Below are 71,284 nucleotides of genomic sequence, written 5' to 3'. Positions count from 1 at the left end.
GACAAGGAGGGATAGGGGACAATATAATACAGTATAATTAAGTGTGCTATTCACATGCGCACCATAGACTCCCGTCATCCTTCCACTCTCTTATTGTACACCATTAAATGCTTTTGTGAAGTAAGGTCTGATACATAACAGTAGTTTGTGTAACCAGTGGTTTGCAAGATGTTCAGTATGCATTTGTCCTTTCATTGTGTACATGTGTGGAAACAGCGTGGAAGGGAGAATAGGAATTATAAAGACACACTCCAATCTATATTCAGCCTATTTTCCTCCCTGTACTACGTCATTTTCCCCATGCACCCATCACTTATGCTCAAAAACAAACTGATAGGTTACAGTTCATGCTTCTACAACCTGCTAGACAGTCACCATGAAAAGTGAATTGGATCTGTGAAAGCAAAAGGGTGTGGAAGATCACATTCCACACAAAAGTGATAGCTGCAAGTAAAACTGAACGCAATGCAGGTTTTTAAACCCTGTATTAAACTAGAACACCACTTTTACATTGGTTTGCAGTAGACACCGCCCTCTATCTAGGTTAAACGCTGCTATTGAAAGCATAACCTTATCGGCTGCTCACCGGATTATCTATTTACTTTAGATAAAAATGTATTAGGGTAGTGGGTTACATAGTTTTGAATTTTTTTTCAGATGGACTAAAATTGCCCTCTATGGAATAACTTCACTCCATGTTATTGGCCATTTCCGGGCCCCAGGTTACACCAATCATACAACTACAACTGGCAACACGCCCCTAAATCTGCTTATTGCGAGTGGGAGTGGCTTGAGGTTGAAAAGAGATCGAACAGCAATAGAGCCCCGCCCCTAAATTAAAGAACAGTCTACATTCTCCAACTTTACGATTGACACAACGAGGTGTGTGTGTGTGGGGCGCTAGCGGAGTTAAGGGGGCGGGGCCTGACCTGTTGTGAGTTTGACGAGCGGCCTGCACGAAGCTGGGCGGGTCCGTCTCCTTCAGCATCTCCTGGGTGAAGGCCATGAGGCCCGCGTGCTCCATCAGGCCCCGCCTCTCCGTCACCTGGCCCGCCAGCGCCTCCCCCCGCCGCTGGCGCGCCCCCTCCAGCGCCTGCGTCAGGGAGGAGTGGCGCTCGGCCAGCGACGCCGTCAGGTCCCGGATGCTCTGGGCCAACTGCTCCCTGGCGGACACGCTGTTCACCTGGGGGTGGGGGGGGGGGGGAGAGAGAGAGAGAGAGAGAGAGAGAGAGAGGGATGATGCTGTAGTGTTGCAATATTGTTGGTCAAAATAATACCATGATAATTGATTGATTGACTGGTTGATGGCCACGTTTGATACTCCACAAACTTTCCCGTTCTAGTCTAGATATTTTTCAATGGAGTAAATAGCTACTGTAGAAAAGCTATGAAAACCTATGAAACGTACCTCATGCAGCATTAGCAACAGTGGCCATCGATCAACAATGTATTACAACGAAAACAACATATACTTTATAGAAATATTATCTAAATATGTGCAAACCTCTGTCTGAGTGATGGCACTCTCTAGCTGGGTTATCTGGGTGAGAACGGTCTCCTGATTGGACAGAATGTAGTTCATCTCCTTGGTGATCTTCTCCTGTAAAAAATAAACACAGACACACAACAGACACACCATGGGGTTAGGAGACTTAGCAGAGTAACAGTAAAACAGTAAGAGTACAGTAACAGCAGAGTACTATTTCTGAGTCAGGACTTTGGGAACTTCCACACTGATCCGACAACGTAGACTCGGGCAGAGACAGTTGGATAAAGATGGCGTCATCGCACTATTCCTCAGAGATTGAGGACCATTTCTTTTTACCTCGTTCATTTGATAAAAAGTGGACTACATTATCTAAAAAAGTCAGCTAATATAGCTTCCAAGTCTTGGAAAGACTGGGGTGTCGTTTCAAACACTGTTTGTACATCCTCGAAGTTCGAAAAGTAGTCGCTGTAAGCCAGCACGTGGCTGTTTGAATGTACACTTATGGCTACCCACCTAGCTTCACAGCCAATAGGGGCAGTAGACTTAAAAGACGTGAGACCGCAACATGATCAACCCCCACCCATTTTGAATCACCAGTGTCATTGACATTGAATTGACATTTTCCTTACACGTTCCCTTTAATACCCTCAACCGAGGGTATTAGTACCTTGAGTGCCTGGTATGCATGGGCCACGGGCAGAACTTTGTGGCCCGCGTGGACGCGCCGCAGCTTGCACAGCGAGCACAGCAGGCGCTGGCAGGAGCGACAGTAGAACTGCAGCTTCTCCTGGTCATGCTCCGGGCAGGTCAGCACCTGGGTGCATGAACACATAGCCAGTGGCGTGATTACAGAACAACAACACTGCATAGAAAGTGTATCCTCTGCAGGGGAAAGGGTGTGAGTGTGGTGGCACTGGTCCGAGCCATGTTGTCAGTGGCCCTTTTGTGTCGGTGATGGACCTTCCAAAAGGTGCCCCGGCCTCCTTCCCTGATTGGAGGAATGGTTCGTACAGCACCTTGCTCCCTCCCATAGGCTCACTCCTGATTGGACCGACATGGTAGTGGTCGGAGCAGTCAGGGCAAGGGTTTCTTTGTAGCTTTAAACACATGTTGTACACAGGCTTCTTTGTCATATTACTGGCATAACTGTGCCAGTGTTGCAGGAACAATTATTATTGTATTACCTTACCTACCTTTCCTACGTGAGCTGCTGCTCTCTCTCTCACGCTCACTCTGTCTCTGTATCTTTGTCTTTATCTATATATATATGAACTGATTTACTCACTAAGAAATGAATGAGCATATAATATATTTAGAGGGAAGGGTGCGGGACCTTGGGTCTGAAGTTGAGCGTGGGCTGGACGTGTTCGTGCTGGGCGCGGGGCGTCCCCCACGGGTGGTACAGCTTAAAACATTCATTGCAGAAGCTGGCTCTGCAGTCCGCACAGCCCTTGGTCGCCTCCAGGGACTGGGGCGGTTTGCAGAACTGGCACATCACCGCCACGCTGCCCAGGTTCACTGTGTGTCTGTACCTGAGAGAGCACAGCACAGAGACAACAGGTGGAGGGGAGAAGAGACAGAGACACCGAGAAAAGAGACACAGATAGACGAATATCCAAAGGGGAGAGTGACACAAACGGACAGAGACGTAGAGACAAAGAGACAGAGAGAGAGACAGACAGGCAGGCAGGCAGGCAGACAGACAGACGAATATCCAAAGGGAGAGACACAAATGGACAGAGACAGAGAGAGAGACCGACAGAGAGAGAGGTATATCCAGAGAGCAAGAGAGCGAGCGAGCGAAAGAGTGTGTGACTTGGGGTTCTAGACATAAGGACCAAGAATAGCACCAGTACCAAAAAAAAGCGTTTTCACAGCGTGTTGACAGTAAGTGCGTTAACCATGTGTTAACCGTAAGCCGCTGGACTGCAATCCAGTGAAAGTGCAACATCGGCTACTCTAGCCATGTTGCAGCGAGCGCTGTGCTGCATTCCTCGACAGCGCAGCTCCGGCTGATTAATCACGGCCCGTGGTTGGAAGCAACACGCGTCCTGCTTCTTTTATTGTGCTCAATAAAGTTCCACTGACTGGCCATATCCCAGCATGCATACATGCAGTATATAGGACATCTGCAGTATGTGTTCTTTGTGCTAGTGTGTGTGCTAGTGTGTGTGTGTGTGTGTGTGTGTGTGTGTGTGTGTGTGTGTGTGCTAGTATGATCCCATTTTGCGGAACCACAACAAGGGTGTATGTGTGTATACGTCTGTGGTGTTTGTGTGACAATCATTAATCATGGACAATAAAGTATATTGAAATTTGACATTCCCATGAAATAGAAACGGATGGTTCATCGTGATTATTAACTAACATCTGTGTGTGTTTGTGCATGTGTGTGTCTATGTGTGTGTGTGTGTGTGTGTGTGTGTGTGTGTGTGTGTGTGTGTCTAGGTTGTGCATGTGCGTACCTCTCCACGATGCGTTCCAGAGTCAGGTTACGGAGGCAGTCTGCCAGTCCCTTCTCCCCCAGCTCCACGTCTTTCCCACAGGGGACGCAGGGGAACATCATAACCAGGGGAGGGCCGTCTTTACGCCGGCGCCCGGGATACGTTCCCACTCCTGGAAGAGAACCCGCGGAGGAACCACAGGTGGGTTCCCGGGTACACCGATGAAAAGGCCATTATTCTGTGCGCTACGGTCAAGCCATATTGAGTGATTATTCAATGCTTGCGTGACCGAAATTATGCATAATCTACGCCTGTAATAGCATCGCCTATTCTGTCAATCATCTCCCTCAATTGACTCAGGTTTATAATTACTTCTTGCATTCACATCTTTATTACTGTTATTGTGTAGACAGATATATTTTCTCTATATATATTCTCTATATTTTATATTTAAATCATAGTACGATGCTGTATTTTCCTTGAGACCCTCATTTCCCAGCTGGGATTACTAGTACACCTATCTTATATTATTAATAATAATAATTATTATTATTAATTAAGAAAAAGAGAGTAACATTACTCAGCAGGTACAGAAGCGGGGCGACAACAAACGTAACTGCGATTGCTAGGTTAGGATTGGCTCAAACTTGGTGAGCGACATCGTTGGTCATCAGTAACCAACAGGAACCACGCGCAGCCTTTAGGAACCACGACAAACAAATCTGCAACCAAAATTGCATTCCCTGTGTTTACCGGGTTCCCTTTGGCTTACTATAGCGTGTACTTTGACAAGTGAAGCTAGAGTAGCATTTCCTCATTATAACACCGCCACATGGACCCTCCACCACGCCCCCCCGCCCCCCCCACGCCCCCACGGAGCGCCTCCATCCGCACCTGCCCGGAGCAGCCTGTCGATGGGCCGCAGCTCGGCCTTGGGCAGGGGTCTGCGGGCCTGTCGGGGCGAGCGGGTGTTGGGCGTGGTGGCGGGGGAGTTGGGCTCCGGGGGGAGCTCCGGGGGCGGGTAGCCGCTGGCCACCAGCACCTCGGAGGCGCACATCAGGCAGACGCTGTGCTGGCAGGGGAGCACCACGGGCTGCTTGACGATCTCCTTGCACACGGGGCAGTGCAGCTCCTGCTCCATGCTCTTCATGTTGGACTTGGGGGACAGAGACACACGCGACAGGGTTAGGTTGGTTGTATACACGGCCTGTGAGGAGGGTGGGGGTGTGGAAGTGTGCTGGGAATTTAAAAAAAGAAAATAATAAGAATTAAAAGACTCATTCTGGAGGGTCTGAACAGGGGAAAGACTGTCTCTCTAATAGTGTAAGTATTTACTATAACATGGATAAGTCTCCTCCTCCCGGATACAGGTGACTCGTCAGCACACAGGTGATAGTTTAGTAGACACAGGTGCTTGCAGTAGCACTGCACAAGAGATGACATTCAGCCTTAAAAACAAGTGATGTTTTAAAGCACCAAGCCACTTAATGCCACTCTACAGGATTGCATGATCTGCGTTTTTTTGTATCCAATGATATGCCTTCTGTACACTACGAGATCATTAACCCTAATTGCTCAACCTGATGGATTGGTCAGTTGTGTGTAGTTTCTCAATAGTCCCACGTTCACTGAGCAATCAGGGATGATTGAACTCTAAAAAGGGGATCTTTTTTTAAGCTTGAGTAGATGTGTCTGGGCGGGGTCTTGCAGTGCATTGCAGAGGTTCACTAGAGGGTGACGTGAATGACTGCAGAATGAACCAATGAGAGCCGAGCACCGCTGTGTGGCTGCAGATAAAAAGTGACAGTCTCCATTCGTCCCTCTTCAATCTCTCTCTAGCCACGTCTCTCTAACGTCCTAGAAACAGTGTTAAAGATTGATTGATTTATATTAAAGAGGTAACAAACCATAACACCCCACTTGATTGGTGCATATAAAGAGGTAGAAAACACTAGCACACCCCCTGAGTTAATAGTAACCATCTGTGTTGCTGGGCAACTTTACTCAACAAAAAAAAGTTACTTTAGTGAGCACTACAGGACAACCGTTTAAAAGGAGAAGAGACGCAGTGCCGGTTGACATGAGGACTGGCCGTCGTTTTTTAGATGCCCTTCTTAAGATAACAATGGATATGATCAAAGATCCGAGGTCCGAGGATGCTGTACCACAGAAGCAACACGGTTAGGCCGCTGTTGCTACACACCACGACCCCTGCCGCACACAGTGCTCTAGATTGCTACAATGGCAGGACAGAGATTAACCAGTGAGGAGGAGGTGGAGTGGGACAAACGGACGGCCGGCCTGGATGTAAAATGGTAATGAAGGTCTTATCTAGGCTTCCAGCGTTCTCCAATAGCCTCGCATCTGCATTCTACCATCCGACACACCCTTCATCTGAAAGAGGTGTGTCACTTAAAACACAGCCAGCCTGTATTGGCCTGATGGGATATCCCTCGACAGAACGCCTATGATGGAGAAAAAAAAAACGACTGCTGAGGAATCTTGTGGACCACGTGACTTGCGGCGTTTTCCCTGGCATTGCAGCTGACAGAGTTAACCGGCATCGCTGCCTGGGGTATGCTGCAGACGGCATTTTTCGATGAGGTGATCGGTAGTGTGAGAAAAATTGGACTGACATGTCATCGTCCACGTGTCTTAAAACAGACCTGTGATTAAATGTATTTTTATTGTTTTTGCAAGTGAGGTGCTTGCCTATCTTAACATTGACATTTGTGAAAAATGCATGTTGGAGCATCAAGATAAAATACATTTGTAATAGATATACATACTGGGTCTCTACTGCAGACATTAGCTATAGCCATATTGTCACAGCCAAAGATCGTTAACAATTCAATAATGTTGATCACGCCTGACAAGAACAACATCTCAACATCTCAAGTAGTTCATACAATTACGGCAAATAAGAATCATATTCCCCCCTATCCGCCACCGACGTCTGTCAGTTCCCAATGTCAACTAGGCTACGGCCTGTTTCCTCATGGCTCTTTTTTTTTTTTCTATCGCAACCGGTCCCATACACCTATTATAGGGCAACACATACCCACTGATTTTCCTTAAAAGCCCAAAGGTAACCCGCGGTGCTGTGCTGTGGGTGTTGTAGCTGCAAGCTAAACACGCGTTGCGACAGCACATCCTACCTTCACCTGGAACCTGGGCGCCATGATGGTGGGAGCATACGGATGCATCGGCGCACCGAGAGGGCTATACGCTCCTTTAAAAGATGGGAGGGTCTAAAAAAAGATGCTCTACACCGCATCCCAGCCTTTGCAAGTGAACGTGAGGATAGAGTAGTAGGCCTATAGGCACGCGATCGGGCCACTGCATGGTTAACGCATGCACCATTTAACTGCACTAAAAGTAATTTCAAATATTGGTGGTAATGTGCGTGGTGAATTGGGTTGCAGTGAATTATAGTCGTGTTTCTCAACGGTCTAAAGACCGCAGCATCCCTTTTGGTGTGGCCGCTTCTTGTCTCCATGGAAACAATAACCCATCACCTCTTCAATTTTATTTTTCACAGACCCATCATTGTTAGCCTACATTCTCAAAAATTCACCTTTCAGGTTCTTTGGTTTCTTTTCAAAGGCCTGGGGATTTGCTATGATATTCGCTTCCATATTTTCACCAAACGTAAGCTCTTGGATTTTAACCTGTTATTGTGTCAAGTTATATTATCGCAATCAATTTAGCTTTCAATAAGACCATGTTGAAAGGGGTCTGCGAGGAACAGGTCCCTTGAAGATGGAGACGAGCCTTCAAACCTGTCGAGTGCTCAGGTCAAAGAGGCTTCTGGCAAAATGACTACTATACATGACAACCCACACAATACCCTACGCAATGCACTTAAAACCTTATACTTATGCATTAGGTCTACTCACACTCATGCGAACCCAAGCATCCATCTGTGTGACCGCTTTAATATCCGACTCTGCCATCTTAGAAAACGATAGAAGCCACCGCCGGTGTCGCGTCGAGCCGTCAGCATCTGAACGTGCCTCAGTGGGCTCTCCTCCTCTATCCCATGTGTTTCATCCGCTGGATTTTCCAAATGTTGTAGGACACAGACATTTTTTGCAGGAGTGTGCTTATTCTGTCTCGAATGGAAGGCCGTCCGTGTATGCCCTCGATATAGCTGCCTATGAGATCCGAGGAACAAAAAAACATATAGGCGCGTTGGTTTACGAATTACACCAGAAAAGAATCCAAGCTCTATTACACGCCGACGAATGAGGCGTCTTGGTTTAGGCCCCGCCCCCCAACCTGCCTGCCGCTCATATCCACCTTATAGCAGTCACACGGTAGTATCTTTAGGGTTTATGAGATGCTTTTGAAGAAAAAAGAGCTGTGTATGTTTGTGTGAGGCATTTTATTATTTGTAACCTTTACGAATAGCAATATCTAATTTTGCCTCTTTCCCCCCCCGTCCCCGTCTCTTTTATAATCCGATTTTCTTTTAAAACCGGCCCAAAACCAACTCCTTCCCGCTATAGCCTACCTGATATCATTCCGTGTTGTGAAACCAGTTTGTAAAAAAATAAATAAAAAAACAAAGACACGGTGACACTCAATGTCATCGTCTATCACTAGCCTCTCTGTAATTGCCTGCAGTCGTTCCTTCAGGCCTGAATTGCGTGAATCCTCATCGGGCTAGTGATGATAAGGGACAGTAAACTGATCACCTTTCTGGTGGCGAGCTGAATCGGGGGGCAAGGGGAGAGCTGCCAGACTGACATGTTCACAGCAAACCCTAATGCATATGGGATGGCCAGGGATCGGATGCTGATGGAAATAACTGGGAGCGAAGAGCGCCACACAGAGGCGGATCTGGGGTCTGTCGTGATGGACTGACAACACGCGTGGGGATGACAACACGCGTGACAACACGCATGGGGTTGTTGTTTTTGCACACATTTGTTGAGTAATTCAAAATATTCAGAGCATGTAAACATAGGCCTACAGGTCTCATTCCAACTAGCAGACTGCGTCCTCTGGTGGCTAAAGATATGAAGGGCTGCACATAGGCGACTGTGCCACACCTGTTGCGTTTTGGTTCTGCAGCTATTTAAGTTCTATATATCAGCGCTGTATTTTCCTAGCCTGGAAATCCAGACCCACATCCTCGCTGAGAAAATTCAAATTGTGCTCTCGCAAGAACTCTGAATTTCCAGGGTAGTAATTTCCCACGGCTTGGCGGGAAGATGCACCATAGGTTGCTCTGTGCTGGGCTGGGCTGATTTATGAATGGTTTGTAAACCTACACTGATCCATATCAAACCATGCACTCCACCCACAACTGAAACGACACACTCACGTCTCAATGCTGGTTCTGTTCGTAATGTAATGTTAAATAAATAAAGAATAAATAAAAAAATTGAATTATAAATAATGTTACCCTCAGTCAAAACATGTGTTGTGTCCCCTTTATTGTCCAACCCTACGGCTGGGTTGTGAAACAGACCAGGAACCTGACCTTGTTGTTGTACTATGATATCATCTATGGTCGGCACAAAACAATAAATTATTCATTATTTCAGAAAAAAAAAAAAGAAAAAATAGAGGCAATTAGGATGACCTCCTACTGTTCAACAGCCAGCCAGGAAGTTGTGAATATCCCAACTTCTCGACAATCTATCGACTGAACTCATCATTAGAACTTCAATGCACCTCATGTGACGACTACGACCCAGGACACGGTTGCTAAGGTCCCGTCTGCATTAATTCATGTGCATTTCTTTATCAGGCAATCAATTTGGGTTAGGTGGTTCCATGGGTGTACGGTATCTGACAGGGTCTTCAGGGCAGACAATAGATGGCTGAAAGGTGAGATGTATAGGTGTTGAGCTCACTGTTAACTTCAGCTGTGTTTACGCTTCACGTCTATTCTTTTCCAGATATCCTGTCCACACACAGGTAAGAGAGTGGAACAATTTGGAGAAATGCCATACTATTTATGGGGATGCTGTAATTTCAACAAATATGCGTCTGTTTTAATAATGTCTGTTTAAATGGTTGATTTATGTGGACTATCAATTCTTTTCTAGCTCTCCCGCTCATTCTCAAGCAGAGAAATATGAGCGAAAAGTTAACTGCCCTGGAATCAGGTCTTGCCCTTATATATGGCACATTTTTGAAATATGTATCTAGTGAAGAAGGCGATGATCCCACAACAATTAGCAAGAAGGAACTTTGTCAGCTGATTGCAGAACAACTGCCTCACCTTGCAGGGGTGAGTCACACGTTCAAGTTCAATTGCTATGCTTACATGCATATATTTATTTGATTTTTGGGGAAAAAAATGATGTGTTGTACTTGCTGACTATTTGTTCAAGTTCAAGTTCAAGTTTTATTTATCATGTACTCATAAATCATAATTTATCAGTATTGACAATTGTTGTGCTCAAATGTCTGTTCAACTTAAAGAATAAATAAAATACTGGAGTTAAGGATGGAGAAAAAGGGTAGAATAAAAAAAAAAGAATAATAATGTTCAAGGACAGTTCAGCATCCTGATGGCATGAGGGTAAAAACTATCCCTGTATCTGCTGGTACGAGTCCTTATGCTCTTGTAGCGTCTTCCAGAAGGCAGGAGGGAGAAAAGACTGTGGCTGGGATGACTAGGGTCAGAAATGATCCGCTTGGCCTTTCTCCTGCAGCGCTGGCTGTAAAGGTCCTGGATGGATGGTAACACAGTCCTTGTAATACGTTGTGCAGATTTGACCACTCTTTGTAAAGATTTCCTGTCCTGGGCATTGCTGTTACCTTTTTGTTATTTGGTTAATATAGGTGCACAAACATGCATCCATGTATTGTAATCTAGACCCAATCAGGACCCAATATAATAAAACATAGACATACACATTTGGCCAGAAAGTCATCCAGTTTTCGGGCCCTTCTTCATGAGCTTCAAAGCAAGCTGAGACGGAGGGAACTTCTGACATGGAGCCTGTCAGAATAAAAGCCATGAGTGAAAGCTGTCAATGCAACTGTCTGGCCTCGGGTCTTGCTTCATCTCTGCCATGCAAACTGTGTAAAATAATGTTACTTATGTGGTGTTGTATGTTGTTCACTGTATGTTAGAATGCATTTTATTGTGTGCTGCTGCCGTCATGGCCAGATGTCTCTAGTAAAAGATGTTAAATCTATAAAGCATGCATGTTGTGGTTGATGTGCCTCTTGCAGAACGACATGGCTGAGCAAGTGATGATGGAGCTGGACTCAGACATGGACGGCACCCTGAACTTCATGGAGTACTGTAGCTTGATCACGTCTCTGTCCATGATCCTCCACATCATAGTCTCTGGGGATCTTTCATAGTAATACATCAATCTCATCAATAAAATGACATTCAGTGTTGTTGTACTTAGACGCTCGTGCCTGTGCTTATTGTCTGTCATCATTATTGGGTCAATTTCGTTGAAACACAAACACCAACCCACCAGTCTCAAACACGAGGCTGGTGTTCCCTAGGTGTCCTCAAGGTGTATAGTCTGGCCATGGATGAATGAGGATAACTCATGTCAAACATTGTTGTTGAAAGCTAAATACTTAAATGCATTTTACATTTTTATTTGTACTTTTTGGCTTGCAGATGACTGCTTAGCAGCCATATGCTCCCAGTGGCTCTCCAGCCTGCTTTTATTTGTGGATAAGGTGGAGGAAGGGTTCAATAGAGGGTTGCCTTGTGCTGGTGAAGGTGGTGGTGGTGGAGGTGGTGCTGATACTCGTATGGCTCCGCCTCCTCCCACTGTATTGAGAACACTGGCGGATAGGATTCCCCTGAGGAAACAACGGTACCCACAATAATGTAGGTATTTTATTGAGGCTTGAAGTTTCCCTCAAAGTTGTCTTAGGTAAACTACTGTATATCTTTAAATCATACTTCAGTTGGAATATCCCATTGTTTGGATTTTTCTAAATGTATATTTTTGCATGTTTGTATATTTGGTAATTGAATAGTGTTTTTTTCTAATGTTCTTCCAAATATGCTCCATTGCAGTACCGCGGTTTTACGCTACTTGTTGCGCTGGTGGTGCCACATGGACATACTGTATATGCTAATCGCGCTTACTCTAGATTGCCAATATACGATCCGATCGCTAGAGGGCGTCAGGACTGCAAGAAATACAGTTGAAGTTACGTGGATAACCATTTCTAAAAGAGCGAACATTTCTTTGAAAATATATTAAAATATTTCATAGAAGTATATTAAACAGCACTCTTTAAATTATGTGTTTGGGATTGGAGCGACATAAGTGTTATTTTAATGATACATTGCACGTCATACAGTGATAGAAAATCAAATACAGCTATATAAAGCAAGAAGAAAGTTTACAATTAAAAAAATCTGGACATATTTAAAACTGTATAGTTTAGTCAGCACTGTGAAAACTCATATCTTAAATTATATTTTCTCTGATTTAGGATGATAGTCAGAGCTAAAACTGCCAGCAACAATCGGATATTAATAGTAATCTCTGTTTAACGTCAAAAAGCGGGGATTTACTTCCGGGAAACAGGCATGGTGGTTTGTTTTTGTTTTGTTATCGACAGCCATACAAGAATAAATAATCAAATGCATGAACCCGGTGAAATCAAATCACTGTATTGGTTGCGATACACAAACAGATTTTCAGCATTACATTTGATTAGCTTATTCCCCATCGATCGCTTTTTTTACTTTTTCTCAATGGAGCCGACACGGTCGTTCTCGAGATTCTGGTTCCGGTTTTGGTCGGTTTTGGTGTGAATCAATGAGCACTAACGTTTCGTGTGCGTGAGGTGTAAATGCAGGTAGTCTGCAAAGATCTGCATATTCTCGCTGAGTGGCGACGTAGCTCTACACAAACGAGTCCATCCTTTGCGGAGAGAACAGTTAACTTGTAGAGGTGTTGGATGAGCAAGGAGGGACTGCCCACCCTTCTGGCCAAAGTGCGTGTGGAGATGACTTGATTGACCTGTGCACACTGTTTACTCAATGTGCAACAAGTCAGGTGTGCAACCTCACCCAGCCCCAGAGTCATAATGACTCAGCCAGGCGAGGCTGCTTAAACCAGCCATCATCCACACACACTCCCACAGTGGCCATTGGATCCTCAACTGTCTGACTGTGATAACCAGGGTGTGGTGAGCGTATTAGTGTAATCTACCAGTTGTGCTGCACCCAGGTGACTGCCACACACGTGTATGTATGACAACTATCACACACACACATTGCAAAAGCATTGCATTGAAAAGCACTATATATCACTTATTATCACTTAATTATCCCAACATAAACTAATGGCAACCGGTGCAGTTATAGTTCTATAAGAAGTATAGTGTTCAACAAGGTCATATATACTGATTTGTTCATCATACAACCTCTGCTATAACAAGGAGTAATTAATTATAAAAATTGTAAGTCAGCTAATAAAAAAGTTCCTTCTATTACTGGTGAAAAAGGACCCAGAACACAGAGATCTGTAGTATTGAGGCTCCGCAGAGGCGAATGCAGAGTACCATACGGCCCTTCATTGTGGATCACAAGGGGAAGGTGGGGGCACAGGAGGGGAAGGGAGATGTGATGTAGACCTCCGGACTTCCCATAACATCCAGGATTAGAAACTAGTCGAACGGTCGTAACAGGGAGCCAGTGGAGGAAGATGGGTATAGATTTAGTGGGAAGGCACCATAGGTCATGAGACAAAGCGGCTGACCTGAGAATACAAGTGCAGGGGCCATGAGGTCTCCTGCTCCGTTCTGCAAGCGATTTGAATTCGCCCTGCAGCAGGGTCTGGAGAGGAGCAGTACGTTTCTTTCTGCTTCTGATGCGCTTTTGCGGGAGTCAATCACCAAGCTGCCTTTTCCCCCTGGCTATTGGCTGGTTTAACACAATGACGACAGGGAAGCGACGGCAAGCAGCCAATTGCGTACAGAGTCATTTGAACTAGGCCCGTTGATCACGCCTGCTGTTAAGCCTGTTTAGTAAATGCACATAATTTAAGATAGGATAAGACAATTGTTTATTAGTCTCACAGTGGGGAAATTTGCAGTGTTACAGTAGCAAAGAGCAAAGACGATAGTGCAAATAAAGAAATAAAAATGACAGTCGTGCAAAATACAAAAAAATACAATGTGTGTGTGGTGGTGTAGGTGGGGGATGTTGACGCCTGAGGAAGTCCATCACCAGCTCCTTAGTCTTCCCCCTGCGTTCCCCTGTACTCAGTGTCGTCCCCGTCCCCGACGACCGCAGTCATCAGAAAACTTCTGGAGGTAGCAGTGTGAGAGGTTGTATGAGAAGCCTGCAGTGTAGAGGGTGAAAAGTAAGGGAGCCAGTACAGTTCCCTGTGGGGCCCCCGTGCTGCAGACCACCGTGTTGGACTGGCAGTCCTTACTCCTCACATACTGTGGACGGTTTGTGAGGTAGTCCAGGACCCAGGCAGCGAGGTGAGGATCCACTCCCGCGTGTTCCAGCTTGTCCCTCAGCAGTGTGGGCTGGATGGTGTTGAAAGCACTGGAGAAATCATAGAACATGATCCTCACAGTGCTTCCAGCTGTTTCCAGGTGGAAGAAATGTTGGATTTGGAACCAATTCTGGCCAATCAGAGACCAGCTCCAATGCATGCAAAAAATGATGACACATGCTGCCATGATCATCACATGGCAACATAGATATATGCTATCTGTTGGTGTAATATAGATCTTTCTGATTAGTGACCTATAATGCTTACTTCCTACCTGTAAAGATTAGACCACAACTATGTTACTTGGTGGTCATGGTGACCCAATCACATATGCTTGTAGGTGTGGGCCATGGTTTGGTTGAGTTGATTAGATGGATCAGTTAACAAATATATGTTTACCATGCTTTGGTGAAGAGATACTTAATATAAGTGGGTGAAACAGTAGGTTTGAAATTAATGTTGTCTTTACAGCCAATCACATCAGTGTATGAGCAAAGCAAAAATGTGTATGTGCAATGCAGTTTCATTTTGGGTGAATTTAAGGTTAACAACTAAGATGCTCATGGCAGGCACTTTAAAGAAAAACAATGTACAATAAAGAATGGGCCTTAAGTCAATAAAACCATACATCCAGTTATTGGATGTTTTATTTTATTGTTATTGGAACGTTTGGCTTATATATAATATATATTTTAAAAATATGATATAAAAGTAATTTTACATATTACAGTATTTTTGTTATTTTCCAGTGCTTCACTTGTAGGCCTACTGTGGTATGAAAATAATCATTTGTTTTATACGTTTCATTCTTTTCCATAGGTTACCTTATTTTTAATCTTTCTGCTTCAAATCCTCTTTCTCTTTGTCTCTTCCAACTAAGATATTTAATGATAATAAAGTTTTAATTTAAACGTCTCAATTCAAAAAGCACTGAAAACATGTCCAAGTCTACTGTTAAATCCAGATGGCCTATTGATGGTTGGTTTAGCAGTTGTATAAATAATCAACTTAATTATTGTTGTGGTGAATCACTTTAATCAAAGCATTGCAAGGGTCATTTACAATCTGTTAAGGAAGTGATTTACTGTCTAGGTTACTTTAACAGAAGCCTGCGCCAGAGATCATTGCCACATATTTTCTACTCAACTCTCCACACCACACTAAGGGCGGTGCCTCGCTATAAAATCCCAGCCCTCGAATTTCTCAACTCCTGAACCGTAGGCGAACAGTCCACATTCTTCTCTTCTCTTCTCAGTCTAACAAGGTAAGAATTGATTCAATTGGTCGCCACAATAGCCTGATCCGCCTTTGCCTGCGGCTATAGTGGTTTTCAGTAGGAACGTCTGTTTCAATAGCGGAGTTTAGGTGTAGGATTTGTAGCCTACTTAGTTGAAAGGGGAAACGCTATAATCAGTTGAGCCCTATTCAACTGTACTTGTTCTTTACTTGTATTTATTTATTTATTTATTTATAGGCCTATATAGGCTATATTTATTTATTTTACGACTCGACCCGATTGTCTATTAGGTCTATGTAGGCCCATATGCACATACCTGTTTGTGTTTCGCCATCTAAGTTCTCAGTTCATCTAAATTCACAGTTTAAGATTAATCCTATAATGATTCAAATGGAAGCCTGAGCCTTTAATCAGCAATCAAAGTACTGGCTATAGGTGGCTATATTCAATTATTTCCTATTGTCTAAAATGCGCTATTCGGTTTGATTATAGATGTGAACCTCACGTTTGTTACACAAAGACGAAGTTAGAGGGTGTGGCTGGCTATGGAAAGGACTGGACTGTGGACATGAACACACTGGAAAAGTTGACGTAGAGAGGCCTAGCTTTTCCCTTTTTTCACAATGTCCCGTTTGAACACGTTTGAATTGTTAAATTGTATTCCATTTTAAATACAGAATATAAAGATATTCTGTATTTAAAATGGAATAGTAAGTAAGTAATAGTAATTGTACCAGCATGCCAGGCTATACCAACTCATGAAGTTCATGCCTGTCATGTCTCCCTAGTTGATCATTAATACAACCACGATTTCTTTTTTTTTTTTTTTTTTGCATAAAGTGAGTCCAAACGTCGCCAAAGGAGCCTGATAGTAACATGGTGTTTTTAATCAAATGTTATATCCACACTTATTGTATGTAGCCATGTAGCAACTAATTCTCAAGGGTCTCTGCACTAATCTACACCCCATAGCCGTTGCTCTTGCCCTTTGTTTACTCCATTGTCTACTTCTCCAACAGATCAGCTGTCACCATGCCTTCAGAACTGGAGAAAGCCATGGAGTCCCTCATCCTGGTGTTCCATCGCTACGCGTCCAAGGATGGCAAGAATGGCACCCTGAGCCGGCGGGAGCTGAGAGAACTGATGGAGAATGAGTTATCCGGCTTCCTCAAGGTGAGAGAGAACGCGGGTCTCTGTAGTCCTTCACCTGCTCTAGAGAGAGTATAGATATAGTACCCCAATACTGGAACCGTCCGTTTTACAAAAAGCTGTACCCCTGTGTCTCCCTTTCTCCCAACACCATGGGAACCATGAGTCTGACATGGAATATTCTAACACTCTCTTCTCCTCCACCCCCCACCCCTCCCCCCACTTCAGTCTCAGAAGGACCCCGCAGCGGTGGACAAGATCATGAAGGACCTGGACACCAACGGCGACGGCCAGGTGGACTTTGAGGAGTTTGTGTCTCTAGTGGTCGGACTCTCTATCGCCTGTGAGCAGTGTTATAAGATGCAATTGAGCACTGGAGGCAAGAAGAATTAAAACGCCCACCAGCACCGTCAGAAGAGCGCTGGAGGAGATGGAGGAGTAGAACATTTCAAATGTCCCTTGTTTTCTTTTTTGTATTATGGTCCATTAAATTCAATAAATATTCCTGAACCCACAAAAAGTGATATCTTGTGGTTATGGTTGTTTGTATGGACTTCATCTGAACTTGTGCAATCCACTTTTACACTTATTATGTCAATTTAATCCAACTTGAGTTAGTTTTAGTTAGCTCCCTATGTGAGAGAAACAGGTCTGTACGAATTCAGTTTTCATTTTCTAAATAGCCATGAGAAAATAGGCTAAATGTGTGGCATGTGAAGGGTTTGTCATTTTCTGTTTCTTGTGCAATTGGCTCTAGTTTAGTTTCAGTAAAACATCCACAGGGTGTGTTGTTGACTCATACCACTGGAATTTATAGCACCACACACAGGTATGATTACGTAACATCAGAGGGCCCTTACCCACCCTGCCCTATCTCTGAAGGAATCCTTAGTGTTTGAACGAACACACCCAGCACACTACAATCTCCCAAACACTCAACCAACTGACACACCGTCACCACACTGATGTCCTTCTGGTGTGGGAAGGGAGCATTACATCATGTGCTTTTGAAACAACCAATGGTTGATATCTTTGCCTGATTTTCTCACAAGAAGTAGAGGAACTAGAGGTCTGGGCAACTGTTTCCAGAGTTTCTGAGTCACAGGACATAGCAGGCTCATGAGTCTTTCCGCAAGAGCCGTTTTCATTGTGCTTCACATTGACCCCGTGGAGAGGTGTGGAAACCGAGTTCATGAATCTTCTGTTCCCTTCTCTACTTCTCTTTATGTTTGTCTGTCCGTCTGTCTTTCTCCCTTCTGAGTTTGTGTGTGTTTTTTTCTTCCATGCATTCCTTCTTTCTTTCTTTCTCGTCTTTGCATCTTTCTTTCATGAATGTTTTCTTTCTGAGCAGAAGATCCAAGATAATTAATGAGTGTGTCTTTCTTTTTTCCCCGCCCACGACCCCACCCGCCCAACTGCTCCATTTTCTCTCCACATCTTGTGAGCTCTTCAAAACTATTTGTTCAGGACTAAGTGGCCTGCCAGTGTTACAGGGGCCAACCAGAGGGTTGCTAAGTTACGGCTGAGGGGGTGTGGCCAAGGGAAGTACAGCTCATGAGGCTCGCCCTGCGGCCACACCCATGTCATGTACACTTTGAGAGCTCCGAACAGGGAATTCTCTTCAGAGACTCTAAAATGAAGCTTTATCTGTAATAAAATACAGTCTTTGATTTACCCAATGTTTTTTTTTTTGTTTTCCAGTTGATGTGTATGATGAGTATGATATTCATATATATGATGAGTATGATATTCCTGAGGAATATATTCTCAGGGTTTTCATGTTTTCTGTATCTCAATGAGCTAGGACGCACTAGAGATCTGATTGATTTGATCCTTTTTTCTATTTGTGAATTTTTGTTCCTGTTCCATGAGTGCTTGGTGGTTACAGACTCTCACTTTATCATCTCTATTTCCTTTTCATTCGCTCTTAATAACTCTACATATGCCAAATAAGTGATCAAATCTAGCCTACATTTTAGATTTAGTGTACTTACAAGTAGGCCTCCCAAACTGTCACTATTCCTCGTTTGATCTGTATGTTACTGTTATCTTACTGAACCACCAGAGGGCATAACACATTTCTTTCATGTAGCCATGGGATTGAAGACAAAATATTAGGCTTATTATGCCTAGCGCAAAATAAAAAATGTCCTCATTCTGTTTTCACAATCAACTATTTTTTTAAATATATAAAAAAATGTATAGGCCTATATATTCATTCAAATACGTTTTACAAGACTCAAACATACTTAAACATTGTGATGAACGGAGCGCACCACTGACGAATTGAACGACTCATGAGCCACACCTTGTTCAACTGCGATGAGAGCTTAATAAGTGAGGGCGGAGAGACAGTTGCGAGCATGAACATGCCCGACGCTCCGTGTAGTGCGGGGGCTGATGGGGTGCGGGGGCTGGTGGTGGGAACGTGGAGGGTGGTACCACATTGGCAGCGAGTGGAACTACTGTATGTCCGGACCTGTACAGCTCACGGCTCCTCCCTCCATGACGTTAAACGACACTCCCGGTTAGGTGCTCTCCTGCCTATACAGACTCTTGGCCGCTCAGTGAAACAGTTTTAATAGTGGCTGATAATTATGAAATGTTTTGTAGTTGATATTTGTAAAGATGTGGTTTTAGATGATAGGACTGAGATTAGGGCATGGTGTTGGTTGGCGGGGAATGGTAGGCTGGCTGAGCATAGCAGTGGGGTTTGATTATGTGTTCTAATTAATACGGTTATTGTAAAGTGTGTGTGTGTGTGTGTGTGTGTGTGTGTGTGTGTGTGTGTGTGTGTGTGTGTGTGTGTGTGTGTGTGTGTGTGTGTGTGTGTGTGTGAGAGATCCCTGCACGCTCGACCCAATCATGGTAGGTTTTACTGCAATATGTCAAAATCGATATTCTGCTATCGTGATATTGTGTCTATAAACATTCAGTTTATTTGTGTTGGTTGGTCCCAAGGTGTCATAGTTGTATGAGACATAACAGGACAATACTGATGGAATGAGAAGGATTTAGCTTTTCTTTCGACAACAATGTTTGACATGAGCTATCCTCATTTATCCATGGCCAGACTACACACCTTGAGTAGTCTGTGGGAACACCAGCCTTGCGTTTGAGACTGGTGAGTTGGTGTTTGTGCTTGAACGAAAATGACCCAATAATGACGACAGACAATAAACACAGGCACAAGTGTGTAAGTACAACAACAGTGAATGTCATTTTATTGACTAGATTGATGTCTTATTGACCCGCGTTACAGGCTATGTGGAGGCACATGGACAGACTTGTGATCATCATGCAGTACTCATTGAAGTTCAGGGTGCCGTCCCCGTCTGAGTCCAGAGTTTTCATCATTTCATCAAGAATTTCCTTCTGCATGAGGCACAAGCACAACAACATGCATGCTTTATAGATTGAACATATTTTACTGGAGACATCAGGCCAAGATGGCAGCAGCACACAATAAAATACATTCTAACATACAGTGAACAACATACAACACCACATAAGTAACATTATTTTACACATTTTGCATGGAGAGAAGAAGCAAGACCCGAGGCAAGACAGTTGCATTAACAGCTTTCACTCATGGTTTTTATTCTGACAGGGTCACACGTTCCCTCCGTCTCAGCTTGCTTTGAAGCTCATGAAGAGGGGCCCGAAAACTGGATGATTTTCTGGCCAAATGTGTATGTCTATGTTAGCATTAAGTCTACGATCTTACAACGGTAAAGAGCATGGACACAAATTGGGATATTGCTTGGAGTATCTCAACAAATGAAATATTGCAACAAATAAAATATCAGGACCAGAATTCATTGCTCCTGATTGGGTCTTGATTACAATACACATATGCATGTTTGTGCACCTTCATAATCATTACATATGAATGGATGCAAATAAATATATGCACGTAAACATAGGGATTGAACTTGTGTGACTCACCCCTGCAAGGTGAGGCAGTTGTTCTGTCAACAGCGTAGAAAGTTCCTTCTTGCTAATTGTTTTGGAATCATCACCGGCTCCTTTACTATCTGCATATTTCACAAATGTGCCATATAGAACGGCGAGCCCGGCTTCCATTGGAGTTAGTTTGTCCATATTTCTCTGGTTGGTTGATCGGTTGAGCTGGAAAGGAATTGACATTCAATCTAAATCAAACATTCTAAATAAAAACTCAAGCACATATTTGTTGAGATGACAGCACATGTTAAATCGCCTACATAAACATATCTGTATTGTACAATCCTCCAAATTGTTCCACTCCCTTACCTGTGTGCGGATGTCTGGAAATCTGGAAAGGAGGTGGTAAAGTCAAGCGCGAGCTCACCACCTTTATAGCTCAGCTCTACCCCTCCCAATTGCTCCGCGTCTTTTGTCCGCCCTTAAGACCATGTCAGATATTCAACATCCATCAGCAATGTTGACACAAGCTGAATACTTATTCTCTCAAACTTGTCATGCAATACAAGGACAAAATACCTTGAGGGCCAAAGGAGTGTAATTGAGGTCATTGTTACTGTAATTATAGAAAACACAATGTACAGTATTCAGGTGTGTTCAGGTTTGGCAGCTCTCGGAGGACACAATTTTTATTTCTCCAAGGAGCCATTCTATGCACCGAATCTGTCAAGACTTGCCTGAAGAGATAATTAGGGATTGGCCCTCACTGTGTTTAGTGTTGAGCATTGGCGCCACAACATCCAGGCAGCAAGTGCATCACTACACAACTTTTAAAATATATATTCAGAAAAAGTCCATCAAAATGGATCCAAGGCGGGTACAAAGCACACACAGGTGTCGGTGTTCATTGGTAATATTTTCTTATTCTTATTCTCTTGTATATTAACTTGACCATGGAGCTGCAGTCTAAATGAAGTTTGTATTTGCTCGCTCTTTTGACAATAAACTGAAATGAAACTGAAAAAAAAAAAAGTTGAATTAAATTGTGTTGAAACTAGATATTTAGAGAAGTCCCATTCCATTCAATCGCTTGCGTGGGCACACACAAATACACACACACACACACACACACACACACACACACACACACACACACACACACACACACACACACACACACACACACACACACACACACACATGCACCGTGCTCACTAGCCCTATCTCTGAAGGAATCCTCAGTGTTTGAAGGAACACACCCAGCACATTGCAATCTCCTCAACCAACTGACACACCGTCACCACACCTTCTGGTAAAGGGATGTAAAGCATGGCTTTACATCTTGTTCTTTGGAAACACCCAATGGTTGATATTGTTGCCTGATTTCATTACAAGTGATAGAGGAACTAGAGGTCTGGGTAAGTGTTTCTGGAGTCACAGGACATAGCAGGCTCATGAGTATGTTCCAATGTTTTGTCCACAAGAGCCGTATTCATTGTGCTTCACATTGGCTCCGTGCAGGGCGATAAGAGTGGAAACAGAGTTCATGAACCTTCTATTTCCTTCTCTGCTTCTCTTTCGTCTGTCTTTCTCCCTTCTGAGTTTGTGTGTTTGTTTTTGTCTCATTCGTTTGTGCTCGTCTTTCCGTCTGTCTTTCGTCAATTTTCTTTCTGAGCAGAAGATCTGAGATAATTTATCTTCCCCTTTTCTCTCCACATCTTGTGAGCTCTTCAAAACTATTTGTTCAGGGCTTGACTATTGTGGCCTTCCAGTTTTACTAGTTACAGGGGAAGACCGGAGGGTTGCTAAGTTACGGCTGAGTGGGTGTGGCCAGAGGAAGTACAGCTCATGAGGCTCACACTGCGGCCACACCCATGTCATGCACACTTTGAGAGCTCCGAACAGGGAATTCTCTTCAGAGACTCTAAAAATAAGCTTTATCTGTAATAAAATACAGTCTTTCAATTAGCCCATGTTATTTGTTTAACATTTATTGTGTTTCTTGTTGTTGTTGTTGTTGTTGTTTGTGCATAATGTGCACCTGAGGAATTTATTCTCTGGGTATTCCTGTTTTCTGTATCTCAATGAGCTACGATGTTTGTTCAGGTGCCATGATCACTTTGGTGGTTACAGACTCTCACTATTTTATCTCTCGTTCCTTCTGTTTCGCTCTTGATAACTCTACATATACCAAACTACAAAATGCATTTTAGATTTTGTGTACTTACAAGTATGGTCTGTTTGTTACTGTTACCTACTAAACCACCAGAGGGCATAACACTTAACGCATAACATTTTTTTCATGTTGCCATGGGATTGAAGATTGAAGACATAATATTATTATGCCTAGCGCAAAACCAAAAGTTTCCTCATTCTGAGATTTTTGACAAAATAAGTTATATATTAAATCCATAAACATGCTGTGTCCTGTGCAGGAGAAAGTATATGGACAAACTTTATGGCACATGTAGGCCTAATAACCTACGTTATGTGGTTCGGATTGGATTGGTTCAATATCCAACTGTTCTACATTTAAGAAATTCAAGGAAAGTAAAACTTACATTGAGATATATTGAAATAATATTCAAACTGCCACTTTGCAAACGAGGCCTGTGCATAAGGAATTTCCCTTGCCCTTCCGTTGTTGTTTTAGTCAAATGATTTAGTTATTCTAACACCCAATGCATTCATATGCATGTGTGGGCCCAATACTCAGACGCCACTCAATTTCTTCCTCTAACGTAAGGCAAAAAAAACTAACAAAGAGGGGTGCTGTACTCAAAGCTAAAATGTCAATTATATGTAGAAAAAACACCAACTCATGTACTGTTAAACCAGAGGGGTTACCCACACTTTTATGACATCTTGCATTCATTGGTATGGTAAAGTACATTACAGAGTCTATCTCTGGCCTGTAGTTTCCAATCTTTCATGTTTGCCTTTTTTCCCCCTTCTGTTGCTGACGATTGTGCTCCTCAGTATAATTAAGACAGTGAGTTTGTTGTTGTGAGTCCCAGTGTTCACGCCCAGTCATGATAGGGCTGTTTTGGGCTCCCATAATCCACCCTTTTTCAGTTCATAAGGATGTATTTGAAGTCTTTATTTGCACAAGCAATGGTACCATTGTGCTCTATTTGTGTGTCAATGTATTATGGCATACCGTTCTGTAGGAAAGGTTCACGATTAAAAATCCAAAATAACTATATAAATATCGAAATAATAACATATTCATGGTGATCGCGTCATCTTGATTATGACAGAAACATCTCTGGTACAACAAAACATCAATTAAGGCTTGGTAAAAACCTTTCCATTGGAGTAGCATTAAGTAGTAGCATTGTATTGCACTCATCAAGCAATATGAGGACAACAAGTATAAAATGCCTTGAGGGCCAAAGGAGTTTTTTCATGTCATTGTTACGATTATTATCTAACCACAAGATCAACAGGACGATTGAGTATATAACAATGGCTTATTTTCTATTAGAAAAGAATGCCAACTGTTAATAACAAGTACAACAAAGTATTTCAGGTGGAGCAGCTCTCAGTGGACACCATTTTGTTAGTTGATTATGTCCCATGCCTTGAATTCTACTCACGGAATCTGTCAAGACTCGCCTGAAGAGATAATTAGGGATTGACTCGCACTGTGTATAGTGGGGGTAGTGTTGGCACCACAAGATCCAGGCAGGAAGTGCAAAACTAAAGAACTCTAAAATATGTATTCAAAAAAAGTCCATCAAAATGGATCCAAGGCGGGAACAAAGCACATACAGGTGTCGGTGTTCATTGTCGTCCCTGTGTCTTCTATCAGGGACATTTGCATTTTATAATATATCTTTATTCTTACCTAACTTAATTTATTTTCTTATTTTTATTTTCTTGTGTATTAACTTGTAGCCTGACCATGGAGCTGCAGTATAAATGAAGTTTGCACCCAATTATTTCCCTCGCTCTTTTGAGTCACTGAACCTAATTTCCATCAGATCCGAATCGTGATCATAAAAATGTAGTTAATTTTGGTTGTGGTGAAACTAAATATTTAGAGAGGACTCCCATTCCAGTCAATCGGTTGCGTGGCCACACACAAACACAAACACACGCATACACCGTGCACACGCACACACACACACACACACACACACACACACACACACACACACACACACACACACACACACACACACAGGTTCAGCCAATCTGCCAATCTGGTGAAACAGGTCTGTATGCGTTCAGTTTCTAAATAGCCTGAGATAATAAGATAAAGGTGTGGCATGTGTGAAGGGTTTATCGTTGGAAATTCTGTTTCTTGATAGATATTTAGAGAGGACTGCTTGGTGTGTGTGTGTGTGTGTGTGTGTGTGTGTGTGTGTGTGTGTGTGTGTGTGTGTGTGTGTGTGTGTGTGTGTGTGTGTGTGTGTGTGTGTGTGTGTGCAGTCTTGTATAAAGTACTTGAAAGCAATACAGTTAAGTTAAAGTCACCTTTTAAAATATTACTTGAGTAAAAGTCTTAAAGTACCTGACATTTAGTGTACTTAAGTATCAAAAGTAATTGTCTGATATAAAATGTACTTAAGTATTAAAAGTAAGAGTAAAAGTAAAGGTATTTAAAAAAAAAAGTGAGTTAGAGGGTTATATATGGGTTAAAATATTTCTTGCAAATACGGCCACGGGTGTTTAACGTTATCTTCGTCACCACCATGGAGTTCACCAAGTTCGCCACTGTAGTCAAGATGCTCGTCATCTGCTACAGGAGTGGTAACGTTAGCAGCAGAGCCTGTAGCAGGTTCTTCCATGGTGGCATCAATAATGTGACGTGCCCGGACAAGCAGGACTTCTTCTTCTTCGCGTTTGGCTGTTGACATGACAACAAACGGACATTATGTCACCAACTCAAACTTCTTCTGATTTGAATTTGTAGTAACGAGTAACGAAGATGGTTAGGAGAAATGTATCGGAGTAAAAGTACACATTTTATTTAGGAAATGTAGTGGAGTAAAAGTGAAAGTTGTCAGAAATATAAATAACAAAGTAAAGTACAGATATGTGAAAATTGTACTTAAGTACAGTAACAAAGTATTTGTACTTCGTTACATTACAACACTGTGTGTGTGTTATAATCCCTGCACGCTCGACCCCATCATGGTAGGTTTTACTACAATATGTAAAAATCAATATTGTCCTATCCTGATATTATATCTATAAACATGCTGTTTCATTGTGTTGGTTGGTCCCAAGGTGTCATAGTTGTATGAGACCTGACAGGACAATACCGATGGAATGAGAAGGATTTAGCTTTTATTTCGACAACAATGTTTGACATGAGTTTCTCATTCCTCATCCTCATTTATCCATGGCCAGACTACACATGGAGGACACCTAGCCTTGTGTTTGAGACTGGTGAGTTGGTGTTTGTGCTTGAATGAAATTGACCCAATAATGACGACAGACAATAAACACAGGCACGAGCGTGTAAGGACAACGACAGTGAATGTCATTTTATTGACTAGATTGATGTCTTATGAACCCTATTCGGAGAGCTGAGCGATGATCATGGCTAAAGATGAGACCATTTTGCAGTACTCCTCGAAGTTCAGGGTGCCGTCCTTGTCTGAGTCTAGGTGCTGCATCATGGAAGTAACCATGTCTATCTGCATGAGGCACAAACAGATCAACATGCATGCTTTATAGATTTAATATGTTTTACTGGAGACATCTGGCCAAGATGTCACACAATAAAATGCATTCTAACATGCAGGGAACAACATACAACACCACATAAGTAACATTATTTTACACATTACAATGGCAGAGAACAAGCAAGACCCAAGCCCAGACAGTTGCATTGACAGCTCTCTCATTAATAACACAAATAAATGGATGCAAATTGTTAGGGGGGAGCGATAGCTGCTGCACGGTATATCAACATACGACCTGGTGATGACTGCAGGGAAACCAGGTGTATTTGAAGGGGGGTTGATGAGTTGATGCAGGCCAGGTGTGAGCAGTTGAGTGGCAGGCAAAGCCTGGAGGAGAACACAGCATAACATCTGTGGCTATGACATGAATAAATATATGCATGTTAACATAGGGATTGAACTTGTGTGACTCACCTCTAAAATGCGAGGCATTTGTTCTACAATCAGCGTACAAAGTTCCTTCTTGCTAATTGTTGTGGGATCCTCGCCTCCTTCACTAGATGCATATTTCACAAATGTGACATATAAAATGTTGAGACTGGTTTCCATATTTCTGAATCTGAATCAGAATCTTATTTATTGCCAAGTATGTTTACACATTGTGGTAACTCATTTTCACTGTGGCGTGGTTCAGGTAAGTATCACACAGTTGGTCAAGGTTTAGGCCGTACTCGGTATTTATTGCAATGATCAGGAACACAATAAATCAGCACTACTAGGGTCTCCGTGAGCCTCTAGTCCCTCTGGCCTTCCCCCTCATGTCTGTTCCTGGGCTCCTTTTAAAATGGCTCCCAGGTCTCTGGCTCTCTCTCGCCAGGTGTTCCCAATCCCGTTGATTGGGGAGAGAGAAGCTCTGCTCTCTGCTGCCGGCTAGTGGGTGGGGGCGGTATACGCCGTCCACTACTACACCTCGGACCCGCCTGGGCCGAGGTGTAAGGGGCGGGATGCCACACTCCTCCACCGCTTGCTCAGGCCTCAGGTCGACCTGGAATCCCCCCAGGCAGGTATCCCGGCGAGACAGGGCGTCGGTGTTGGCATGCTCCCTGCCCGGTCGGTGGTCCACCTTAAACCGGAAGTCCTGGAGGGCCAGGAACCAGCGCGTCACCCGGGTGTTGGTGTCTTTGGCGCCGGCCATCCACTTTAGGGGGGCGTGGTCGGTGACCAGGATAAACTCCCTCCCTAGGAGATAGTACCTCAGTTTGTCTAGGCTCCACTTGATGGCCAGGGCCTCCTTCTCTACCGTCGAGTAGTTCCGCTCGTTCGGTAGCAGCTTTCTGCTGATGTACATGATGGGGTGTTCCTCTCCGGCCCGGACCTGAGACAGGACTCCCCCCAGCCCCACCTGCGAAGCGTCCGTGCACTATGAGTGGGAGAGTAAAGTCAGGGGTTATGAGCACTGGTTCAGAACATAGGGCCTCGCGGAGCGTCCTAAAGGCCTGGTTGGCTGCCTCGGACCAGGTAATCCGATCTGGCAGGGCCTTCCGGGTCAGATCGTTCAGGGGGCTGGCCAGTGTGGCAAACCCGGGTATAAAGCGTTGGTAATATCCGACTAGACCTAAAAACGACTTCACCTGTTTCTTGGTGCGGGGTTGGGGCCAGTCCCTGATTGCCTTACTCCCCGTCACCTTACTCCCCTGTGGCCGGATGCTTCCCCGCCCTACCTGGTACCCCAGGTACGCCGTCTCCTCCAGCCCGAGACGACACTTGGCCGGGTTAGCCGTGAGGCCCGCCTTCCGCAACTCCCCCAGCACCGCCCTCAGCTGACGGATGTGGACATCCCAACTGGGACTGTAGATGATGATGTCATCTATGTAGGCCGCTGCGTAGGCCTGCTGGGGCCTCAGGAGCTGGTCCATCATACGCTGGAAGGTGGCCGGAGCGCCGTGTACTCCGAAGGGGAGTACGGTGTACTGATACAGCCCCCCTGGTGTTGAGAATGCCGTCTTCTCCCGGGCAGCCCGGGTCAATGGTACCTGCCAGTACCCCTTGGTCAGGTCCAAGGTCGTGAGGTACCGGGCTGGTCCCAGGCGTTCAATCAGCTCGTCCACCCGGGGCATGGGGTAGGCGTCGAACTCGGACGCCTCGTTCAACCTCCTGAAGTCGTTGAAGAAGCGGTAGCTCCCATCGGGCTTTGGCACGAGGACTACAGGGCTGGACCAGGCACTGTGCGACGTCTCGATGAGCCGTAGCTGTAGCATCCGGCGTACCTCGGCCTGGATGGCCTCCCTCCGGGCCTCCGGGATCCTGTAGGGGTGCACTCTCACCTTCACCCCAGGTGCCGTCCGGATATCATGTTGAGCGATCGTGGTCCTCCCCGGAAGCTCGGAAAACACGTCCTGGTGCTGCATGACGATCTCGCCGAGGTCTTGCTTCTGGGCCGGGCTGAGATCCTCCCCCATCGGAACCTCCGAGATCTCGCGTCGGGCCGTCAGCGTCAGGGGAGCAGGGTCAGGGGGTTCCCCTCCCCCTCTCCACTGCTTTAAAATGTAAATGTGATATAACTGGGTAGGCTTTCGCCTCCCTGGTTGTCTAACCCGGTAGTTTACCTCTCCCACACGTTCCACCACCTCATAGGGTCCCTGCCACTTGGCCAGGAACTTGTACTCTGCGGTGGGGACCAGGACCAGGTCCCCAGGCTGGAAAGTTCGCAGCTGGGCTCCCCGGTTGTAGACCCTCGCCTGGGCCTGCTGGGCTTGCCGGAGGTGTTCCCGTACGATGGGCCACACCTGGGCCATGTGGTCCCTCACCTGTTCCACATGGTCCAGGGTGGTGCGATGAGGGGACGGCTGGCTCTCCCACGCCTCCTTGGTGAGGTCTAGTATGCCGCGGGGCCTTCGTCCGTACAGCAGCTCGAACGGTGAGAACCCGGTGGACGCCTGGGGAACCTCCCGTATGGCAAACAGAACATGGGGTAACAGCTGATCCCAGTTCTTACCGTCCCGGTCCATGGCCTTTTTGAGCATCTGCTTCAGTGTCTTGTTGAAGCGCTCCACCAGGCCATCCGTCTGAGGGTGGTAGACTGAGGTCCGGAGCTGAGTCACCTGCAGGAGTCTCAGTAATTCTTTTAGCACACGAGACATGAAGCAGGAGCCCTGATCTGTTAATATCTCCTTCGCTATCCCTACCCGGCTAAACAGGAGCATCAGTTCCCGGGCGACCGCCTTCGCGGTGGCTGCACGCAGGGGCAGACCCTCGGGATACCTGGTAGCGTAATCCACCAGTACCAAGATGTATCGTGTCCCCGGCTGGTCTTGGGAAGGGGCCCCACAATGTCCATGGCTAATCGATCGAAGGGGGTTTCTATGATCGGCATTGGGATAAGAGGGTTCCTGACTGTGGCCCTAGGCGCTACTCTCTGGCATTCAGGACACCCCTGACAGTGACGCTCTACATCCCGTTTTACCCCTGGCCAATAAAATCTCGCTAGGACCCGTTCTCTGGTCTTGTCCATGCCCAGATGGGCTCCCAGGAGGTGGGTGTGTGCCATGAACAGCACCTTGCTCACATACGTTCAGGGTACTACTAATTGCTCCCTTACTCCCCCCTCTCCTTCTACTACTCTATACAGTAGACCCCCCCTCGTGCTGAAGTGTGGATACGGTAAGTGACTCACCGAGTCCCGGGTCTGTCCATCATGGGCCACCACGTGGCTCCAGGCATGTTTGAGGGCCTCGTCTTGGAGCTGGGCACTGGCGAACTGGCCTGGTCGGGCCGAGCCTTCCTCCCTCCCCGGTACGAAGTCCGAGAACTCTGTGAGGGGGGAACTCTCCGGCTCCTCCGGGGGGTCGTGTCGTTCAGACGCTGTGAGGGTGTCCGGGGTGTCGGGGTGGGGTCCCGGCGACCCGGACCGGGCGGACCCTCCTCTCCCCGTGTAGATCGGGGAACCCGGAGGCGAGGGTCCGTTCCCCTCGGACCCCTGGTCGTCTGCCGTCGACTCCCCGGGTGATGTCGGGATCCTGGTGGCCCCGTAGGCCCACTGCCCACTCCTCGCCCCTCTGCGGGGTGGCTCTCTCCTGCCCCGGGATTCTCGCGCCGGGTCCCACAGCCGGTAGAATATCGGGCAATCCCTCCCGATTAGGAGCGGCACCAGAAGGTGGGGTACAATCCCCGCCCGAGTCGTGAACACCCCGTGCGGTGTCCGGACGACCACGTGGCAGGTTTTGTAGGTTCGGGTATCTCCGTGTACGCATGCCACCTCCATGGGTTTCCCCTCCCTTCCCCCAGCCAAGTCGGGGCGGAGGAGGGTGACCACGCTACCGGTGTCCAGCAGGGCCTGGGTGTCCTTATTCATGACTCTCGCTGGAAGGGTCGGGCTCCCGGACGTCCTCTGGGCCCAACATGTCGCCAGCATGCAAGGCCGGCTCGACCCGTGGTCCGCGTAGGCCGACAGCATGGACACGTCCCGGTCTCCAGGGCAGTAGCGGGCTATGTGGCCGGGCTGGCCACACTCGTAGCACCGCCTCCCCTCCCGACTCTCCGTGGTCACGGTGGGTGGGACAGGTGAAGGCGCCGAGGCCCCGGTTGTGGGTCCCCGTTGGTCTCAGCGGGTCTCGGCGGTTCTGGGGTAGATGCCTCCGGTACTGGCGCTCAGTTGCTGGGCCACCTGCCAGTTCTCCAGCTGTTTGATGAGGTCGTCCACCGTGTCAGGATGGTGGTGGGCTAGTACCTGTCGGGCGCCCGGCGGGAGCTGTCAGATGGTATTGTCTATTATTACCCGGTCGATAGGGCTGGGTCCTTCTCCGGTCACTAGCCACCTCCTCACTAACCGACCATGCTGTGCGATCTGGGTCCGTACCGCACCCCGGACGTCAAAACGTCAATCATGGAAGCGTTGAGCTCGTGCCGCGAGGTTGTGTCCATAGTAAGCCAGGATCACCTGTTTGAGAGCGGGGTACTGTCGGGCAGTCTCCGCAGGTAGGTCTTGGCTCGCCTGCTGTGCGGGTCCGGTGAGGACCGGTGCCACGATGTGGGCCCACTGCTCTTCTGGCCAGTTCTCTCTCCGGGCGGTTCGCTCGAAGACCTCTAGGTACACCTCCACGTCGTCCTCGGGCCCCAGCTTGGTGAGCCGGCTGGTCAGGGCCGCGGTCGAGGTGTCACGGACGACGTGCTGGGTGAGCCGTAGTATGGCTTCGCGGAGCAAGGCAATGCTCTCCGTGGTCTCCTGCTGCAGGCTTGTACCTGCTGTTGACGCTGGGCGGCCGCGGCCGCGGTCCCATCCGGGTTCTGCATGCCAGAGTGGTGGGGTCGTCTTACTCTGGAATTTTAGTGGGTTCTTCAAACTGCCCGCATTCTCCACCATATGTGGTAACTCGTTTTCACTGTGGCGTGGTTCAGGTAAGTATCACACAGTTGGTCAAGGTTTAGGCCGTACTCTGCATTTATTGCAATGATCAGGAACACAATAAATCAGCACTACTAGGGTCTCCGTGAGCCTCTAGTCCCTCTGGCCTTCCCCCTCATGTCTGTTCCTGGGCTCCTTTTAAAATGGCTCCCAGGTCTCTGTCTCTCTCTCGCCAGGTGTTCCCAATCCCGTTGATTGGGGAGAGAGAAGCTCTGCTCTCTGCTGCCGGCTAGTGGGTGGCGGCGGTATACGGCGTCCACTACTACACCTCGGACCCGCCTGGGCCGAGGTGGGGCTGGGTTCTTCCTGAAGTCAACCACTATCTCCACTGTCTTTAGAGAGTTAAGCTCCAGGTTGTTCTGGCTGCACCAGGTCACCAAATGGTCAATCTCCCACCTATAGGCGGACTCGTCCCCATCTGAGATGAGCCCGATGAGCGTGGTGTCATCCGCAAACTTCAGGAGCTTGACGGACTGATGACTGGAGGTGCAGCTGTTGGAGTACAGGGAGAAGAGTAGGGGAGAAAGAACGCAGCCTTGGGGGTATCCGGTGCTGATGGTCTGGGGATCTGAGACATGGCTTCCCAGCTTCACACGCTGCTTTCTGTCGGACAGGAAGTCTGTGATCCACCTGCAGGTGGAGTCAGGCACGTTGAGCTGGGACAGCTTGACCTGTAGCAGAGCCGGAATGATGGTGTTGAAAGCAGAGCTGAAATCCACAAACAGGATCCTGGCGTATGATCCTGGGGAATCCAGATGCTGGAGGATGTGGTGCAGAGCCATGTTGACTGCATCGTCTACAGACCTGTTGGCTCTGTAGGCGAACTGCAGGGGGTCCAGGAGTGGGTCGGTTATGGCTTTCAGGTGGGGCAGCACAAGGCGCTCAAATGACTTCATGACCACAGAGGTCAGGGCGACGGGTCTGTAGTCATTGAGTCCTGTGGTCCTTGGTTTTTTGGGGACGGGGATGATGGTGGAGGCTTTGAAGCAGGCTGGCACGTGACAGGACTCCAGCGAGGAGTTGAAGATGTCCGTGAACACTGGAGACAGCTGGTCGGCGCAGTGCTTCAGGGTGGATGGAGAGACAGAGTCTGGACCGGCTGCTTTGCGGGGGTTCTGACTCTTAAAGAGCCTGTGGACGTCACTCTCCTGCAGGCAGAGAGTCGTCACTGTGGTGGGGGAGGTGGGGGCCACAGAGGTGTGAAGGTGTGGAGGTCCTGTTGAGCTGGTGGTGGGGGAGTCAGTGGGATGGAGCTGGTAGAAGGTGTCGTGGGGGATGGTGTCAGGTCTGTCCCTTTGTCTTTCAAAGCGACAGTAGAACTCATTTAGCTCATTTGCAAGGCGCAGGTCGTTGATGTAGCGGGGGGGGATGGTTTGTAGTTGGTGATCTGCTTGAGCCCCTTCCAAACAGATCTAGAGTCTTTGGCTGAGAACTGACGTTTAGCTTCACGCACCGCCTTGCTAAACGTGTACTTTGACTCTATAAAGCACTCTCTTTCTCTGTCCCCACTCCTAAACACCTCCTCTTTTTACAACCATAGCTTCAACCAGGGTTTGTCCAGGGTTTGTCGTTGTTATAACTCACCCTGGTACGTGTTGGAATGCAACAGTCTTCACAGAAGCTGATGTATGACGTCACAGCCTCTGTGTACTCGTCCAGACAGTTGGTGGCAGACCTGAACACATCCCAGTCGGTGCAGTCCAAACACGCCTGAAGGTTCTCCACCGGTTCTCTGGTTAAGGATGATCGGTTGAGCTGGAAAGGAATTGACATTCAATCTAAATCAAACATTTTAAATAAAACCTCAAGCACATATTTGTTGAGATGACAGCACATGTTCAATCGCCTACAGAAACACCTGTATGGTACATTTCTCCAAATTGTTCCCCTCCTTTACCTGTGTGTGGATGGGTTATCTGGAAAAGAGGTGGTAAAGTCGAAGGCGAGCTCACCACCTTATAGCTCAGCTTTGTGGGGAAACAAGATATTTAGAGAGGACTCCCATTCCAGTCATTGGGTTGCATGGCCACACACAAACACACACACACACACTCGCATACACCATGCACACTCATGTGCACACACACACACACACACACACACACACACACACAGACACACACACACACACACAAACACATAATGTCAGCCATACCTCAAGGCAGGGGTCCCTTTAGTGCCAACCTGCATGTGTTTGGAAGAGTGGGAAAACCAGATTGCCTGGAATTAACGTGCAGAAATGGTAGGGAAAAGACATGCATATAGAGTTTGTTGTTGGTTGAAATGCAAGCGATTAATGTACACCATTAGTAAGTGAAACGTGTCCTCCAATTTTGGCAAAGCTTTCAAATAAGGCTCCATAAGAATAGGTGTAGGAAAACCATGCAGAAGGATATTATGAAGATACCTTTTTTTCAATGAAATGTAAAGCAAAGTGCGAAGGATGAATTGCGCATGATGATAAATTAATAGTTGGCATAACGGTGGCCATTTTCTCTGCCTCTGGCTAAGTCTCCATTTGGGACTGGTTTGCTTTTTAGAGCACACTGCAGTGAGTCACTACATAAACGGCCAGAAAAATAGCACAAGGGAGGGGGAACCCGAACATCCCACCACAGCAGGCTGAGTCATCTGGACCAAATTTCCATTTCCATTTCACCTCACAACGCCTTTCTGTTAGAAGGTCTTGGTAAAACTTGGGTGAAAGAGAAAACATCTTATGCAAAAAGGCAGCAATCTGTGAGCAAAGTGAGCAAAAGCACATCCGAATGTGGGTGGATGTGTATGGGTTTCATAGCGTAGGCTATAAACAACCCTCTTTGATCCTCACAGCTTTTTCAGGGTTTCAAAAGTGGGAAATTGGTTGAGGTTGTCTGATTTCAGCATGGACTATTGTTTGGTTTGTTACTTTGAGAGAGGGCATCGTCTGATAAAGGAAATGGACGTTTTCCGGCTTACCACAACTGCTATCAACAATAAAAAAATAAAAAGATTTTCCCTCCTGGATTTGCTTTTTAGGGCATTTTCTAACCTTTTTTTTTTATCTTCAAGGAATTATAGCCACCAAGCAGTAATTTCCAAAAAGTTATACCAAAGAAGACATGAGTATAAAGCCTCCAAGACCAAGTTATTGGTCTGAGGGTTTTATTGTGTTTATCTCAACTATTGCTTCCAACTCTTTTCCGTGCAAGCAAAGCAACACAGGCCGCCCAGATTGCAAAAGGAAAGACACATCCCACAGAATGCGAACTTGTGACTATCGTCAATTATGTTGAAACGGGCCACAAGCATTCCAACAATGAACTGTTATGTGGCTGGAAACAGGCTGGAGGACTTGAAAAAAAAAAAAAGCAGTTGGCCGAGGTGCCAAGCTCCAGTTTGTCCACGAACAAACACACTTAAAGGGGCAGCACACCATTTTACTTCCACTTAAAACCCAGAGCAGTGTGCAGGGCAACAAAGTGAACACATTTTTACCGGATAAGGGGTTATTAATCTTGGAATTCAAATCCTGCTACAGGATCCACCGACCGGTCCAGGCTTGTATGTAGCACCATCTCCCCTGGAAGGGAGGAGAAGGGGTTGTGAGGAGGGGCTGTGATAAAAGGAGGATAAAGGGTGTGGCAATATATAACACATCCCAACCTCCTTTTTTCCCTTACTTTCGACTGCGCTTGTCTTTCACCCCCTCACCCACTTGCCTTACTGCTCTAAGCGTGCCCCCGTGTCATCTCTGGTGAGTGCAATGAAAACAAGTTATGATGCTATGACTTTTTAGATTTGCCAAACAGGGGTGTGATTCCTGCCCGCTGGCATTTGCTGCATGTCCTCCCCTTTCTCCCATACCTTCCTATCTAACTCACTGTATCTTCATTGATATAAATCTTTAAAAACAAAAAGATTTACAACACAAATGATTTCTGAGTGTTTTCTTTTTCATTAAAACTTTCCTTTGTTTCAACCAGCATGTGTGATGATGTTTTTTGCTTGTGTATCACTACTACAGTGAACTTCCCTTTTACTTAAAATACTTTGAGTGAATTGCATCCTTCAGAAACGTTTTTTATTTTTATAATATAATTAGAATTATTATAATACAGAAGTATTATGGAAACGTGTTCTTGTGTATGTATAATATTTATTATATTATAATATCTGTTCTCCCGTTGAACAACGTAACTCTACGCAGCTCAAGGGTTGCTCCACAAAACTAACCCTGACAAAAGGTTCTCCTGCGGTACACCATCTTGAAGTTACCGTTGGGATTTCACCCATAAGTATTCCTTGGCCCTACCTGGTGAGGTGCTGTTGCTAAGGCAACAGTACCTCCCCAGCCTATGTCAGAAGGCAGTGTTACATCGGTGTTAGACTATAGTGACCTAACTAACTAGGATACTAACACCTGCAGGTCCCGTGGGGTGGTTGGTGGTTTATTTATATCCATCATAGGGGAAAAATCTAACGATAACACTGGCAATGGCAAAAACAAGATGAGTAATGTCCCTTGGAATGCTAGAAGCTGATTTGTTCACAGTGGCAATTTGGTTTTAGTTTAGATGAGATACGTATCTCAGTGGACACAAGATGATACATTCTGCAGCAAATATTCTGGAGTAAATGTGAAGGAAACCACAAGGTTTCTTAACCTCTGTCTCTCTCCCTTCTCTTTTCTCTCAACCAGCCACCATCATGTCTGCTCTAGAGAGTATCGGTTCTCTCATCGCTATCTTCGAAAAGTACGCTGGGGAAGATGGGGACAAACACACCCTGTCCAAGCCGGAGCTAAAAAAACTGATTCAAACTGAGCTGAAAGGTTTGATAAAGGTAGGTCACTCTTGTCTGCTTTGTACGAGTACCTCTTGGCGAAGTGGTTCTACATACGCGTGTTTGTGATGAAATGTGTTACATCCTGTATTGTTTCCTGATTCATCATGGAGGAATATGCTGTTCTCTATATGATGTTTTGATGCCAGTTTGCACTATTATCAAGAACTCTTTATACAAATACAACTTTCTGGCATAGTCCCACTGGGGCCACCAATATGAAAGAGTGTAGGCATGGTATTGTGAAACAGCATTTCTGTACGTGCATTTCCACATTTGCATTCAAATTTCTTAACCAACTGAACTCTTTAACCCATTGGATTGTGGCCCCTTTCTCATCCAGACATCCAACCCAGGTGTTGTAGAAAAAATAATGGAAGACCTGGACCATAACCAGGACAAATTGGTGGATTTCCAGGAGTACATGACCTTCATGGCTGCCATAACAATGGTTTGCCATGAGTTCTTTACAAAAGCGCAGTAGGGCACTACCGCCATCTTGTGGTCATAATGTGTTATTTGAATGCAGCTATTGATCCAACTTAAATCAGAGTAACTGTACTCTACCGCTTATAAAAATAAAAAATATTCAAATCCATCTCCTTGATTACTTTTGTTTACCCAAACGAATGTATGCTACTGTATAATTTTAACATACAACGCTTGAAACACTTTTGGATAGATACCAGCACATACATTTTGTAGTATCCACAACTTTGGCAACTGCATGCATTCAGAGACCACAGGGGTCAAACCTCATGTGGCCCGAAATAATAGGATTAATGCAATTCAAGCATAATTTCCAGTAAAAGGGTAAACCATTTTAGCGGAACAGGGAACTCATTGTATTTTAAATCGAGTGGATGATGCCGCCAACAAGTAGCCTGGAAATCCAGACCCACATCTAGGAAGCTGTAGTGTCTGGCAACGAGTAATGAAAACGGCCCAACTCGAGGGGCACGCAATTGGATAACACTACGACCAATCAGAAGAATACAAGGGGTGACGTATCCAGACAAGCGGAGCTAACCAATCCCCGTATCCGGTCGGTAAAACAGAAACGCTTTTGGCCCAACCATATCAGATACACCGATGTGATTGGTTAATGTTCTGAGCCAGGGGAATTGGGGAGTGAGTATATTGCTCGGTGCTCTCGCGAGAACTCTGGATTTCCAGGGTAGCTAACAAGCTGATTAACTCAGCATTAATAAACGTGTGTCGTTGCTGTATTGACTGTGTACACTTGACACTGACTGTTTTGTTGTCGGCCAATGTATTTCAGTCAATATATGACTGAAAATCTTAATTCATAAGAGCAAAATAAAAATAAATAAAAGTATGTGGCACTTCAGCCACACGAAATGGTCTATCCAGTTTTTATAACGCTTGTTTTTGTCTTGTTTTGGGGTTGCGTAGAGAGAGAGAGAGAGAGAGAGAGAGAGAGAGAGAGAGAGAGAGAGAGAGAGAGAGAGAGAGAGAGAGAGAGAGAGAGAGAGAGAGAGAGAGAGAGAGAGAGAGAGAGAGAGAGAGAGAGAGAATTATTTAAACTTTCGGTTAAATTACTAGAACCCCAAAATAAATTCTCGCGGGGAAAGTTCCCGCGATGCCTCAGGTTGCAGCGTTATGTCAGTGAGTGAACTGACTGCAGCTGGGTTGTGTCTCGTGATGCGACTGAGAGGGGAGGGGGGGGTTAACAACGGCGTCGGTCTGGAGGAGCTGAGACACACAGAGGGAGCGTGTGTTGTTTTGAAATTGCTAGAAGACACGGAGTGGAGGGGTGGTTAGGCCCTGTTTAAAAGATGGCGGATGTAGAAGGCGATGAAATCCAGTCGGCTCTCCCTCCAGCAACCCGTAACGGACCCGATGTTGGTACCGCGGGTCAGAATGTAACCACGCTGACGTCAGGTCCAAGGGTAGTGAGGATTGTCAAGTCGGAATCTGGCTATGGTTTCAATGTTCGTGGTCAAGTGAGCGAAGGAGGACAACTGCGAAGCATCAATGGGGAATTGTATGCTCCCCTACAGCATGTCAGCGCTGTTTTACCAGGGGGTGCAGCAGACCGGGCTGGGATATCGAAGGGTGACAGGATTCTTGAAGTGTAAGTGTCCATTAATCAATTCAGACTATGATCGCAGGCAGGTAGCTAATTGGCTAACGCTAGATGGGCATACACATCTAGGCTGATAGAGTAGCCTGAATTGTAGCGTTTTCCCGGTCGACCTCAACGCATTTCCGGTCTCTAACTTCCTATGAGCAATGTATGACCGTTAAGTCCCCTGAGAAAGAATAATAAGAACATTACTGTGATAACAATAACGATGACCCGCAGAATAAATACATTTGACAATTATGACAAAGCATTATCTGAAAGATTTGACTGAAACGGATATTCGCCTCTTGTCGCTGTACCTATGTATCTTAAGTCCCGCCCTGTGCCACTGTTGCCAGTATCGCTCATTTGAAGCATCCCGTTCCCAAGCATTCCATCGTAAGACGGAGATGCCTGGGAACCAAGATAATACAAAACTATCCCAACGTTTTACCACAAAATGTATAGTTGAACTACAGGGCAATACCATGGCGTTTGTGTTCCCAAAACCATTACTGTGTCAATTCGTTTTGGTGTCATTTTGAGAAGCAAGCGAATGTGCTTGCATAAGTTGAGGACGGACTGTGCATGTTGATTAGCTTTAGCTTCTTGCAGCTAGCCTGGCAGCTAATGTTTTGTTTAGCCCGACTGGCGCAGTCGCTTGTTAGAACTTTTAAATCCCGATTAAATTCATATTTGGCTTTGTTTTGCGATCTAATCTAAATTGACCAGACAGCCAAAGCTTGTGTCACGTCTTACTTTAAGCCATTATTGTTTATGTCCAGTTAACACGTTACGGTGTTTGTTACTATGTTAAAAAAACAAAAAAACACCCAATACATGTTAAGTGCTTTTCGAGCACTTAACATTTTCAAGATTGATAAAAAAGCAATGTGTTTTGTCTTAAGTCCCAATCAGGAGAATTAATGTCAGTAGATCAAATTGTCAGATCTTTAGTTTTATTTGTTATGTGTGGTGGATGCCCGACTCCCAAGATGTTCGTTTTTATCCCCCTACTCCATCCCCAAATATCAGTATGATTCGTATAAGAATCCTGTCCCTCTTGAATATGTTATGTGGCTGCGATCGGCTTGGTTGGCATCAAGCTGTTGATGAAGCAAATTTCAACCCAATTATGAGTACATTTCAGTGGAAAGCTGATTCTCACTGCCAGGGTAATGAAAATGGGCATACGAATGATTTATTAAGGAAAACTAGGAAATCATCTTCCTGGGATCAAATGACTGCTTGGGCCCTGCAATCGTGAGCTGCTTAAAGTTCACATCATCATCAAGGGAAGGCCATTGGACCTTCTAGATTATTATGAAGCTGTTAAGAATTGAACATGGTTGACACAATATACTGTACTGGCACAATGAATATCAGAGACAGGATATATGTGAATTTGAGAGATATTCAAGAGATATTTAATTCCTGTGATGGTGACACTATGGACATCACACCAGTGTAGAGTAGCAGAACGTTTTCTCATTTAAAAAGTTTAGTTGGGAGTGGCATCCCATTAATGTTTATTATGTGTGCATATAGGATGCCAAACATGACCTTTTTTTAGAGAAGAAGTGAAGAAGGAACAAGGAACACTGATTTGCTGATAAAGCGTTTTCTGCTGAGCTTCTTCATTCACGTGACCTGCTCCATAGTTTCCATGTGACACATTTACCACCCTGATCATCTCACAGAGACTTAAGACAAGAAACAAGAGAGTGTTAAAGTGCAGTCATCAGGTGTCGTCTTTCAAACGTGTCAGCAGGTTTGCTGCTGTCAATTTGTACAGCAAGGGCATTTGTAATCTTGTATAATCATTGATGAAACTGGATTCTGCTGACTCGTCATCGTTTGATGCATTAATCACTTATTGATTTGTCGTGGACTTTTACTGTTCTTGACGACGGGGAGACAATTGGAAACAACTTGAATGTGGAATGAAATTAACAAAATAATCATGATCGAATATTAAAATAACTTGTTGATAATAACGTGTTAAATGCAGTTGCAACAGTGAAGTAAGGTCGGGCGATCGTCTACAAGCTTGATGGGGACTGTTACAAGTATTTATTAGCATTTTAGTTTTACGTGAATTGGATGGATCTCTGAATGTAGAGCCACCAATGAGTTATTGTCAACACTCATTATATACAGTTTGGCACTAGCATTTTAAGTCGTTCGCAGCTGTACAGATGCCCAAACATTCTCACAAATGACAGGGGGTTGTGTTCACAAAACACCAGGTAAACGCGATAAACTGTAATATAAATACTGAAATAATTTAAATGGGTTGCAGGGCAAAAAAAAAAGAAAAATACAAAAATCAAACCATCCACCTTCCATGCCCCCGGCCTTTCTGTTTGCTTCTTGCGTCTTTCAACAGCAACAGCGTGAGTGTGGAGGGGGCCACGCACAAGCAGGTGGTGGACCTGATCCGGGCGGGGGAGAAGGAGCTGGTGCTGGCCGTGCTGTCGGTGCCGGCCCAGGAGGCGGAGGGGCTGGAGGCCGGCGACGAGGGCGCCATCAACCCCACCTATGACTACGGGGACAAGCAGGCGGTCCCCATCTCGGTGCCCAGCTACAAGCAGGTGGAGCAGCACGCCGAGAGGTTTGTGGTGAGTAACCTCCCGCCAGGCTGACCTGCCTGTTTTTTACTTTTTTCATGCACTGTGAAAACAATGTGGCCGGCGGCGCGCCTTTGAAATGACACTTTTATTATATGGCAAAATAAATGGACTAACTATTTTGTAAAAAAAAAAAGATGTATAAATTATTTTTTATTCGTTCTTCTCCTCTCCCTCTCTCCGTCCGTCCATCCACGCTGTCCGTCCACGCAGGTGTACAACGTGTTCATGTCCGGCAGGCAGCTGTGCTCCAAGCGCTACAGAGAGTTTGCCATCCTCCACCAGAACCTGAAGAGGGAGTTTGCCACCTACACCTTCCCCAAGCTGCCCGGGAAGTGGCCCTTCTCCCTCTCGGAGCAGCAGCTGGACGCACGGCGCCGGGGCCTGGAGGAGTACCTGGAGAGAGGTGTGTGTGTGTGTGTGTGTGTGTGTGTGTGTGTGTGTGTGTGTGTGTGTGTGTGTGTGTGTGTGTGTGTGTGTGTGTGTGTGTGTGTGTGTGTGTGTGTGTGTGTGTGTGTGTGTGTGTGTGTGTGTGTGAGAACCTGCTCTTCAAATCATAAATCTAGTAGCAGCTGCACATGATTTGCTGCTGGACGAACATACATCATCGTCATATGTTTTTTAATCAATGAAAAAACAACAGAGTTCAAGTGTTGTTGCTTAAAATCATTAGTCTGGTGTTTATTGTACACATGTGTGCTGGTGGTGTAAGCACTGGATATATGATCACAGGATACACACTGAATGACGTGTGTATCCAGCTTCCCTCATTCATTTTCAAACATAGATTTTGTAATGGTTTTCCCCTCCTCTCTTTTTCTTTTCTCTTTTTCTCTTTGTGTCTCTCGCACCAGTGTGTTCAGTGCGGGTGATCGGGGAGAGCGACATAATGCAAGAGTTCCTCTCTGAATCTGATGAGGTATGTGTGGATGTGGTTTTTATTACTATGTAGTAATAAAAGTAATAAAAATGAGTGTACCACCAATCTGACAGCCCCTTCTCCCTCTTATTAACCAAAAAGCAGTCTTTCACATTTTCAACTTGAACAATGTTTCTTTCTATTATTTTTTCTTAATGTGACTTTTCCATTTCATACCCTTGGGATTGTAACATAATTGATTGACTTGTTTGGGTGCAGAACTACAACGGCGTGTCAGACGTGGAGCTACGAATAGCGCTTCCAGACAAGACTACAATCTCTGTCCGAATACGCAAGAACAGCACCACAGACCAAGTCTACCAGGTAGAGACTCACTCACTCACTCACTCACTCTGACAAAGATTAGAATACATCACCTTGTACTAATCGTAGACATAATTGCTTGCAAATCCCAAGTGATGCAGGGATTGTGTGTTTGTGGTTTAATCTCTCTCTCCTCTCCTTTCAGACGTTAATGATGAAGGTCGGGATGGACAGTATCATGGCCAGCTACTTCGCCCTCTTTGAGGTCATCAACCAGTCGTTTGGTAAAATAACTATCTTTATCGGGGCTGGGCATGGGCTTATACTGCAGCCATAGCTTCAAAGAAGGTTACTGTGCACCTTTCGCAAAGTAATGATGTAAAGTTTGTTTTTTGTTTGCCTTCAAGTAGTATTGCTTCTATTTTCAGCATTGAAGATTGAGTGCAATGCATATTGTGTATATTGTTTCATGCTTGCAGGATAGTTCTGCTATAGGTGCACTGCTGCACTTTATCATTAAGGCTGTGATTGTGCCAGCAGATGCTGGCATAGTTTCGCTGCAGCAGCTTCGGTTACGGTCGAAAAATTATTGAAGGGCGATATATATACAGCTATACGTCAAATAAGCTCTCCCAAAAGCAAGATGTTATCAGGGCTACATCTGACCAATGAATGGGCTGATGCAACACAGGTAATTTAGTCCAATCGTATGGAAATCAAGGATGCTGCTGGAAGAGAATATGGCTGTATCCAGATGTAATGCAAAGATACATGACACTAGATACATAGGTTTAGCATCTAGCTGCTGGAAGTTTACCTAGATGCTACACCTACAGAAACTAGATGCTACACCTACAGTAGCTAGAGTCTAGACCTACAGTTGATGCAACCTCTATTGTAGCTTGATGCTACATCTACTGTAGCTCGATGCTACACAGATTGTAGGTAGATGCGACACCTACAGTAGTGTAATGTGACACCTACTGTTGCTAGATGTGACATCTGCCGTATAAGAAAGGAACATTGCTACGGCTCTTATTACAGTGTTGTTGCAGTCAGTTGGTGCAGACCATTTGCCAGCCTGCCAACTCGCTAACAAAGAGTTGAGTTTCTGGATGGCAGGTTTTCATAGCGAATGACCCTTCCTCCAATGGGTCCGCACCTCTCTGTTCTCCATTCTCCCCTTTTTTTATTTCCTGTTTTCTTATCACCCCTCTCCCTCTCGCTCGCTCGCTCTCTCGCTCTCTTTGGTCTGGCAGTGCGTAAGCTGGCCCCCAACGAGTTCCCCCACAAGCTGTATGTGCAGAACTACACGTCGGCAGTCCCGGGCACCTGCCTCGCGCTGCGCAAGTGGCTGTTCAGCACGGAGGAGGAGGAGCTGCTGCGGGACAACCTGCTGGCCCTGCACTACTGCTTCTACCAGGTCAGGATCCATATCATCAGGCTCTGGTGACCGTCCGTCATTACCTTTTCTATGTTGATAATCCATCATTACCAAGACTCTAGAGACCAACCGTCATTACCCTTACTATGTTGATCCATCATTACCGAGTCTCTAGTGACCATCCGCCATTACCTTACTATGTTGATAATTCATCATTACCAAGACTCTAGAGACCATCCGTCATTACCGTTACTATGTTGATAATCCATCATTACCGAGTCTCTAGTGACCATTCATCATTATCTTACTATGTTAATAATCCATCATTACCAAGACTCTTGAGACCATCCGTCATTACCATTACTATGTTGATTATCCATCATTACCAAGACTCTAGTGACCCACACGGAACACCTCTTTATGGGACGATGGGCCACTTGGCTAGACTGCTATCTAATATAAAATCGATTTTTGAGCTCGTCATTGGATGGAAATGGCTTTTATAATTCGTCCTAAGATGAAGGGCAACAATAGCTCACGTGTGAGATCATTGCACATGTGTTTTTCATTATGAGTTCCCCTTTGTGTAAACCATAGAATTGTGGGTTTGCTTTCTATTTCACATGGGATAGGACCTGTGGCCCTTTTTTCTTATCTTGTCCCCTGGTCTCCTTTGGGTGTGGATGCACACACACACACACAAAGCCTCCTCTTTGTTCTCTATCCAAATCCACACACAATGACCTCTGGCCAGTCTGTGTTGTGGGAAAGGTCAGACATCCGTCAAAGCCTAAAACCACACTGTTTAGTCATCAGCTTGTTATTTAAAAAAAATATATATTATGTTGTGAGAAATATACATTTTACATGACTCAATCAACCCGGGGATTTTTCAATCTGGAGTCAATACGGTCTGTGGAGAATAAGGCGCTGGAAGTCATATTTTGAACAAAAGCTGCAGTGAAAGAGTGATAATTTTGCAGCTTAAGGATATCAAGGTCCTCCTTTATCAAGGTCCTCCTCGTTTAATATACTCACTGTTACCCCAACGGCAGCTGTCTGTCCTTCTGTAGCCTGTACAATTGCCTGTACGCCGTTTCCCAGTAGGAAACGATGGCAGTGTTTGATCCCTCTGTGCCCTCTGTCCCCCTCCTCTCTCGGTCTCCAGGCGCTGGACGATGTGAAGAAGGGATTCATCAAGACGGAGGACAACTCCTACCAGCTGCAGAAGCTGGCAGAGCAGCGCAAAATGACGGCGGTGAGTCCCACAGGCCTGTCTTTGTTGGGTGGTCAGAGGGTGTGGGGCAGCATTGGCCTTCCCAACCCACTACCAGCACAAATAAACCGCCCAAACACAGACGACGGCACCGCCGGTACACAGGCAACTTAACCATACCAACTCAACCAACTAAACAACTCAACCAAACACAAACAAAGCATTTAGATCCCGGAGAGTGGCACATTCCATTTCAGAACCGAACGGGAATATGCCAAGTATTCATCAAACCTAATGTTGTGATGGGGGCATGCACGAGGCCAAGGCGCGGTAGTTAAACTCGGCCGTGTTGCGTTGCAGTACCTGAGCCTGCTGCGCTCCTGCGAGGGCTACAACGAGCTCCTCTTCCCCCACTGCGCCTGCGACTCCCGGAGGAAGGGCCACGTCATCACCGCCATCAGCATCCAGCACTTCAAGCTGCACGCCTGCACCGAGGACGGCACGCTGGAGGTGTGTGTGTGTGTGTGTGTGTGTGTGTGTGTGTGTGTGTGTGTGTGTGTGTGTGTGTGTGTGTGTGTGTGTGTGTGTGTGTGTGTGTGTGTGTGTGTGTGTGTGTGTGTGTGTGTGTGTGTGTGTGTGTGTGTGTGTGTGTGTGACATCCATCCATGCGTGGGTTCAACAGACTGCAGGGTCTGACTCACTCGGTGGTCTTCCTCTCCAGAACCAGGTGATAGCGTTCGAGTGGGCTGAGATGCAGCGGTGGGACACGGACGAAGAGGGCATGGCCTTCTGCTTCGAGTACGCCCGGGGGGAGAAGAAGCCGCGCTGGGTCAAGATCTTCACGCCCTACGTGAGTCACCGCCTGGGGTTCAAGGTGGACACAAGCGGCCTTGCGTGCCAGTATGTTTTTCAGTGTATTGACGCAAACTGGCGCCGAGGCAATTTCTACTGGCCCTTGAAGTAATTTATTTGACTTTTGACTTTGTTACTTTATTTTTTGCGCAATAATTACCTGGGTTTCAAAATATCCTATGGTATACAATGTAATATCTTCTATTCCGTTGTATATCCATTGTGCACCATTCCATAGCGCATGATAATGTCATCATCAATCACTTCCCCAAACAAAAGACGCTCAACTCAGGGTACATGCTTGCTCAGTGATGTTAAGCATGCGTCTCACATGATCGCGTGCATTTTTTTCCCCCTTGTTGTGTGTCACATGCCACTAAACTCCTTTTCAACCGCATGTAGAGACTAAAGGGTGTGGTTGTGTGTGTGTCACATGCAACAAAGCAGCCCTAATCTGTGGAATGGACGCTTGTTTCCTTTCACATGTCTCCGGTGGTTCATACTTAGTATCCGCTTGTTGTAAAAGTATTGTTTTATTCATGTATTCATTTACTTATTTGGTATTTTTCTCGCTCTATCTCTCTCTCCTATCTCTCTCTCTCCCTTTCACCCCCAATCCAGTTCAACTACATGCATGAGTGCTTTGAGCGAGTCTTCTGTGAGCTGAAGTGGAGGAAGCAGGTAGGAGCCACTCCTCTTTCCTCTCCCATTCTCAGAACTCCAACAATGCGCGGCTGAACTTGGCTCCCGCTCAGAATAGAAGCGTGACGAGCAGCTCTGCAAGGCCTACTTGGGAGACTCTTTTGTGTGTTCTGACGTATTTCTCATTGCGTGATGATCTGTCGTCAGGTGGAGGAGGAGGAGTCGGACAAGGACAACAAGAACTGCACTGACAGTGGTGAGATCACGCCGTCACGAGTATTTGAATCTTTATTTAAAAAGAACAATGTCACAACACCGTCAGCCCTGCGGAGCTCAACCGCTAACACAACGCACCATCTAGCTTCCGTTTGTCCTGTTGAAACGGTTCTTAATGTGTGTAATTAAGTCACCCGATCAGTCGGATAAAAGACCCTGTGGGGTTTGATAGGGGTGCATGATAATTATCGGGCCGATAACAGAACTTATTAAGTCATTACGTCATTCCGATAAGTCCGATATCATGACGAATAGCCCCAATAACATAGCCTATATAATTTCAGTGCTCCACTCCCACTAACGCTAAATGAAAGGTCTTATCGTAACCCTAAAAGTACACATCATACAATCAATTACAATATATAAGTTCACAGCTGCACACGTATATAGAAAATGTTTATTTTTATTATTATGTTACACCTTTCCTGCTGTCGGCTCCCAGACCGTAGTCGAGAGCATAGGGGAGACTTCGATGTTCTCTCGGGGGTAACACCCTTCCCTTTGACCGGCAGTGGGTCTGCCTATAGGTCAGAATACGGTCGGAATGAAGCGGCCGCCGATTATTGAAAGGCTGTGTACTTTATTCTTAGTTTCACTAACTTTACAGTACACGTTTGCACAGACACAACCAGACTCGTTCATTACTTCACTAAACTGACACACATTACTGCTCGCTCTCCTCGCTCGTCCACTCACACACCCATATACACACGCCATTCTCGCGCACACTTGACAACAGTTAGCTGAACATTATAGGGTCCCGGCCTTCCACTCCCTGTTTTCTCAGTTAAACACAGATATCAACTACATTTGTCCCAGTGTTTGTTAGATGTGAAATGAAGCAAAAAAAGGCGCTCTTTCTCCGGTAACGCAGCCGTTTGCGACGCCTTTCTTATTCGTCGTTTTTTCTATTTGTCTGTAACTCATGCTCCAATCTTTCATCAATCGATACGGATGTTGTGGATGCAACGGAATATGTGATGCATCGCTGCAGCAACATTTAAGTTGATCGCGATGAGTTCTGCCTATTCTGCCTCCGTTGCTGCGGTCAGACCAAAACACAGGGGGTGACAGGGGCTGTCGTGGACCCTACGTCATTTCCCGCCCCTTGCAAGCCCACCCCCCCCCCCCCCCCGTTGATTCTACTGATGTCTGAGCAACAATGTCATGATCTTAGGTAGGGGTGCAACGGATCAAAAAACTCACGGTTCGGATCGTTCCTCGGATCAGAGTCACGGATCGGATCATTTTTCGGATCAGCAAAAAAAAAAAAATAGACAAGACAAATAAACATAAGTTGTGTCTTTTTGTTTATTGTTATTATTGTTTGTGATAGCTTTAGCCCGGTCGGTTTGTGCAGGAAGGGGCTGTTTAAATGCCGCGGTGATAAGCGGTTGTTGAGCCGCTTTCGGTTTCACTCCTGTCAGTGAAACACCGGGGTGATGTCGTAACCGTCACGGTTTTATCCACTAACCTCTTTCCTTCATCATTAACTTTGACAGGGAAGCCAAAATGCTCCCAAACAGGGGATTTAAATGACGCGGGGTGTTCAAGCTCCTCCGTTCCTCCGCTCGCCATGACCACGCTGTGTGTGGACTGAACATGCGCACAATTATTTTTTTCTATAAATCAATCCGCGGATCATGTGTGTGCCGAACCGAAATAATTGATCCGAACGGATCACGGATCAATGATGATCCGTTGCACCACTAATCTTAGGTCATGATCATATATATTTATATGTGTGTGTGTTATCGGTTATCGGAATCAGTATCGGCCTTTAGGAGCTGAAAGTTATCGGTTATCGGTATCGGTTAAAAAAAAAAGTTATCGTGCATCCCTAGGGTTTGACTGACATTGGAACAAAACACACACACAGTGAGTCTAAAATTGCCTTTTAGTGTACCGATTCATCGGACGAATTGACAACCATCCTCATGGTTGGCTCACTGTCAGTGAAACATCTGCTTGTGAAAATATTTAGTCAAATGTTTGACTGGATTTGAAATCCCTTTTCTCTGCCCATCACACAACAGTTAATTGTTTCCAAAGGGTAGCAAGGAAGGACCTTGAGGGGAATGCCATATTGGCATACAAACGCAGCCGCTGCATGCAGGAGACTGCATGCTTTGCTACAGTATCCAACCACACACCCTGTTAGAACGTTGTAAGAGTAAGCGTAGTGCTGTGGAGCTACTTCCCTCTTACAAATGACCCGTGAGACCTGGCCATGGAGGATGGTATGTTAATAATATCACAATGAAGAGTGATGTAGAATGTACTACTGATATCACTTCCTCTCTCTTCGTACTGTAATGCCTATGACTATAGTTATGTAATATCTCAGGCATATCAACCTGCTGCAGCAGAGACGGTCTATAGGCTGTGTTTAAGTACAGCAGCGGCCCATGGAAAGCACAGGGCTTCTGCGAGAATGTTTCATCATGACATTCATAGAGTAAATTGACATCATATTGTTGTATGTATCCTAATACGTATTTATATATGTCTCAAATGCATGCCAAATAATCCTGCTGATACGGGTACAAATGAAAGTGTAATGTACTCAGTAAACGTATTGGTTAGCAGTCCCATCAAACTATAGAGAAAATATATAACACAATTGTTGAAATGAAGATGAACACAGGGCATTATTTAAAGGAAACATTCATAAGGTTTTCAAGTTAACCCGAGTAGTTCCATACTGGGAGAGGTTTCTGGTCACCGTCCACAATTTGATTAGATTTGTATATTTATTTCCCCCAGCATTGCAGTACTTCGGACCGTCTGCTGTTGCTAGGTTACATAAGGCACATGACATGAGTGATTGGGCGGATGATCATGGCTCCCTTCCAACTCTCTCTCTCTCTGGTTCTCTCGCTCACCGTCTCTCTCCCTCCCTCCCTTTCCACAGAGTATCTGCCTCCCCTCAAGACGCAGCAGAAGGGATGGCGCCACCTAGGGGGTGAGATCGCCACCTCCTAAAAAACAAAACCAACAACCTAAGAAAAGAAAACGACAAACCCCTTAACTTGATCGCCATGGGAACTAGAACCTCTCCATTCAAGCCATTACTGCTGTCACGAACCCCCCCTCCCCTTCCCCTCCTCATCTGCATCGTCAGACACACAGGACGTCACGCAGGGTTTTCGCAGAGACGGCAAATGAATGAAAAACCACCAGAAGGGGTACCGAGAGGACACCTTTGAATGATCTATTTCTGCGGGAGGGGTCTTACTCACACCAAGCCCACAGTCGTGAAGCGGGCATGCAAGCAGGAAAAGAAGGAAGCCCAGACAAAGGGGGCAGAAGGGGAATAACACTGGCATTGTCATTTTGAAAAATCTATGACTCTCCACCCCCCCCCCCCCCCCCCCCCGCCCCATATCTTCTCCACTGTTTTCATTTATGCATCAAAAAACATGATGGGACGGACGAGAATTATGCAAGCAGCACACAGTTCCCCTACTTTACACTTCGGAGAGACGCGTCGAAGGCAGTCCAAGCTGGTCTCTGCAGAGGAACGCGTCGCCCCCAGGCTGACGGGTCCCGGTTCCTTTAGGAACACGTCAACAACGGTCGCTTCGTCAGAAAACCGTTTTTTATTTATTTTTTTCGATTTTAAATCACACAAAATAATGAATGAATAAAGAATTGAATGGAACGGAAGGTAACCGGAAACTGAGCAGTAAAAAGGTGGCTGCTTTGGCTCCTACGGCCCGCCCTACCCACCCATCCACCACGTCTGTCTCCCCGTCGGACCCGTTGGGTGTCTGTCTGCGGTCTACTGGTGTACACACAATGTAGAAGCATATACATATGTTCAAGTTTGAATCACCATCGCCAGTTAAGTGTATTACTTTTCATTTATTGGTGCGGTTACCTCAACGCGCCAGCAGAGGGCAGTGTGTGAAGGCAAACGGTTTCTCTGTAGTCGCCGGGTGTCAACAGTGAGGTCATTTTCCCCCATGCCATTACCGTCAAACCCCAATCCCCCCCCCCCCCCCTCCTCAGTAGTACCGCTCCACCGGAGCCTTCGTCTTCTCTCCCAACTATTTCAGAGGAGGAGGGTGGACGTGAGAGCTGGGAAAAGGCCAACACACTGAGATTGAGGCTTGACAGCAGATGGCTGTGGTGGTCCTCACCTCACAGGTTGCAGTATTAGGTGTGTGCGTGTGTTTCCGCGTGTCTCCAGGGGGAGGCCAAGAGGGATTCTTGTTTTTCCTTGAGTCAACGCACGTTGTTTTTTAGTGTTTGTTCGTTTTGTTTGAATGTATATACATTGTAAGTGTATTTCGATAATTTTGAAAGATGACATACATTTCGTCTTTATATTAATTTGGACATGCTCGCTCTCTCCCGTAGCTCCGTAGAGCGCTGTGTCTTGTCCGCGTTGAGAGTATTAATAGTTGTGGGGGGACGGATGGATGTAGTGTCTTTTTAATATATTAAGTGTTCTATTTAATTCCATAGTGCTTTATTTATCCAACGTGGCGCAGTCGTAATCAAACACGGGAAACAACAACTCGCACTTAGTCTCCGAAAATAACGAATGAAACAATTCCGGTTCACCTCGTCTTGGTTTGCGTCTTTTTGTTTTTGTTTTGAATGTCAAATTTCAGATTAAGTTAATCAACACGTTATGGTAAACATATACAATCTATTAAAAAAATAAATATGGTATAATTTTGTATTTAAATTGTTTTATTTTCTTAATGTTCTATATATATGTGTAGCCTACTTTGTTTATTTCATTTCCTTTTATTTCTGTACCAGCACGTGTGTGTGTGTGTGTGTGTGTGTGTGTGTGTGTGTGTGTGTGTGTGTGTGTGTGTGTGTGTGTGTGTGTGTGTGTGTGTGTGTGTGTGTGTGTGTGTGTGTGTGTGTCGTGTGTACGTACCTCTCCTTCATACTTCTGTCTTTGGCCTCTGCCTCGGCCTCGGCCTCTGCCAAGGCAGCATTTTCTCCAATGCCTGTGCATCTCCCTCTCTTCCCTCCATTCTGGAACCCAGGATCTTTAGGGGGAGTGGGGCTGGGAGGGGCAATACAAACTATGTCAAAGTCTCCTGTTGGCTGTTTGTCACGTCGCATGCCAGGAGTGGCCTCCACCTCGCTGAGATTAAGCTCGCTCTCGCTGACGGCCAGAGGATGAATGAAGGAGTCTGCGTAAAGAAAGCTGTCTGTTGAGATTATGCATCTCGGGTCGCTTTTTCTTTTTTTTCCCGCTTTCGTTGTCGGTCCAATACACGTCCATGCGGCTCTTGTTGTCATCTCTTGGCACCATCCTCTGCCATCCACATCAAAGCCTCCCTTTTTTTTTTTTTTTTCTCTGCAACATTTGTTTGCGCACAGAATGTCGCAGCGTGTGCTCGTGCAGACGGTGATGATCACACGGTTCCGTCGCCAATCGTTTAGGGGATTTCCTTTTTGGGGGTGTTATTGTCCTAGTAACGGGGGCACCAAAACGAGAAGGGCCAACACCGTCGGCACACGCGTCCCCGTGGCATCACCCCTGTGTTGTGCTTCGTTGCCACCGACGCACAACACTCAACCCCTTGACTGCGACACTGCGGGCTCCGCGGTGGGTGAATACATTCTCAATGATGTTTGAGAATGTATTTATTTTTAGAAATAAATACCCCTCTAACCCCCCCCCCCCCCCCCCCCCCGTGTGTTTAGGTTAGCATGTGTTGACCTTGCAAACGCACACTGTTTCGCTTCAAGGGCATTCGAGCAACAGGCTTCTAACACGGAGCACGGAGCCAGATGGGGCTTTTCCAGGGGTTCGCCTCGCTATTATTCATTTGCGTCTCAGCAGCACACAAGGCTTTGTCCATGGCAAGTAGGCAGCGACATTAGTTAACACAACTGAAGAAAAAAAAAGCTGTATGTCTTTGTGTTTAGCATAACTTGTAAATTATTGTTAAAGATTTGAATATATTCTTTGGGTAAAAATGCACTCCTGTTTCTCTGTCTCAAAATGTTAATTTATTTCAGAGTTTTAGGGATAGGCAGAAATCCTAGTGTAGTTTGTTTGGGGAGGAGGGGATCCGTCAATCATCCGTGTGTGTGTGTGTGTGTGGGGAAGGTGGTTGTTGGGTCGGTGACATGGAGACTAGGTATGTGAGAGGAAAATCAAGTGTCATATATATAGTCAACGGTCTAAAGACGTGAATTAACAGCTGATGCAGAAACAGAGAGTTTTATATCGGAAAAAAAAATGAAATGAAGGTTTACTAACCAATCTATGGAAAAGAAGAAGAAATTGTCTAAAAAAATGTCATGTAGAGTAATAAATTGTAACATTATTTTAAATAAAGTTATATATTGAAGAAGAAAATCTTTGCAAAGTTCTTTCACACACACACACACACACACACACACACACACGTGAATCCTATTTCAACATTGCCAATTACGGTTGGTTTTCAATGGCTTGTTAACCCTCTGTCATATTGATGAGGCCCACAGATGGGGCCCATCAATGTATGGATCCATCTTCTGCTCTCTGAAAAGCTCACTGTTTGGATGGTTCTTTAATGCTACTGCTAATCTCAGGATAGCGGAAAAGGCAGCTGAACAAAATACTCTTGAATGATTAAGAGAGCCCGTTTGATAGGAGATTTGGGTCAAGTGTTCAATGGAATGGTCAATGAAATCATTTAACCCTTACTTCCCCTCTACTGCTGAAGGGGCTCAAAAATATACATTTCTATTTTCTATCTTTTCAGTGTCATTTGTGGACATGCAGTGTGTTCATCATGCAGAGGAGGAACGATTATTTCATACAAAAGGAGGACTGATATCTACAACTTCGCAAGAGCAACAATGGCCTTCCACATTAATTGATTTGTTTATGTATAAGGCCTTTGTATTGATTGTGAGGGACAGTGAAGTGAAGGCCAATATGAATCAAATGGGACCGCAGGGGCAGCTAAGGTGCTTCTAGAGAAGACTTTCCTTCATAGGCCTACCATTAAAATGTCTAATTTGTAATTTCTTGTGAATATTTTGAGATATTTGGGGACAGAACTGAGTATGAAGCTGTACAGCGAGGGAGATTAAATATTAATTGCATGAGATTGCCCTGTGAATCATTACTTGGCCTATGTATGGATTCTCTAGCCAAGCCAATTAGTCCACTAAACTATTCCCGTCAGATATTTACTGGGGCAGGATACCGTTGCATGGCATTGGGAAAAAACAACATCCTCCAGTTTCTATATCCCCCTTTTGACACATTGATTTTATGACTTATTAAAAAATGACACCTTCACGCATGTCCCATGGCAGGAAACAAACAATGTATTAATGCGATGCAGAAAAATGGGGGGAATGACATTCAGCTTGCCGGATGGGCACGTGCTGGAAATATCTCTCTCTTTTATCGACCCGCAGACAACATCCCCGCATTGCCACCCCCCTTTACACTTTGAAGATGTTTGAAGATGTATCTAGTGTTTTTCTAATTGCTAAGTATTTAGTGCGATAGTCCTCCCCCTCATGCATGCGTTTATCGGTAATCTCCTACTAAACACATTCATAGACTGAGGATTTGGTTGGTCGGTGGACGCAAGCCAACCACACCATCTTGGAAACACGGAGCACCTTAATGCAGCCTGTGGAACCGCGCCCACTGGACTGTTTGTGTGTTGGCAGCACCGTAGTTGGAACGAGAAGATCTACTCTTCTTATTGGACTGAAGCTTTTTTTCTTGGTAAGCAGTTTGAGTGGAGAGTGGAGCCCAAATTATTATAATTATAATCAGGAGTTGACCGCAGCTGTCAGGGGTTGATCAAAGATACTATTTCCAACCCCTGTAGATTTTTGTGAGGTACTGAATCATATTTATGAATTAGAGCAATATTAAGAAACAGTTTACAGATTAAATGCTAATTACCTTCTTCGTTACCAACATTCATCTACTTATTCCTTCGGCTCATACATTTTTTATGCAAGCAGCATTTGTTTTTCACCATCAAGGCAACAAGATAAAATAAATATTTCAAAGGTTTTTCAAATGGATTTCTCTCTTCAGTCATCAACACTTTTCTTTACTTAGTGATTTACTTTAATGAATTGAGTCAGGTATCATATCGTGTAATAAATAAACTTGGGAAGTCTCCTGATTTCAATAATATATTTTGTGCCAAGGACAGGGTTGTCTCTACATACACTGTATTGATATTCAATAAGGTTATCATGATGTTAATATGGGGAAGCAAATGGCGGTGATAGTATTAGATCATTATTATTATGTATTGATTGAACACAACATCATTAACAGCTTACATGTTTGTTTTTTTATCCAACATTGCAGCCTGTTGCGTAATCCAATGGGCATTAACTCATTAACATGACTCTTGTGACGCTAATCAGGGATTCCTTCAATGTTTTGCTGTTCTAATATAGTGTGGTGAATATCTCTAATACGATGAGTTCAGATACACACAGTTACAACAGTGCTTTAATACTAGGGGCACATCTACATATACACGTAATGAACCTAATGCGGTTATGGAGGTAAAAAATCACAGCTTTTAGATCTACAGTATAAAGACGAGGTTGTAAGGCGAGGCATGAGTTAATGTGGTGAAAAAGCATATTCCTGTTCCACCAGGAGGAGAGCATAAATAAGGGGAGTCACTGAAGTCTCCATAAAACCTCTGGCTCGGCTTCGTCCGCAAACCCAGAGTTTGGGCGTCAGCCCAAATAAAAAGAACCTTCAGAGGCCGACCCCATTGGCCGAATTCAGCCGAATTCAGAAGCAGAGTGCTCTGTGGGGCCACGGCTCCAGCCCCAACCCACCCCCTGGCCCTGATTTATGAGGTTTGGGGTGTAGCACCCGGACCCAACGCCTCCCGGCCACTTAACCCAGCAACCTCAGTGAGGCGGGGAGTGAATGACCGGCGTGGTGATGCACGCCACTTGGCGGGCTTAATCAAGCCTGACGAAGACTAACCCCACCCCCACCCCCACCCCCCAACGCCAGCCAAGGTAGACTCGTTTACAGGGATGGACATCTATCATCCTCAATCCCAATCTCTTTCTCTCTCTGTCTTGCTTCCTCTCTCTCTCTCTCTCTCTCTCTCTCTCTCTCTCTCTCTCTCTGTCTCACACACACACACACACACACACGCGCACTACCCCCCTCTGCTTCTCATCAGCTGAATCGACCAGGGCTCCCAGGCTCTGAGCCGCTGGTAATTAAAAGGCATTGATCGTCTGCGGCTGCAGCAGCTCAGAAGTGTATGACAGTCAGTACGTTTACATGCACAGCTTAATCCGATTAAAGCCATAGTTTGACTATGCTCCGTAATTGGACAACTGCAATTGTCCTGGTATACATGGCGGTGAGTAAATCGATTCATTGCCCGAAGCATGTCATTCTCCGGTACGATAGGTGGCGCTGTACCCATTTCAACTAGTGGTAATAGAGCCACCGGCTGCCTCTTTACGTCACCAGCAACAACAAACTCAGGCGGCATTCGAGAAAGATGTTTTCAGTAGGCGGACTCCTCCACTGGCAGAGCAGCCGGAGGAGTCCGCATACGATCGAGAGGTCGGAACAATGGAGCGTCTGAGAAATTATATGAACCCGAAGTGAACTGACAGCTGTCTACTGAAACATTGCTTTCTCCTCCATGTTTGTTTCAATCTGGACTTCAGCGAGTCAAAGCCAAAGTTAATTTCCCCCAATTCCTTTTTTCCCCCATGGGCGAGATAAACCCCACGAGTCTTTACTTGTTGTACCCGAGAGTCTGAGAACCCGACGCAGTCTGTAAGATTCATAATATCAGAGAATACCCCCGTCAGTTTCGGCCGTGGCGCAATTAATGAATAAAGATCGTAGTTATTTTACAACCTTGTTGATGAGAAACATTTAGAAAAACATGTACTTTTAATTCAGCCTTGGGTGAAATCGAAGCGTAGTGTGTATGCATGTTGATGATGATACACTCCTTATAGGAGGTAACTACATTGGCACGACACCGGCTTCCTCCATCTTCTGCGCCAGCTTTTAAAATAAATTGCCTATCCAAAGTGAATTGACAGCTGTCTACTGATAACATCTTTCTCCCGCCGGAGCAGCCCGTCCGTATATGGCATTCCCCGCCGCAGCACAATGAATGAATAAAGATCGTAAACACGTCGGGAGAAAAAAACATTTATTTTATATTATTTATTTTACTAAAGTAGTAAAGTTACTACTTTACCACTTCGTTAATGACCCACAAAAAACATGTACTTTTAATTCAGTCTTGGGTAAAATCGAAACGTAGTGTCTGTGTGCTTCCACCTTTAATGAATACATGCGCACTCCCGCGGCCGGGACACAAAATTTTTAATCCTACTATGCCACGCCAATATCCCGAAAAGACACGCCCACCTCTATTTCTGATTGGTCCGTCATATGTGCTTTTTCTGGCTTGATATTAGCTGCTATGGTTAAGGTTAGGTTTAGGGGTTAGGGTTATGGTTAGGTTTAGGGATTAGGTTTAGGGGTTATTATTAGAGTCATGGTTAGGGTTAGGGCTCTTTTGTGACACTCTCGAATGCTCACAGCGAGGGTACCGTAGCGTCCCGTTGAGTTGAGCATGCAACCCGGCCAATCACAGACAGAGTAGGGCGGGTCTTGGCGTGGCCATAGTAAGAAAAAAAATATTGCATTTGGCACACAATTCTTATAGGGGGTAACTACATTCACCGGCTTCCTCCATCTTCTGCGCCAACTTTTTAAATAAATCGCAGTTTTTTGTTTTCCGACAGCGACAACAACACGATTATCGTCTCCTTCTACTTCCGGCTCACGACCCCGGGAAAAGATCTCGAGCATGCGCAGAAAGCAATTCAACGCATAATCCAATCCCATTCCGTACATGCACGCTTAACTCGAATATTAATCTAATTATCTAGGGGTCTTAATTTGACTATGAGAAACCCAATTCGATTTGATTTTAGCTCGACTAAGGTGTATACATGCATCTTAGTAATCCAATCATAGTTGGACTAACCCAATAATTTGACTTTCTTGAGTGTCATGTAAACGCACTGCGTATGTGTGTGTGTGTGTGTGTATGTGTGTGTGTGTGTTTAAGCCTGCCACATACCTAGCCATACCCTGGGGATTTTTTCAAAGTTGGAAACGTATGCACGAGCTGTGGTTATTCATTCAGTAACAATCGTTCGAAATTGTAGTTTGTTTGATCTATAATCTGTAAATTCCTTAACTTGAGCCATATCCTACTCCAACCCAGTGGCGTAAATATCGACAGTGCAACCGGTGCAGCTGTCCGGGGCCCAGACGCCGTCAGGGGCCCATGGAGGAAGAAAAAATAAAAATAAAAATAAATAATGTTTTTGTGAATGAGTCAAAAACTCCCCCCCCCCATCAACAATCCGTCCGATTGCAACTCCGCTACGGCATCACCCCCCCCCCCCCCCCCCCCCCGTCAACAATCTTGTCCGATTGCACCGGGGCCATCACCATGATGTTACGCCACTGTTCCAACCTAACCCTCAAGAAATGGGGTTCACGATTATTGGTGTCACTTTGGGAAATAGCATGCGTAACGCATGTCATTGTGTATTTTGGTGTATTCTAGCCATGTGATTGGCTTGGGTATTCTAGCCATGTGATTGGCTTGGGTATTCTAGCCATAAACAATGGTTGATCATTTGGGAGTCATTTATAGTTGTAGTTATTTTATCCCTGCTTTAATGTTTTGTTAGAAGTTCTTTATCAATGCTTTGAGATGTTTTTCTGTTAATGCTCTCTCAAAGCTAATCATTTTGTCCATAGTGCAGATGGAGGAGTTTAACTCCATCTTCCACCTGGACCAGTGTCACAGCACCCTGCTGCTGCACATCAAGAAGAACCTCCAGGGGGTGAGGGAGACCTCAAGTGGGAGAGGGAAAGGGGGAGGCAGTGAGTGAGAGGGAGAGCGAGGGAAAGAGAGAGAATATTGAAACAGGGTGGAAAAATGTAGCATGGAAGTATCGTCCATCAAGGCATGATACCCCCCTTGACTTGATCAAGGTTAACTCCATACATACAAACAATTTCCCGTACTGCTGTAATCTATCAGGCATCACTGACGGATCCTATTGTGTTGTTTAATATGTTGTGCTTGTCATATTCACCACTCCTGCTGTCTGCTGTTAGAGTTGATTGTCCCCTCCAGGAGCCTCTATAGGACCCAGGGGCCCTCTGTATTGAGGTCCCCTCCAAGAGCCTCTATAGGACCCAGGGGCCTCTGTATCGAGGGACAAGGTAATGGCTCAGAGGTGCATCAGATGTTGGTATTGGGAGAAAGAATTGCACAAAATATAGTTCTATAATTCATTTTGTTTGTATTCTGTTTGTTCTTTTCTCCTTGTTTAGTATTTTAGAGGACTTTTATTTACACTATGTTGTATAGAAGATTGTTTAAAATCATTTATACATGTGTTTGATATTTTTAGTGGTAAAGGGAAATCATACTATTATTATTGCAGCTCTAGTCATTCGTTCAGCTCTAGTCAAACCTCATGCTCATATACACTTTTCTTCCGTATCATTCACAAATGGGACGACTCGTTATGTGCAATGATAATTATGTGTGGACTGTGAAATGTGTCACATGGATGCTTTTGTTTTCTATATATCCCAAATAAGTGCAATTAGCACTGAGCCGGCATCGGAGCAGGTGTCTGCAAAGGGCTGGGAGCTGCTTCCAGCAATCTGCTCTGAAAAACAGTTTGAAACAGAATACCAGTGGACACGGTGCTACATCCAGAGTAATGGTCTCATAAACGACATGAAACAAATCACAGTCTGCCTCCTCCAGTAGTAACGCTGGACTAAGGGTTTACAACGTCCACCAATAATGGACTCGGTGGCTGGCCACGGTCTGGAATGTAATCGCAGTGCACTGCTTCCATGGCGGGGCCACTATCCCACAGTTCTGTCAGAGAAGAACCGCAAATGAATTTTTGTTCGTAAAGTCATAGTTTTGTCTATAAAGCCAATGGAGGGTAAATACGGGAAAGGGTCAAACTTCCAGGGTCACAAACTCACTTTTGTCAAATATTGTAGCGTTTGAGACTATATGGCTGCATTCCAATTGTCTGCCTATCACAATTGTGATTGGTCAGAGAAGGTATGCGACATAAGCCTCTGGGCTGTGGTTCTTTCGGGCCCCTATTAAGCCTTCTCCAGGCCGGTCAAGGGTGACAAGCAGTGGATGAAATCCATTGTATATCTGACCAATCCACCGCCACTAAAGTCAGAGGCACTTCCAGAGTCTTTCCCCCCGATAACCCTGTTGACTGACGTCAAGCACAGGGGAGCCCCTGCAGTAGAGCGTGTGTGTGTGTGTGTGTGTGTGTGTGTGTGTGTGTGTGTGTGTGTGTGTGTGTGTGTGTGTCCGTGTGTTTTGTTTGCAGAGGTGGGCGAGTCTACCAACAGCCACACTTACTTACAACCAATTATGCAAAAAACACACATTATATGACCATACATAATTGGTTGTAAACAAAAATCTTATGACAGTACTACCTTCTAGATGCTCATATGAACTAATCATCCTGGAGAATATGAGTCAGCTTAGCTCTATATGAGTTAGAGCTAAGGTTTGTCTTTACCGGGGGAGTTAAGCTCAAAATGTATGTGGTCAGTAGAGCAGCTCTACTTTATTCAGCTCTTGTTCCTTCACAGAGACTGCTCTTAGTTCTCCATCTTTATCCTGTACACTTGTCCTCAAAACACATGCTAATCAATATAGTGACACATTTTGATTGGCCTGTGGTTACATTTATATAAAAATGGATATTTTTGTAGTTAAATGTCATCTTTAATTGTTAGTTTCATTTGATCAGGGGGCATGGATCTGACACATGTTTAGATCTTCATGAGATCCTGTATAGTTTCTGTCTTTCTGTTGAACATTCCCTTGTTTCCTGTCTGGGATTAATAATTAAATGGAGTACATCTTGTCTGTGGAGAGGCGTAGCAAAGATCAAACCACACAGAAGTTTATAACATATATTTGTGTCTTTTGAAAGTACAACATATAGTTTTGAGGGGGAGGGGGGGGGTTGTGGGTAACGCAGTCAAGGACATTTAGGACCACGAGGAATCAAAACAAATAGGGGCTTTGGGGTTACATAGGGGAGGACACCAAGGAGCTAGTTAATCTTAACAAATAGGGGCTTTAGGGTAATGTAGTCGAGGACAGTAAGGAGAGTGATGATCTTAACAAATAGGGGCTTTCGGGTAATGTAGCCGAGGACACAAAGGAGCGTGAGGATCCTAACAAATAGGTTAGAATTCTGGTGTTATATTTGAGGACAACAAAGAGTGGGATGAATCTTAACAAACGGGGGCTTTTGGTTAATGTAGTCCAGGAAACCAAGAAGTGTTATGACTCTTAACAAATATGTGCTTTTAAATAATGTATTCAAGGATCGCAAGGAGTGATGAATCTTAACAAATAGGGAATTTTGGGTAATGTAGTCCAGGACACCAATGAGATGAAAGGGAAGGGCTGGTATGAAACATTCCCTTAATAGGAACCTGGGAGAGAAAGACACACACACACACTGAATTGTTATTCATTCCCTGGATGGTTCAGAATTTTGCTTTGAAAATTAACATGAATATTGCATTCCACAAAATCCAAAGCTCAACGCACCATTGAAAAGTTCCTGGAAATTTTACCAAAACTTTCCATCCCTTTGCAACTCTATATTCACCATAGCAGTGTGCTAAATGGATGGACATATTATGTATCCTTTCTGCTTGGTTAGGCCTTCTGTGTAATTCTGTGTAATTCTGTGTAATTATGTGTGTGTGTGTGTGTGTGTGTGTGTGTGTGTGTGTGTGTGTGTGTGTGTGTGTGTGTGTGTGTGTGTGTGTGTGTGTGTGTGTGTGTGTGTGTGTGTGTGCGTGTGTGTGTGCCTTGGCTGTGCACACACATCATTATTTACCAGTGTACGGGTGCTCTGGCATCCTCATCCCCGAGATGTGAAACCAATTCACACCAATACTTCAGCCCAATGACGACTAATGTGCCTCCACTCTGCTTTATATGACCCCTCTGGTGAATGATCTAGGGCCCCGCAAGAGCCCTTAAACATCCCCCTCCGCTTATTAAAGTCTGGGTTTAGAGGAGGGAAAAAAAACGCAACTGATTGATTCTATGCATACACAAAGCCCAGAAGCAGCTCATTTACCCCAATAAAGAGACACACACACTCACACACACACACACACACACACACACACACACACACGCATGCATGCACACACACACACACACGCATGCATGCACACACACACACGCACGCATGCACATGCACATTCACATTCACACACACACACACACACACACACACACACACACACACACACACACACACACACACACACACACACACACACACACACACTTTATTCCATCTGGGTGAACCCAGTAAATCTGGATGTGGCTAGATTGCCAGCACTGCACGTTTCTCAAGCTCATAGAGAAAGAGAGAGAGAGCGAGAGAAAGAGAGGGAGGGTAAATAGGCAGACAAAGACAATGCCCTTGTATGAACTAACACCAATATTCTACAAATACAAGCCTTGCTCTGTAGTGTGCAGAATCCAAAATAATAACACACACCGTTATACACATGTGGAAATAAATAGCAAAACACAAATTCACAGCCTATGAATTCAGCGTGTATCATATAGACTTATTGGTGTGAGAATTGTATCTCTAAATTCTGTTTATTTCCGTGCAATACATTTTCCAATATTGCCTTGATGGAGTGCAAGGCCTTGTTTTTTTGTATGATGTCTGTGACTGAGTTATGCTTGTGTGAGAGCCCATCTCCTTGCCTCTATCCCTCATAAATCTGTTGAATTACCCAGCATGCTCCCCTCCCGTCTCTCCTCCATTAATCCGCCTCCCCCCTTCTCATCTGCGCCCCACCCTTCCCTCTCTTCCTGAACGAGTGATCAATTAAGGCCTTGTCCAGCACACACTGCGAGTCAGCACTTTCCCCCCCCTCCTCTCTCTCTGTCTCTCTCTTCTTCCTCCTCTCTCGTCCCCGCCTGCTATCCCTGTTTCCTCGTCTTGCTCTTGTCATTTGTCTCCAATGTTCGGTTGTCGTCCAAAGAAATGAAATATGTGGAGCACACAGGTGAAGGCAAAAAGAAAAGGGTGATATAAAAACAGAGCGAGACTCCTTTATTTTCAGCGTCTGAAATGCAAGGTTACAGAGACATATATGTGTGCGTGTGTGTGCGTGTGTGCGTGCATGTGCGTGTGCGTGTGTGTGTGTGTGTGTGTGTGTGTGTGTGTGTGTGTGCTTGTGCATCTGCTGTGGCACGTGTCGGGGAACACAGCCCTCACAGAGCTTTACATTTTCACATCAAATGAGACACAAACAGAAAGACAGCAAGAGACAGACAGACAGGGAGAGCGAGACAAACAGGCAGATACAGACAGACAGACAGACAGTAACAGACAGATAGTGACACAGAAAGACAGAGAGAGACACATGGAGATGGACACACAAACAAACATACAGACAAAGAGACAGTTATAGACAGAGAGAGAGAGACACACACACACACACACACACACACACACACACACACACACACACACACACACACACACACACACACACACACACACACACACACACACACACACACACACACACACACACACACACACAGAGGGAAGGATGGACAGTGATGGAGAGGGAGAGACAGATATGGAGGTATAGGGAGGGTTAAGCCCCAGGAAAGAAGAATCACACATGAGGATGTCATAATGAGAAAGAGCAGCCTCATCTCAAAACCAATACATCCACTGATCTCTTGTCTCTCCGGCCACATAGAAGGGATCATTCTGCAGTCTCTAGTGAGTCTCAGACAGCACAGAGTGGATGTGACTTAGAGTTAATGCAATGCCAGGGTTGATATCCATTATTGATAGGATTATTTGCTCTAGCAATTCATTCATTTCACATCACCCTCGATCTCTTCTGTAGCAAAATATAGATTGAATGAACCACCTCGACCCTGTCTGTTCGTGAGGGCCCTCCTGCTTCTATTAATAACCAGCCCTGAGAGGTGAGGGGCCACTCTCTACCCCCAGCTGCCAGAGGCCATTGTACAGCCGATACCGGGCTAATGCACGTTTCCAGGGACGATAAACATCGTTCTCCCATTCCTGATTGGCAACTCACTCCGTCGGGTAAGGACTAGGATAGTTAAAGCGGTCCATTAGGAGATAAAAATGGACTTCATCTTTTAAAGAGCTGAACCGGCCTAATTCAATCTTATTCAGGGCATTGTGATTGGACGCTTGTGTGTGTGGGGGGGGGGGCCTCCGGTCTCATCTGTTGGCTTTATCTGTGCGGCATCGCTCTCCCCGTCAAGTCTTATTCCCCGCCTGGAAAAGGTTTTCTGTCGTTTTCTTGGTTTTATTCGAATGTCACCAGGAGGGAGGGAGGGAGGAGTCACTTTGATCCTTTATCTCAATACAGCTTTCTTTTCCCTGCCACAAGCCCCCAGCCCCCTCTCCCCCCCATAAGCCCCATCCCTTCCCACGATGCAGTTCTCCTCTCAGCTCAGGTTTTAGGGATGTGGGAGTAAAGAGACTGTCATTTCCCCTGCCAGGAAATAAAGCACAACTCCCCTTCCTCCTCGTCAGTCTTCTTTATCTGGCTTCTGTCGGGCCTACCTATCTCCCCCTGTCCCTGATGCGCTCTCCATCTCTCGCTCTTGGCCTCACGCTCTTCCGTCCTCGTCCGACATCCGATCGCGAGGCGGCTTTGCACTCCGCCGGGTACCGTCTCCGTGCCTCCCGTCCCCCTCCGCCCGTCCTCTGGAGCGGCCCCACTGATCTCAAACCCGATCCGTTGATCCTGCCGGGGAAGGCGCGGGTCTTGGTGGTGTTTCAGCCCTCAGGCTCCTTTCTGTTATTCGACGCTTTTCCTCTCTCCTCTCTCCGTGTGTGTGTGGTTTATCCGATTCCACCGAGCCCCCCCCCCCCCCGTCGAGAGCTATCTATCCCACTGCTTTTCCCAAAAGACTTCCTATTAACTATCTCCTTCAAATGCTTTTTTCCGTCCCTCCAAAAAAAGCTCGCCCGGACTCCCGAGCCCAGGGTGGTCCGTGACACAAGACTCGCCGTCCCCTTCCTCCTCGTCAACCCCCCCCCCCCCACCACGGTTCTCCTTTTCCCGCTCCCGTTCGGTTTTTCCTTTGCGTTTCACGTCTTTTTCGTTTTACTCCCGGTCGCCTTGCCCTCAGATGAAGTCCTTCGAGATGGCCTCCACAAAGTTGGGCGCCGACATGAGGATGGAGATGGTGCAGATGATGTTGAACACGCTGAACGCCACCAGGCACAGCCGGTCGATCACCGCGCCCGCAAACTTCCACTGGTCGGCCGTGCCCGCCGCCTCGTCCTGCTCCCGGAAGCGGTCGGCCAGGTAGCGCACCTCCTCCAGCAGGGCCTGCAGCTGGGGGTCCCCCATGCCGCCGCCCATCGCCGGGCAGCCCCCCGCGCCCCCGAAGCCCCCGCCGCTGGAGACGGTGCTGGGACAGCCCAGTGTGTCGCCGTGGAACGAGCCGGCCGCGGGCGGGAGCAGCGGCGGCGGCGGAGGCGGCGGCGGCGGGGAGACGCAGTACTGGGCCTGGGAGTGCGACGGCGGGCTGGCCCCGCCCGCCACCGCCCGCAGGCTCCCCGCCACCGAGGCGGTGGAGAGGCCGGAGCCGCCGCCGCCGCCGTTGTTGTTGCTCCTCTGCACGGCGTCGGCCAGCAGCGAGGCGTCGTCCAGGCTCTGGAAGCCCATGTACAGCAGGCCGCCGTTGTTGTTGGCGCTGGACTGGGCGTGGTGCAGGTGCTGCAGGTGGTGCTGCTGGTGGTGGGGGTGGCCACCGCCGCCGCCGGCGTGCAGGGAGCCCGTCTGCAGCGGCGCCAGGCTGCCCGGGTGCAGCGGGTGGAGGGTGGGCTCCGGGGCGTTGGGGAGGCTGTTGGTCTGGGAGCCCGAGGAGCAGCGCCGCAGGTGGGGGGCGCAGGGGGGCCGCTCGGGGTCCTCACTCTCGCCGGGCCGCTTCATCCGCAGGAACCACGCCACCCACTGCAGCAGCACCAGCTGCATCTGGGGGGAGAGGGAGGGAGGGAGAGAGAGAGAGGGAGAGAGAGAGACACACACACAGAAAGAGAGAGAGAAACAGAGAGACAGACAGACACACAGACAGAGGAGACGTGAGTCGGGGAACCAAGTGAGCAAAAAGGACAACAACAACGATGGGGCGAGACGGAGAGGGGGGAGAGGCGAGAGGCGGCGGGGGGGTGGGGGGGGAGGTGGGTGTGGAGGGGGGCGGGGGGATGTGCGGTAGGAGCGAAATAACTGAGAATATAAAGAAGAGAAGCGTGACGCGGCAGACACATCAGGGAACGGATCAGCCGCTGACTGCTCCGCCGCCGCACAACATGCGTTCACAAAACGCTGGCGCGTCCCGGAGAGATCCCCCCCCCCCCGAGCAGTACGAGAGTTACGAGGTGTTTGTGAGCGCCGCTCACACAGGGACCACTCGGAAGAAATAAGCACTCGCGTTCAAAAACCCACCGCCGGAATATAATGCTGTGCCTAATATAATAATGGGTGATTAAATGACAAACCGAAGCAAGCGTTTAACCTCCCATTTGAACCGGTTGGCATGGCAGCGCAGTCTTCTCTCATTTGGCAACATTTATAAACGGTCTCTAATTGGACAGTTGAGCGTCTCACCTCTCCGCGGTGATGCCGAGCGATTCCGACGCGTGCGGCGTGCGTGGCGCCCAGGTGGGCGCTACACACCGGTAAGTGGAGGACACGCGCTGCCCGTGACACTCACTTTGTGAGGCGCTTTGGGGGCCATACAAAGAGTTACAAATGTAATGAATTATCATTATTATGAATATGATTGTACATTGTTATGGATACCCTTGACATTGGTTTTGGTCCTCCATCTTCATACCTCACCCTTCTAAAGCCTCAGCGATTCACAATCAGAGAGACACCCACTGCCCTCAGAGCATCAGTACAGTAAAACAGCATTTCCAAACCGAGCGCTTGGAAGTTCTCATTGCTCACTGAAGTGACCTGAAACGAACCCTAATGTGACACAGCGTCTGGGGTTGTTTGCGTTTGTGTGTCCCCGCCGCCCTTAAACAACATCCAGGCAAAGGTGGGTGGGGGGGGGGGGGGGGGAAAGCGCCTGTCCGTAAATCCAGTCGCAGGCTCAGACGTTTGAAATTTAAGATGGTGGCCTCGGCTGGGGCAGAGATTTACCACTTCTGCACATTACCGCAATGAGCTGATCCAGAGAGGAGCGCTGCCTCTTACAGACACGGCCCTCAAGTCCCGGACACTGAGGAGAAGTGACGCTGGCTTTGGGTTATCAGTGTCATAGTGTTGTAGTTAACCACAGCTACAGTCACCTTTAACTGCTGTCTCGATCGTATCTTGTTTACATTTACCTTTAGGGCATTTAGCAGATGCTTTTATCCAAAGCGACTTACAGCCGGACACACATCCACGCAAGGCGACAGCCCGCTTGTCAGCAGCAGTCAGGGTGAGGCGTCTCGCTCAGGGACACCTCGTCACTCAGCTAGGAGAAGCCCACTAGCAACCTTCCGGTTACAAGTCAACCCGCTCCACCTCCTGAGCTGAGCCGACCCTGTTCTTCCCTCATCCCACCCCCCCCCCATTAGCCAGAGAACAGACCCTGGTGGCTGACTGGCCGGTCTGAGACCATATCTACCGCTGGCGCTCTAGTTGTTGTTTGCTCCATGTTGATTTCGGATGCAATTATAATAGGGGATGATCCACCGCCCTTCCCTTAACCCCCCCCCGTCCCGTCCCCCCGTCCCGCCGCCCCGTCCCGCCGCCCCGTCCCCCCGTTCCCCCCGTCCAGTGGCTCGTTGATTGTCCAGCGCTTCCCGTCTAAACGCAGCTATTTATCAGAGCAAAGACAGCCTGGAGATGACGGGGAGGCTTAATGTTGCAGTCGCTCGCTTGCCCGACTTGGACATAAAGCGGATGAGCGTGTGTACACACGGTAATCACAACAGCCACGTCGGACGCATTGTTTCCCCCCCCGCCCCCGCTACACCAGCCTTCTATTTTCTTCATGTCACACACGTGTGCTTCTAGAATGAGATACGTCCGCTTGTTTTATGATCGCTTCTTCCGTCTGTGTGGTGCCAGTGGGCGGAGGCAGATTTATACAGGCCTTTAAAGTCAGTGACGCTGAATTGATTGATAACATATGCAAGTCGCACTCACCGAGTCTCTTTGAAAATCAAGCAGTTGGGATGAAATTAGCGTCGTAATTCGAACGGCTCGTTGGCAAAGGATATTACGATGAGGTTAGAGAATGGGCAAAATTAAACACAATATTGAGAGGCCGCCGAGGCTAAATTAGGTTGGTGTTTCTATTCTATATTACAATATTATTACAGTTATATTTGAATATCTTTTTATAAATCTTTTTAAATTGTGTCTGATTATATGAATTAAATAAAGTTCAATACGTTTGATTTACAGGCAAGTATGCCAACGACACCTCGAAAAATGAGCGTGAGCAACCGCGCAATGTAACAATGTCCCGGAAATGGTGGAAAGCAGTAAATTGGGGGTTTGATTCAGCGGTGAAGGTACTTTGATAACACGCCGCCTTGAAGGATGAGGTGACGGGGCGGTGGAGGAGATGGGGAAGCATTTGTTGAACACACGTCTCAGACGCACGCAGAGACTGGCATCCTCCACCCTCCCCCTATGGAGGTGAAGGCGGAGAACAAAAGGCAAAGGGAGACGAAACGGGGATTGTGTGGGGATAGAGAGCGCAGGGAGAGAGGGAGCGAGAGAGGGAGAGAGAGAGAGGGAGAAAGAGAGAGCGAGGGAGAGAAGGAGAGAGAGTGAGAGAGAGAGCGCAGAGAGGGAGAGAGAGGGAGCGAGGGGGAGAGTGAGGGAGAGAGCGTGGATAGCGTCGGTGACAGGCGAGAGATGAGAAGCCGCTGAAAATAACAGGCGCCACAGAAGTCCTCCAACTCAAAAAAAGAAAGAAAAAGTTTCCAAAGCAGAGAGAAAGAAAACAACAATGATGGCCCCGCAGCCACGTCCGCTGTATTTCTATGCTGACACGTTCTCCACAGCAACACGGGATGTTTACACGTGCATATGTGTGTGTGTGCGTGTGCGTGCGTGCGTGTCTGTGTGCGTGCGTGTGCGTCTGTGCGCGTGCGTGTGCCTGATCGGGGGTGAGTTCCAGAGGACTTACCCATTTGGGCATGGTCCCTCCGTTGGGGTCGTGGTGGTGGTACTGCAGGACCACCACCGTGGCCACGACCGACGCCCCCACGATGATCATGATGCTGGCAAAGTACTGCCCTGGGAGGGGGAGGGGGAGGGGGGAGGGGGGAGGGAGCGTTACAGAACAACACACGCTGCGACCGGCGGCCATGTTTGCCAACGAGTACTGCTGACGGCGGCGGTGAATAAGCAGAGACACGGCATTCTTACTGGTCCGTCGGCGTTGTTACCCTGCCATGTCCCAAAAAAAGTATTGTGTCTAATGTCTATCATTGGCTGCATTTTCCCTTGTCCCGTGCGTACATTTTTATTGTTACATTTTTTTTTGTTGTTTTTGCAGCTGGAAGACTTATCATTTTGTCAATTAAAATTTAACAGCATCCAGATGGACGAATTTAGTGGAGCCTATCCAGAGGGTCCCATTCACCACCCAGGAGCCATAATGTTGAAGCATGAGCATTAAATACCACATGGCTACCGTTTGCTATGGGACGGAAACCAACACCCCGTGATAAATAAAGAACTACACTGAGATTAAAACTCAACAAACCCAGAAAACCCATCACATACGGTATAGAAATCTTTAACCCCCATGAACCTTGCTGAGGCCAATAAGGCTGGTCACGGACTAGGATCCGCTTCCTGGAACACACACAGCCCCGCCCGGGCCGCCGGCTGACCAGACACACACATTGATGTACTCACACAGTCCCCCCCGCCCAGCCCCCCCCACTGACACACACACGTACCTATTAGAGGAATGGAGTCGGATGTGGCCGGCATGATCTCTGCCACGAGCAACATGAAGACCGTTAGAGACAGCAGCACAGTGATACCTGGAGCGAGAGAGACAGAGAGAGAGAGAGAGAGAGAGAGAGAGAGAGAGAGAGAGAGAGAGAGAGAGACAGAGAGAGAGAGAGAGAGAGAGAGAGAGAGAGAGAGAGAGAGAGAGAAACAGAAACAGAAAGAGAGACAGAGAGATGTTCTTTTATTCTTCCTCAGCAAAGCAGTTCTTTAGTTGCCTGTGACAAATGGTCATGCAATGCAGCCCAAAGATAGCTGACCTCTGGAGAACATTATTAGATTTGGCTTCGATTTATCTTGATGCAAATTAGTAAACGGGACGAGATCAGACTAATGGGCGTATAGTGAATTACTTTTCAGCATAATTCCTTTGTAATGGCATTTTCCAAGTAAAGCAAACTCGATCCAAACCACACTATACACCCACACGCACACACACTGACATGCACACAACATTACACATTACACAAACAACCACATGCACATCCACACACAAGCACACAGACATTCGAAACACAAACGTGCAATCTCTCTCTCTATCTCTCTCTCTCTCTCTCTCACACACACACACACACACACACACACACACACACACACGCACGCAGACACAATCCTCTCAATCCTCATTTTTCATTCAAGCCGTCATCCATCGTCTCGGAGAACACTTCCTCTGCTAAACGGTCCCAACGCCCGAACGCAATCAGCGCTCCTGGTTCTGCCCATGTTTCCTTATTGAATGCATAATAATACAGTGGCGGTTCATTAACACGCAGGCTGACCTCACACACTGGGTCCCCGTCTCGTCCATCAACCCGGTGACACACTGCCTTCCTGGAAGACAGTGCGAAGCTCTCTCTCGCTCTCCCTAATCAATTCACTGGCCGTAATTACATCAATAGGTTAATTGGTTGTGTGTGTGTGTGTGTGTGTGTGTGTGTGTGTGTGTGTGTGTGTGTGTGTGTGTGTGTGTCGATTTCCTTAATCCCCTTTGGTGAAATGCTGCATAATGCGTCCTGAGTCTCGGTCAGGATCTGGTTTGACAGCGCTGTTGCCATGGCGTCTTTCCACATCCTCGCCCGTCGAGTCACTTTGTCTCCTCTCTGCCTCTCCAACTACTGTGAAATACTATTCTGAACCAGCGCGTCCCATTATTCGAATCAATGTTTTCATAGGTATATACTGTATGTATGGCCTGGTTGGCCCTTTCTTTCGTTTCATATACTTAAACGTTGAGCTCAGATGCTTCTGAAGAGCTCTTCAGGTTCATTCATAGGGTTTCGAGTAGCCTGCACGCCGGCAGTGGGTTCA

At 46.3% G+C, this 71,284-nt stretch overlaps 5 protein-coding genes across 6 annotated transcripts in view; 3 read left to right on the top strand and 2 right to left on the bottom strand.

Annotated features, from left to right (window-relative positions):
- trim46b (tripartite motif containing 46b) overlaps positions 1-7,889 on the bottom strand; it is a gene marked incomplete at both ends in the record, with an annotated part of 11,273 nt that extends 3,384 nt beyond the window's left edge. Inside the window, 7 exons of one of the 2 annotated variants that reach the window (XM_084484359.1) lie at positions 930-1,183; positions 1,505-1,600; positions 2,157-2,303; positions 2,823-3,021; positions 3,955-4,105; positions 4,801-5,089; positions 7,833-7,889. In XM_084484359.1, the coding sequence (XP_084340485.1) occupies positions 930-1,183; positions 1,505-1,600; positions 2,157-2,303; positions 2,823-3,021; positions 3,955-4,105; positions 4,801-5,089; positions 7,833-7,889 (1,193 nt within the window). Of the gene's footprint in view, positions 1-929; positions 1,184-1,504; positions 1,601-2,156; positions 2,304-2,822; positions 3,022-3,954; positions 4,106-4,800; positions 5,090-7,832 lie in introns of those variants that run through there. The other variant, XM_084484360.1, reaches the window with a different exon arrangement.
- A 7,657-nt stretch (positions 7,890-15,546) lies between these two features.
- Positions 15,547-17,306, top strand: s100a10a (S100 calcium binding protein A10a). The gene is made up of 3 exons (XM_084485112.1): positions 15,547-15,660; positions 16,653-16,806; positions 17,011-17,306. The coding sequence occupies exons 2-3, from the start codon at positions 16,666-16,668 to the stop codon at positions 17,173-17,175; spliced, it is 306 nt and encodes a 101-aa protein (XP_084341238.1). The 5' UTR covers positions 15,547-15,660; positions 16,653-16,665; the 3' UTR covers positions 17,176-17,306.
- An 18,042-nt stretch (positions 17,307-35,348) lies between these two features.
- LOC311365594 (protein S100-A1-like) lies at positions 35,349-37,150 on the top strand. Its single transcript, XM_084485173.1, has 3 exons — positions 35,349-35,464; positions 36,410-36,552; positions 36,896-37,150. Exons 2-3 carry the CDS (start codon positions 36,418-36,420, stop codon positions 37,034-37,036), a joined length of 276 nt encoding a protein of 91 aa, XP_084341299.1. The 5' UTR covers positions 35,349-35,464; positions 36,410-36,417; the 3' UTR covers positions 37,037-37,150.
- A 1,086-nt stretch (positions 37,151-38,236) lies between these two features.
- Positions 38,237-53,032, top strand: snx27a (sorting nexin 27a). The gene is made up of 13 exons (XM_084484694.1): positions 38,237-38,650; positions 41,031-41,262; positions 41,485-41,677; positions 42,126-42,190; positions 42,410-42,514; positions 42,660-42,738; positions 43,714-43,877; positions 45,007-45,096; positions 45,415-45,564; positions 45,776-45,904; positions 46,528-46,587; positions 46,756-46,804; positions 49,739-53,032. The coding sequence occupies exons 1-13, from the start codon at positions 38,352-38,354 to the stop codon at positions 49,807-49,809; spliced, it is 1,686 nt and encodes a 561-aa protein (XP_084340820.1). The 5' UTR covers positions 38,237-38,351; the 3' UTR covers positions 49,810-53,032.
- A 12,087-nt stretch (positions 53,033-65,119) lies between these two features.
- chrna11 (cholinergic receptor, nicotinic, alpha 11) overlaps positions 65,120-71,284 on the bottom strand; it is a gene marked incomplete at its 3' end in the record, with an annotated part of 18,942 nt that continues 12,777 nt past the window's right edge. Inside the window, exons 8-10 of the mRNA XM_084484695.1 lie at positions 69,922-70,008; positions 69,141-69,250; positions 65,120-65,974 (exon numbers count right to left, since the gene is read on the bottom strand). Of these exons, the coding sequence (XP_084340821.1) occupies positions 65,120-65,974; positions 69,141-69,250; positions 69,922-70,008 (1,052 nt within the window). The remainder of the gene's footprint in view (positions 65,975-69,140; positions 69,251-69,921; positions 70,009-71,284) is intronic.

Source organism: Micromesistius poutassou (genome assembly GCF_964030765.1).
Source record: "Micromesistius poutassou genome assembly, chromosome: 20".
Lineage (NCBI taxonomy): Eukaryota > Metazoa > Chordata > Actinopteri > Gadiformes > Gadidae > Micromesistius > Micromesistius poutassou.
Note: the sequence above shows the minus strand (reverse complement) of the source record. Positions and strands in the feature narration are given on the sequence as shown.

Bases quoted from the DNA above. Each gene is read 5' to 3' on its own strand.
- s100a10a (XM_084485112.1), top strand. From the start codon at position 16,666: ATGCCTTCAGAACTGGAGAAAGCCATGGAGTCCCTCATCCTGGTGTTC. The intron at 16,807-17,010 runs GTGAGAGAGAAC...CCCCCACTTCAG, and splicing joins AGTTATCCGGCTTCCTCAAG to TCTCAGAAGGACCCCGCAGC.
- LOC311365594 (XM_084485173.1), top strand. From the start codon at position 36,418: ATGTCTGCTCTAGAGAGTATCGGTTCTCTCATCGCTATCTTCGAAAAG. The intron at 36,553-36,895 runs GTAGGTCACTCT...TTTCTCATCCAG, and splicing joins AGCTGAAAGGTTTGATAAAG to ACATCCAACCCAGGTGTTGT.
- snx27a (XM_084484694.1), top strand. From the start codon at position 38,352: ATGGCGGATGTAGAAGGCGATGAAATCCAGTCGGCTCTCCCTCCAGCA. The intron at 42,515-42,659 runs GTAGAGACTCAC...CTCTCCTTTCAG, and splicing joins CCACAGACCAAGTCTACCAG to ACGTTAATGATGAAGGTCGG. The intron at 45,565-45,775 runs GTGTGTGTGTGT...CTTCCTCTCCAG, and splicing joins CCGAGGACGGCACGCTGGAG to AACCAGGTGATAGCGTTCGA.